The following is a 72,089-nucleotide window of genomic DNA, read 5'->3' as shown; positions in this document are numbered from 1 at the left end:
CCACGAAGGCTCACCCTATTCTCCGAACCACACCCACGAAGGATAATGGCCCTTTCCTTATGGTTAGCTTTTCCTCCGCTCCGGAGATGGCAAGCTCCACAACCACTTCACAAGCTCCACGAAGGAGAAGCCTGGGCCCCTTCACAATCTTCCACAAAGAGATCACCGGGACACCAACCAAGCCAACTAGGAGGTCACCCTCCAAGAGTAACAAGCTCACGGTCTCTCACTCGAACAAATCGTGGTGGAGAGCTCAACACTATGCGATGATGCAAAGCAAGAACACCGGAGGTGTTCAAGTCCTTCACACTCAAATCTCACCAAAGCAACGAATGCTAGGATGAGATTGGAGAGGAAGAACAAGGGGGAAAGTCAACCAAAGACTCCAAGATCTAGATCCCAAGAGATTCCCTCACTTAGAGAAGAAATGGTTTGGTGGAAGTGTAGATCTAGATCTCCTCTCTCAAATCCTCAAGTATGAGCAAGAATGGTTGGAGGAATCAAGGGAGAGAGCAACTTCTTCAAATGCAACAATGGAGGTGAGAGAAAAGGGAAGAAGTTATTGTCTCAAGGTAGGAGAAAGGTGTTTATAGTGGGGGAAGAAGAAATAACCATTGGGGAAAAAGAACCATTAAAAAACGCAGGAAAAACGGCCCAGCCGGTTGCCAGGCCGGCCAACCGGATTTGGCGCTGACCAGCCCAGCTGGGGGTCCGGCCGGACCGGCCCAGCAACCGGGCGGAGCAAACGCGCCGCACAGGGCAGCAGCTTGGTCGCGCGGGGGCGCGGGCCGCGGGTGGGCCGCGGGCGGTGAGGCCCAGTCCGGCCAGAGGCCGGTCCGGCCGGAGTGGCCGGGCGGCCCGGTAGGAAACCGGCGCCCGGGCCGGAGGAAGCCGCCGGCCCATGGGATCCCGCCCCGGATGGCACAAGCTCCCGGGCCGGATTCGGCCGGGTGGGCGCGGGGCCCGGCAGGCCGGGCGCCCAACCGGCAGCCTCCCCTCCTTTTTCCTTTTTCTTTTCTTTTCTCCTTTTTCCTTTTTCTTTAATAACTATTGCTCCCGAACTCCGATTGACATGAAACCAATTTCGTTTGGAAGATAACGACAAATGCTATCCTATAAAAAGTGCAAACTCAAGAATCTGTAGAAGGGAATTTTATCATGAATATAAAAGGTAGAACCTTATATCATGAGTAACCGGTAAAACTACCCAACCTCGAAAACGCCATAGAGGATGCATGCGAACTCCGTTTTCGATGAACTTGGGCTTGTTGTAAAGCTAGCAACAAGCTCAAGAACCTCACATAGAGAAACACCAAGAAGCAATAAGGATATGCAAAGTATGCAAAGGATTGAGCTCCCTAAGACGATGTGATCAAGTTACTCAACCGAAAGCCCCTCTTAATAGTGCGGCTATCTATCCTATAATCCGGTCTCCCAACATCCACCTTGAGACCGGTAAAAGGAAAACCTAGCAAGGCCATACCTTTGCCTTGCGCATCCCGCTTGATCTTGATGATAACTCTTCAAGCTTCACTCAAGCCAGAATGCCTCACTTGACCAATGTTGCTTCGTGAAGACTCAAAAATGCTCCCCCATACACTATGATGGGAAAGCTCCATTGATGTACATCTTCACTAGTCCATTATCATCAAATGGACGGCAAGCTTCAAGTATGTGATTCACTTGAGATGCTCATCTTGAACTTGCCCAACTCAACCTTGTATCTTCACATACTCACTTAAGATAGAGCATGGCGATGATCTTGATGCCAATACACAAGGTATACCTTTATCTTCATGGCATCCATACTTGAATCCAACACATGGAGTACAAGTAGCACCTATGAAATATTACTTCATATAAACTCAATGAAAACATTAGTCCATAGGGGTTGTTATTAATTACCAAAACCACACATAGGGGCAATGTACCCTTACAATCTCCCCCATTTTGGTAATTGATGATAACCACAATAAGAGGGTTTATATAATGAATATTAGAGACAAGTACGCAACTTATCCAAGAATAAGTTGTATACAAGAGGTTGTATTTGATATGGTCAAGTAACACAAAGGTACTATCCCATATCAAAACCAACTCTACTCACCCAACTACAACTAATGCAAGGGATGTGAGTAGAACCAATATATATAGAGCAAACTCCCCCACAATGTATGCCCGTGTGATGAACATGAATTCATTGCATACATTGTTAAGATTAACCTTTGGGACAATTCCCACTATATATATACAACCATGCAAGACATATAAATATGGAATGCATGAGAGGCAAAACACTTAAGCACAAACCAAACTTAAGTATAAAACCATTCCCTTAAACCCTGTAAACTTCTCCCCCATTGGCATCGATTGTCAAAATGGGTGAAAAATTTAGAAGGCCAATATAATGTGAGTTCCTCCCCAAAGTGTGCACTTCTCATAATTTGAGTGGAATCAAGTGCACATATCCAATGATGAATACTTGAAGGAAGTCAAACTATATTGAGGATCAAAGATTGCATAAAGATAACATGGTGAAGTGAGCTTCAACAAATAAAGCAAGCAATCAAAGATCCAATTGGACAAACAAAGATATCATGATAAGAGAGATATAGTGCTTCTAAAAATAAGAAAGCTCCCCAAGGTTCGTGCACAATTTATAATGTTTGCATTTGAATACAATATGCACAAACATGGAATCCTCACTCCCTATATATCATTTAGAACACAACTAAGATAAAGAGAGTATGCTTATCAAGAACAACTTTAGTCCAACAATTACGAGATATGAGTGCATGAAGAAAATAAATAAACCAAGCACTCATAAATTTTCTTTACCAACCCACTAAAAACAAAAGGGGTAAAAGATGGTCGGCAAAGAACAAGGATATCAAGATGATGGATTAACGCTCTTATGTATATGAGTTTCTAAAGTGGACAAAGTGATCCATAAAGAAACATGCACACACAAGAGGTTAACAAAATAGATAAGACAAGATATCCAAGATGAAGTCATAAAATATACCAAAGGATGTTTGCTTAAGAAGCATATATAGCCTATGGCTCCAATTTTCACTTGTGGTATATGAATGAACTTCAACAAAGTTAAACCTCAAAAACATTACAACTAACAATAAGGGAAGTATAGCTAGTTGGAGTGTTTTGAGAAAGGCAACAAGTATCACAAATACGGATTTATTTCACAAATTCATCAATATTGCACACAAGAGCTCTTTGAGGAATTGATATGCAATAAATTGCTAGAGGGCATATTTGTGATAGGTGAATCATAAAATATGATATATATATATAACCTATCATATGCATCTTCTCAAATTACTCAAATGTTCAATAAGAAGTTTTACTTTTAAAAAGGGTTTTTCAAGAATCGCAATATTTTCGAAATAAATAATTTCATGCCAAGATACAACCTACAAGAGGTTGGATGCTATATGAGAGTGCATGAATAAGATACTTGTTACCGAGATGGCAATGGCTTGATGTAGTAGATAAGAGTTCATCGATCATCCTAGCTTGACTCTAATCCTCATATGGTGACAACACCTTCCTTATAGATGAGACAAGCCTCCATTGCATCTCCAATGTACCTAAAACATCATTCAAGCACATCTTGGTCCCCAAACTTATTGGGTCCAACATGGTTAGACTAACCACAATATATAAGACACACTCCATATAAACATGTGCATATTTAGATGAAATTTGAATTTCATGCATATTTTAGCCATTTAGGATTTGATGGAGTATATCCTACATAATGGATCGAAAGAAAGCAAGCATGCTACAAGTATAAACAAATTACATATAAACATGCACCAAAACTTTTAAAGATCCAAGAAAGATATACTTTGGACAAAACACCAAAAGAATTAAATAAGGCATAGAGGTTTCACAAAACAAATTTGTTGTCCAAATTATATCTAAGAAGCAAATCACAAAAGATTTGTTCAACAAAGTTCAACAAATGAACAAAGAAGAAACCATTGAGCATAAAGGATGAAATAAACAAACATGCTCAAAGATTTATCTCATTCAACAAATAAAGCATAGAAGAAGGAATGAGATAGCAAAACTCCCAAAGGAGCAAGGTTCGAACAAATAAACCAAACCCACTACACTTTTCACAATGGCACAATGTACCGTAAGGAAAAGGAATGTATTCCAAAACAAACACTTGATATGAATCAAGGGGATTTATCAAAGGATTTTTTTTAAAAGGGACAAGGAAGACATATGGGAGCTATAAAGATTTCTTGGAAATAAAATAAGGAAGTAAGAAACAATCCAAGATGAAGATGATCCAAAAATTCAACCACATACAAGGTTATCAATTGTCAAAGACAATGAGTATATTGGAAATAATTTCCGGTGGAGTATTGACAATGATAGTAAGGATCAACTTCACAATAAAAGGAATAGGATAAGTATATAGAATTAAGCACTATGCACGGATGAAGATTCTTGATAACTTCAACTAGTCAAACAATCACGCATGGCAATGATTAGAATAACTTGAAGCAAACGGTGTCCCAAATAAGATATAGAGATATATATTTGAGGAAAAACCGCACCAAGAATTTCTTATTCAAACAAGAACCCACAAGATGAGTAATAAAAGATTTTTATTAGGAATGGAGCTTGTTTGAGCAAACATGCCACTTAGGAACAAGATAATTAAGAGCATCAACTCTAAGTGGCATAACCTCATATGTTCACATTTTCTAGGCTTGTGATATGTACAAAACATATTACTCCCCCATAATGTGATAAAACATTTCTTCTAAACAAGAGTCAACTAAAATTCAACTAGAGATGATTAATGGATATTTAGAATTTGAATTTCTCATGAGTATGACACACCACATAGTGACTAGATAATCTTGCAATATCAATACTAAGTGGTGGTACCCATGTACACACATTTTAAAGAAAGAGAGATGCACAAAGCATATCACTCCCCCAAAATGGGATGTTCCATTAATCACTTCAAAGAGAGCCAAATAAGATATCATCAAGATGCATTAGGCTCAAAACAATACACAAGTATATGGTGAGTCAAACAAACATACTTGAATACACAAGATAGGCAAGTAAGACACAACACATACATACACATATTTGGTACAAAACCAAACATGTAAAGGGGCAAGTAACTTACAATAAATATGATGAGTTGAAGTATAAGTTACCGCAAAGAGGAACATTGGATATAAGATATAGATGATAATCCATATGACTTGGCTTGGTCAAAATATAATATATGAAGATCCCTTAATTCTTCATGAAGTAGCCAAGTCTCCAATGACCTCCTCATACACCTATTGATCAAATTTGAGCTTGTTGGTCCCCAACCAAGTTGGGTCCTAAGATGTTAGTCACAATAGGCTTGGCAACCCAAATGGTTCTTTTCTTGAAACCACTTTGAGTTCCAACAAACTTGGCAAACACATTGCCATCCTTATCCTTCCCTAGAGAATAATCATCATCAACAATTATAGGGTTAGATAAGGTACCACCTAAGCAAGAAGAAGCAAAGTGCCCCTTCTCACGGCATAAGTAGCAAGTGTTCCCCTTTCTCTTCTTTATTGATTTCTTCTCTTGGGGAACAATATCTTGATTCTTCTTGGGAAGTGGCCTATCTTCAACTTGAGGTCTATCATGAGCTTGACCTTGACCTAGTGGCCGTTTCCCTTGTTGTTTCTCACTCAAGTGCTTCTTCTTCTTCAATGGGCATGATTTAACATGATGCCCTTCAACCTTGCACTTGAAGTAAACCAACTTGGCCGGATCCTTGACTTTGTCTTGGCCCTTCTTCTTGTTGCTATTGCTCTTGGACTTGTTCTTGTTATTGGAGTTGAATCCAAGTCCACTCTTGTCATTGGGGGATTGTTGCACACTTAGCATCTTGTCACGTGCGGATTTTCCTTCATGACGCTTTTCCAAGTCTTTCTTCAAAGAAAGGACTTGGGCCTCGAGCTCTTTGATTTCCTCTACATGGTTAGTAGAAATACAAGTACTAGAGGAAGTAGAAGCTTCATTGTTAGAGCAACAAGGCAAAGTGAGTAATCCAACACAAGGTGTATCACTAGTTTGACTAGATGGATTACAAGGACTAGCACATGGCAATATAACATTTGTAGTAGAGATTGTGCTAACATCCATATGAGGCTCACAAGATGTTACCTTAGTGATACCTGCCTCATGAGCTAACTTTAGCCCATCATAGGAAATTAGAAGATCATCATGAGAGCTTGAGAGCTTTTTATGACTTTCTTCCAATTCCCTATAATTGCTAGTTAGCAACTCAAGTTGAGCCCTTAGCTCAACATTCTCCTCTAAGGTAGATGCTTCACAAGAACTAGAGTTAGTAGCACAAGCATCAACAATAGTTTTCTCATTTTCATGCATATAGGATTCAATTTTTTGTGTAAGCATAAAATTAGTATGCTTCTCATCTTTTAGCTCATGCTTGAGGAGAGTGAATCTCATTTCCTCATTTTCAACATGGGACTCCAACTCCACTATGGTTTCCCTATATTTATTCAAGGTATCCATAGAGTGTTCGAGATTAGCACGAGCTTCATTATTACCATGAAGAGAAGCATATACTATTGCCATATTATGCACCAAGGTATTATATTCTTCATCATTATCATCATCATCATTCTCATCATTAGAGGATGTGTTAGGAGTCAAAGTAGGAGATACCTTTGATCCTTTTGCCATAAGGCACATGTGCAAACCGGAGAATGAAGATGAAGATATTCTTGAATCCTCATTTGAAATCGTGTCTTGATCCATAGAGTGTTCGGTTACCTCTACATTGTTAGTCAACAAATAACTAGAGGAAATATAAGCATTTTGATTATGGGAGCAAGACAAGGTAAGCATATCATCATGAGATCTATGTAAGCAATTTACACATGATATGCAAGGACTATCAACACAAGCATGTAGGTTATTTTCAATGCTAGATGTGTTTAAGTCCAAAGAGGAAGCATTACAATGGGATAGAGATGAAGAATCATCACTATTGAGCACAATATCAACATTGCAATTTTCCTCACCACTCACCATATTATTACCTCGTGTCTTGCTACACGTTGGTGAAGTGGAAGAAGATGATAACTCATCACGACCGGAGGTGGAAGCAACTTGGAGCTCTTCATGATGTGAAGGGGAAGAAAGCTCCTCGGAGTCACCACCGACCAATTGAGAAGTGGATCCACCAAACATTTCCTTAAGCTTGATCCACATCTCATGAGACGATTTTCGCTTTATATATATCAAGAACCTACGAAAATCGGGTCTCAAGGAGAATAAAAGCTCATTAGATACTTGAGCTTCAAGATGTAAGTTTTTCTCATCCTCTAAAGATAGATTTTGAGAATCCATCGGAGGAGAAAAACCGACATCTAGAAATTGCTCTATATGTGGACACAAGGTCCGAAGATTACAAAGCAAGCAATTTCGCCACAAAAGATAATTTGTGCCATTAAAGACAATTGTGTCATTGTGCACTATACTAGCCGACATCTTTACTCTCAAGGCGGTGAAGCCTTAAACAAGGAGAGACCTTGCTCTGATACCAATTGAAAGATCGAGATATCGCCTAGAGGGGGGGGGGGGGTGAATAGGCAATTACAAACTCTTGCGGATTTGTCTTGTAAGAATGCGGAATTAAACTATCGTTTAGTTTACAAGCACAAACCCTAAATATGCTAAGCTCAACTAAGTGTAACAATAGCAACTAGAGCTAAGCAAGATAGGCACAAGATATATGTAGCACAAGTGATAGCAAGATATATGTACTTCAAGCACGAAGGCTATCACAAGGAAAGAGAGCTCGGCTATAGAAATAACCGAGGCACGCGGAGACGAGGATGTATTCCCGTGTTCCCTTGCTTTGCAACAAGGTACGTCACGTTTGGAGGAGTGGAGGTCCCACGAAGGATTCCCCGCGCCACGAAGGCTCACCCTATTCTCCGAACCACACCCACGAAGGATAATGGCCCTTTCCTTATGGTTAGCTTTTCCTCCGCTCCGGAGATGGCAAGCTCCACAACCACTTCACAAGCTCCACGAAGGAGAAGCCCGGGCCCCTTCACAATCTTCCACAAAGAGATCACCGGGACACCAACCAAGCCAACTAGGAGGTCACCCTCCAAGAGTAACAAGCTCACGGTCTCTCACTCGAATAAATCGTGGTGGAGAGCTCAACACTATGCGATGATGCAAAGCAAGAACACCGGAGGTGTTCAAGTCCTTCACACTCAAATCTCACCAAAGCAACGAATGCTAGGATGAGATTGGAGAGGAAGAACAAGGGGGAAAGTCAACCAAAGACTCCAAGATCTAGATCCCAAGAGATTCCCTCACTTAGAGAAGAAATGGTTTGGTGGAAGTGTAGATCTAGATCTCCTCTCTCAAATCCTCAAGTATGAGCAAGAATGGTTGGAGGAATCAAGGGAGAGAGCAACTTCTTCAAATGCAACAATGGAGGTGAGAGAAAAGGGAAGAAGTTATTGTCTCAAGGTAGGAGAAAGGTATTTATAGTGGGGGAAGAAGAAATAACCGTTGGGGAAAAAGAACCATTAAAAAACGCAGGAAAAACGGCCCGAAAAATGGCCCAGCCGGTTGCCAGGCCGGCCAACCGGATTTGGCACTGACCAGCCCAGCTGGGGGTCCGGCCGGACCGGCCCAGCAACCGGGCGGAGCAAACGCGCCGCACAGGGCAGCAGCTTGGTCGCGCGGGGGCGCGGGCCGCGGGTGGGCATGCGGGCGGTGAGGCCCGGCCCGGCCGGGAGGCCGGTCCGGCCGGAGTGGCAGCCGGGCGGCCCGGTAGGAAACCGGCGCCTGGGCCGGAGGAAGCCGCCTGGCCCATGGGATCCCGCCCCCGGATGGCACAAGCTCCCGGGCCGGATTCGGCCGGGTGGGCCGGCGCGGGGCCCGGCAGGCCGGGCGCCCAACCGGCAGCCTCCCCTCCTTTTTCCTTTTTCTTTTCTTTTCTCCTTTTTCCTTTTTCTTTAATAACTATTGCTCCCGAACTCCGATTGACATGAAACCAATTTCGTTTGGAAGATAACGACAAATGCTATCCTATAAAAAGTGCAAACTCAAGAATCTGTAGAAGGGAATTTTATCATGAATATAAAAGGTAGAACCTTATATCATGAGTAACCGGTAAAATTACCCAACCTCGAAAACGCCATAGAAGATGCATGCGAACTCCATTTTCGATGAACTTGGGCTTGTTGTAAAGCTAGCAACAAGCTCAAGAACCTCACATAGAGAAACACCAAGAAGCAATAAGGATATGCAAAGTATGCAAAGGATTGAGCTCCCTAAGACGATGTGATCAAGTTACTCAACCGAAAGCCCCTCTTAATAGTGCGGCTATCTATCCTATAATCCGGTCTCCCAACATCCACCTTGAGACCGGTAAAAGGAAAACCTAGCAAGGCCATACCTTTGCCTTGCGCATCCCGCTTGATCTTGATGATAACTCTTCAAGCTTCACTCAAGCCGGAATGCCTCACTTGACCAATGTTGCTTCGTGAAGACTCACAAATGCTCCCCCATACACTATGATGGGAAAGCTCCATTGATGTACATCTTCACTAGTCCATTATCATCAAATGGATGGCAAGCTTCAAGTATGTGATTCACTTGAGATGCTCATCTTGAACTTGCCCAACTCAACCTTGTATCTTCACATACTCACTTAAGATAGAGCATGGCTGTGATCTTGATGCCAATACACAAGGTATACCTTTATCTTCATGGCATCCATACTTGAATCCAACACATGGAGTACAAGTAGCACCTATGAAATATATTCCTTCATATAAACTCAATGAAAACATTAGTCCATAGGGGTTGTCATTAATTACCAAAACCACACATAGGGGCAATGTACCCTTACAATTTCCCAACCCTTTCTCCAACATTGTTAGAGGAGATGGAGTCTTTCACGGGCTTGCAGGGAAATTTTTCCGAGGCGGAACTTCCGAAGATGCCATAGGGCGTGTGCACCAAGGGCATCTTCGACAAGTTCCGCCACGGGAGATTTCCCAACCCTTTCCCCAACATTGTTAGAGGAGATGGAGTCTTTCACGGGCTTGCAGGGAAATTTTTCCGAGGCGGAACTTCCGAAGATGCCATAGGGCGTGTGCACCAAGGGCATCTTCGACAAGTTCCGCCACGGGAGATTTCCCAACCCTTTCCTCCATCCATGGTGATGAAACTCTCCATCCATGTTGGCTTGTTGAGCTGCTTCCCATGGCGTATCGATGCTCCTTTTATAGGCACAGCGCCGCTTCTACTTTGTCTTCTTCTTCCTCTGATAGGGCGTCGTGTGCTACATACTTTATCTCATCGAGCAGGGCATCCTTATCCTGCCGACAGCTTTAGTACCGGTTGCACCCACCAACCGGTACTAAAGGTTACCCACGCGTCCTTATCCCACCGACAGGGCGTCATGCGCTACATACTTTATCTCATCGAGCAGGGCGTCCTTATCCTGCCGACAGCTTTAGTACCGGTTGCACCCACCAACCGGTACTAAAGGTTACCCACGCGTCCTTATCCCACCGACAGTTTTGTTACATGACAGAAAAACACCTTTAGTACCGGTTGCACCCACCAACCGGTACTAAAGGTTTGCCTCTGCCTTCCCGCCTATTTTCTTCCCGCGCTTTCCACCGGTTCCCGCCTCTGTCTTCCCGCCATTTTTTCACTATATATATGTAGGCTTGGCCACCATTTACATATCACATCTAGACTCATATCTGCAAACCTCATCATTCTCTCCCATGGCTTCCATCGTATGTCTAACCCCCCGGGAGGCGGAGGCGCTTTGCGCCTCGAACTACCCCTGCCCGCCGGGCTACCGCGTCCCGACCGGCTGGTTGCTAAGCGTCGGAGGCGTACCGGTCCCTCCAATCCCTCTAGGTGTGGCGCACGAGATGGTCATCACGAACCACTACTACTTCGAGCTCACGCCAGAACAGCGGAGGAATCCCCTGTGGCATCCCGACTACAGCCCGACTTGGGAAAGCTTCTTCATCAATCGGCGTGAGAGGGCGCTTGCCAGGCATGAGGAGGGCGGCCTACCTCCTTCGAACTTCAACGAGGCCGGCCGTCGGCTGTGGTGGCGCGGCCGGACTCTCCAGGGCGTCATGGCCTACCGTGCCCCCGCCTGCGTTACCCTCAATCCCAGCCCACGCGTGCTCTCCCGCCGAGGTTCGACTACCGCGACCCCGATGCCAGCGACGATGATGACGGTGACTACGACGACTACAGTGGCGACTACTATAGGGCTAGGCACGAGTATGACTGAATCTTAAGGTGGCGGTCGGGTATGTATACCCAAATCTGGCCATGTATGTTAATTTTCAGTTGAGCTATGTACTTTTAATTCGAGTTCAATCGTAATAAACTTTTATTCCCGCCCCTTTCTTTCCCGCCTTTTTTCTCCCACGTGCGGCATCGTGGCGGGAAACTTAAAAGAAAAGGAACATAAAAAGAAAAAAGAAAAGAAACATACAAGAAAATAAAAAAGAAAAGAAAAAGAAACAGAAAAAAAGAGAAAAGAAAAAAAGAAATAGAAAAGGAAAAGCAAAAGAAAAGAAAAAAAAATAGAAATAGAAAATAAGAAATAGAAAAGAAAAGAAACATAAATGAAAAGAAAAAAGAAAAGAAACAGAAAAGAAAGAAGAAACAGAATAGAAAAAAGAAATAGAAAAGAAACATCAAAAGAAAAGAAAACAGTAAAAGAAAACAAAAAACAGAAAAAAAACCCTTTGGTACCGGTTGGTACCACCAACCGGTACGAAAGACCTTTCGTACCGGTTGGTGGTACCAACCGGTACCAAAGGTGTTCGCCTCGTTCCCTTAGCCGCGCAGCACCAATTTGGTGCCAGAAACACACACATCTCCACCACACCAAAGCCGCGCGCGCCGCCGTGTCCGCCGTCGTCGCCAAGGACCCCGAAGCCTCGCCATCGCCGCCGTGTCCGCCGTCGTCGCCACGCGCTCACCGTCGCCACGAGGACCACGCCGTCGTCACCCGCTGCTCCCCCCTCCGCCGGCAACCAGGTGAGGGTTTCCCCACTCGATCCCCTTCTTCTCCCCTCCTCCGGCCGGCAGCGCCTCCCGCCACAGCGGCCACCGCCTACGCCGCAGCGCCTCCCTGCTCCAACCGCCGCCGACGCCGCAGCAATGGAGCAGCTAGCGCCCGTCTGCGTGCAGTGGTGCGTGCCGTGGCGCCCTCAACCGCGGCCGCCCACCAGTTGTTCGACGAAATGGCTGCCCCTCACCTTGCCGCTCCTCCCGCCGGACCACCTCCCCGTCGATGCGCCACTCGATGGCCTCGGCACCCCAGGCGACGGTGAACACAGCGACGTCCCTCGGGTTCTTACATATGCCGGGGCGAGCCACACCGGCGCGACATACTCGACGCAGAGGCCACCGCCGACGGCCTTGTTCTGCATGCTGGACTCCGATGCCGAGACTACGGCCGTGAGAGGGAACCCCGCCGCCGTGGACGCCAGCCTCGTTGTGTCATGGCTAGACGCGAGGCCGGCCCAGTCGCAGGTCGCCGAGCTCGCCGCTGGCCTGGTTGTCGACGCGTGCTCGGCGTCGGCGTCCGTTCAGGCGTCAAGGTGCCGTTCACATACGTGGTCAGGAACCCCGAGATGTCGAAAGTGCAGGTCGGGCGGGAGGAGGTGGAGAGAGGGGTGGCCGCGCTGATGGATGAGGGGACGGCGATGCGGGCAAGGGCGATGGACCGGGGAGATGACGCCGCAGAACAGCTTCCTAATTAGTTAAATAGCACCATTTTTTCTAAATTCTGAACAACTTGATTTGTTGTGTTTGATTTCAGTGCCTTTATAAATGTTGATTGCAATATTGTCACTTCTTGCCTTAGTGCATAAGAGATCGAATTGGAAAGAACAAACTAGGTATTGTGAGCTCAACTAGTATGTAGCTCAACTCTGAACTTGGGTGCCATTTGTGTGTCCGTAGTTACATGTGAACTCGCAAAGACTTCGGGATTAGCTGGCCAGTACTGTGTCCGTTGTTATCCATAATGTTTATATATTGCCAAAACGCATCCATTCTACATTATTTGAGCACTAAATTTCGAAGTTGATTTTGTCTCTGCAAATGAACTGCAAGATTGTTAGGAGGTATGGTCGTGCCGAGTTCTTTTATCATGAATATTAAACTAAATATATAAATGTAGGGAAACAGAGCAAAGTGTTCTATTTGTTGGCATGGATTGGAATTGATAGTTCTTGAACTACATAAACATATGAACATCACAAGGTGAAATCTGGATAGATAGAAAGTACCAGAACTAAGTTTTTTTAAGGGCATGCTTGTGTTTTTGTTTGGCATATTCATTTCAAAAGGAGGGCATATGTGTTTGTATTTCACAGGATTATGCTATTAATTGCTTTCTTAATTTTGCAGTGACATTGAGGTATGGAGGACGGCACCTTCGTCCGAGATGAGGAGGGGGAAGAAGCGGTGCAGAAATTGATCTATGAGAGTGCCCGTGGTCCGGAACCCGATGGAGATGACAACGAGTTCCAAGACTTTCTGAATGATTTCGGCGAGGGACTTGAGTCTGAACAAGTTAGAAGAGACAACGAAGTGTCCATCACAAACTCCGGGGAGGTGTATATCTATGTATCAATTAGTCTATGTTCATCCCTAGATGCATTCATTTATTTGTATTATACTTATTAACGAATAATTTTTTCTTTTAGCCTTCTGGATCATCGAGCAAGTCTGTTAGAACAAAACGAGGCCCGACGCGGGTGCTAAAGGGCGAGGGCAGGTTAGCCCTCACGACATTCAAGGCTAATGGTGAACCAAAGCATCCCAAAGAGTTTTGCCGCAAATTTACAAGTCAAGCCGGAGTTGTTGTTAGGGACCATGTACCGATCAGCATTCAAGAGTGGCATAAGCCGAAGAACGCGGAGAGTGGTGCTAGTTATGTCAACGACACGATGAAATTTTTTCTTTGGGACACGCTACTGACAAAGTTCAGCCTACCGGAAGACATGACGGAAGGCCAGAAGAATAAAGTCAAGGAATGGACATGGAAGAAGATGGCCATACAATTCCAGACCTGGAAGAAAAATTTATGGGACAAATATAAGAATGAAGATCCAGTATTCGATGATAATCTAGTGAAGATAAAAGATCACTGGCCCGCATTTAAGGAGTATAAGCAATCGTCTACTTTTGTGTCCCGATCGAAGAAAAATACCGAAAATGCTTCAAAGAAGAAACTTCCGCATCATTTTGGGTCAGGTGGCTACAAGAGTGCCATTCCGAAGTGGACAGCGTTTGAGAATAAACTGATGAATGCAGGAATCACTCCACAGACATGGGACTGGCCCGAACGGTCCAAGTTCTGGTTGTTCGCTCATGGGGCAGGGTTGGACCCAAAGATAGGGCTGATCGTTGCGAAGGGAAAATGGAAGGAAAAAATTGAGGCAATTGTACCGAAGCTTGTAGATGCAATTGAAAAGGTCAGAAAGGGAGAGTACATTCCCGATCGAGAGAATGACGAGCTGACACTCGCTCTGGGGAACCCTGAACACGTTGGACGGGTACGAGCTCGCCCAGGTCTCACCATGAAGGAAGCGTGGCCGGACAGCGCTGACACTTATAGAAGCCATTCGCGAAAGGAGGAGAAGGACGCCGACACATTAACGGAATTGTTAAATAGGGTGGAGGCTCTTGAGAAAAATCAGAGGGCACCTGATCAGCCGCTGTTTCTACAGGATCCACAAGCCGATGATGCCCCATCTCAGCGAAGAAGCAGTGTCGGTTCCTCGCATCTTGACGGATGTGGAGGAAGCTACCCCGTGGATTATGTCACGGAGAAGACAGATTGCGAGCTACATATGTTATTCAGGACCGCGTCCATTAAGGTGGCGGTCGGCTATGTGTACCCAAGTGAAGATGGAGCAATGCACCATCATATGCCCATTCCACCTGGCTGTGTTCGTGTCGGGGTGGATGAAGTTGTTCCGGGTTTTGAAACAGTGGAGCTTGATATTCCTAGAGGTGAAGATGAGAGGACACTGGCCGATGTCAAGCACGGTTTCGCCCTATGGCCGAAGAAGTACGTCGTCCTTTTGCAAAGGCAACCGACTCCTCCACATGAGCATCAAAGGCCCTCGAGTCCTCCTCCTAGCAGTCTGATACGTGTACAGCACGCGTCCGTTGGGAACCCCAAGAGGAAGGTGTGATGCGTACAGCGGCAAGTTTTCCCTCAGTATGAAACCAAGGTTTATCGAACCAGTAGGAGCCAAGAAGCACGTTGAAGGTTGATGGCGGCGAGATGTAGTGCGGCGCAACACCAGGGATTCCGGCGCCAACGTGGAACCTGCACAACACAAACCAAGTACTTTGCCCCAACGAAACAGCGAGGTTGTCAATCTCACTGGCTTGCTGTAACAAAGGATTAGATGTATAGTGTGGATGATGATTGTTTGCAGAAAACAGTAGAACGAGTATTGCAGTAGATTGTATTTCAGTATAGAGAATTGGATCGGGGTCCACAGTTCACTAGAGGTGTCTCTCCCATAAGATAAACAGCATGTTGGGTGAACAAATTACAGTTGGGCAATTGCCAAATAAAGAGGGCATGACCATGCACATACATATTATGATGAGTATTGTGAGATTTAATTGGGAATTACGACAAAGTACATAGACCGCTATCCAGCATGCATCTATGCCTAAAAAGTCCACCTTCAAAGTTATCATCCTAACCCTCCGGTATTAAGTTGCTAACAACAGACAATTGCATTAAGTATTGCGCGTAATGTAATCAGTGACTACATCCTCGAACATAGCACCAATGTTTTATCCCTAGTGGCAACAGCACATCCATAATCTTAGAGGTTTCTCTCACTCCCCCAGATTCACGGAGACATGAACCCACTATCGAGCATAAATACTCCCTCTTGGAGTTACTAGCATCAACTTGGCCAGAGCATCTACTAATAACGGAGAGCATGCAAGATCATAAACAACACATAGACATAAATTGATAATCAACATAACATAGTATTCTCTATTCATCGGATCCCAACAAACACAACATATAGAATTACAGATAGATGATCTTGATCATGTTCAGCAGCTCACAAGACCCGACAATTAAGCACAATGGGGAGAAGACAACCATCTAGCTACTGCTATGGACCCATAGTCCAGGGGTAGACTACTCACACATCACTCCGGAGGCGACCATGGAGGCGTAGAGTCCTCCGGGAGATGATTCCCCTCTCCGGCAGGGTGCCGGAGGCGATCTCCTGAATCCCCCGAGATGGGATTGGCGGCGGCGGCGTCTCTGGAAGGTTTTCCGTATCGTGGCTCTCGGTACTGGGGGTTTCGCGACGAAGGCTATTTGTAGGCGGAAGGGCAGGTCGAGGGGCGTCACGAGGGGCCCACACCATAGGTCGGCGCGGCCAGGGCTTGGGCCGCGCCGCCCTGTGGTTTGGCCACCTCGTGGCCCCACTTCGTCTCCTCTTCGGTCTTCTGGAAGCTTCGTGGCAAAATAGGACCCTGGGCGTTGATTTCGTCCAATTCCGAGAATATTTCCTTACTAGGATTTCTGAAACCAAAACAGCAGAAAACAAAGAATCGGCACTTCGGCATCTTGTTAATAGGTTAGTTCCAGAAAATGCACGAATATGACATAAAGTGTGCATAAAACATGTAGATATCATCAATAATGTGGCATGGAACATAAGAAATTATCGATACGTCGGAGACGTATCAGCATCCCCAAGCTTAGTTCCTGCTCGTCCCGAGCAGGTAAACGATAAACAAAGATAATTTCTGGAGTGACATGCCATCATAACCTTGATCATACTATTTGTAAGCATATGTAGTGAATGCAGCGATCAAAACAATGTATATGACATGAGTAAACAAGTGAATCATATAGCAAAGACTTTTCATGAATAATACTTCAAGACAAGCATCAATAAGTCTTGCATAAGAGTTAACTCATAAAGCAATAATTTATAGTAAAAGCATTGAAGCAACACAAAGGAAGATGAAGTTTCAGCGGTTGCTTTCAACTTATAACATGTATATCTCATGGATATTGTCAACATAGAGTAATATAACAAGTGCAATATGCAAGTATGTAGGAATCAATGCACAGTTCACACAAGTGTTTGCTTCTTGAGGTGGAGAGAGATAGGTGAACTGACTCAACAATAAAAGTAAAAGAAAGGTCCTTCAAAGAGGAAAGCATCGATTGCTATATTTGTGCTAGACCTTTGATTTTGAAAACAAGAAACAATTTTGTCAACGGTAGTAATAAAGCATATGTATCATGTAAATTATTTCTTACAAGTTGCAAGCCTCATGCATAGTATACTAATAGTGCCCGCACCTTGTCCTAATTAGCTTGGACTACCGGGATCATCGCAATGCACATGTTTTAACCAAGTGTCACAAAGGGGTACCTCTATGCCGCCTATACAAAGGTCTAAGGAGAAAGCTCGCATTGGATTTCTCGCTATTGATTATTCTCAACTTAGACATCCATACCGGGACAACATAGACAACAGATAATGGACTCCTCTTTTATGCATAAGCATGTAGCAACAATTAATTTTCTCATATGAGATTGAGGATATATGTCCAAAACTGAAACTTCCACCATGGATCATGGCTTTAGTTAGCGGCCCAATGTTCTTCTCTAACAATATGCACGCTCTAACCATAAGGTGGTAGATCTCCTTACTTCGTACAAGACGAACATGCATAGCAACTCACATGATATTCAACAAAGAGTAGTTGATGGCGTCCCCAGGAACATGGTTATCGCACAACGAGCAACTTAATAAGAGATAAAGTGCATAAGTACATATTCAATACCACAGTAGTTTTTAAGCTATTTGTCCCATGAGCTATATATTGTAAAGGTGAAGAATGGAAATTTAAAGGTAGCACTCAAGCAATTTACTTTGGAATGGCGGAGAAATACCATGTAGTAGGTAGGTATGGTGGACACAAATGGCATAGTGGTTGGCTCAAGTATTTGGATGCATGAGAAGTATTCCCTCTCGATTAAAAGTTTAGGCTAGCAAGGTTATTTGAAACAAACACAAGGATGAAGCGGTGCAGCAAAACTCACATAAAAGACATATTGAAAACATTATAAAACTCTACACCGTCTTCCTTGTTGTTCAAACTCAATACTAGAAATTATCTAGACTTTAGAGAGACCAAATATGCAAACCAAATTTTAGCATGCTCTATGTATTTCTTCATTAATGGGTGCAAAGTATATGATGCAAGAGCTTAAACATGAGCACAACAATTGCCAAGTATCACATTATCCAAGACATTTTAGCAATTACTACATGTATCATTTTCCAATTCCAACCATATAACAATTTAACGAAGAAGAAACTTCGCCATGAATACTATGAGTAAAGCCTAAGGACATATTTGTCCATATGCAACAGCGGAGCGTGTCTCTCTCCCACACAAAGAATGCTAGGATCCATTTTATTCAAACAAAACAAAAACAAACACAAACCGACGCTCCAAGAAAAGCACATAAGATGTGATGGAATAAAAATATAGTTTCAGGGGAGGAACCTGATAGCGTTATCGATGAAGAAGGGGATGCCTTGGGCATCCCCAAGCTTAGACGCTTGAGTCTTCTTGATATATGCAGGGGTGAACCACCGGGGCATCGCCAAGCTTAGAGCTTTCACTCTCCTTGATCATGTTGTATCATCTCCCTCTCTTGATCCTTGAAAACTTCCTCCACACCAAACTTAGAACAACTCATTAGAGGGTTAGTGCACAATCAAAATATACATGTTCAGAGGTGACATAATCATTCTTAACACTTCTGGACATTGCACAAAGCTACTGAAAGTCAATGGAATCAAAATATCCATCGAACATAACAAAACAGGCAATGCGAAATAAAAGGCAGAATCTGTCAAAACAGAACAGTTCGTATTGACGAATTTTATTGAGGCACCAGACTTGCTCAAATGAAAATTCTCAAATTGAATGAAAGTTGCGTACATATCTGAGGATCACTCACGTAAATTGGCATAATTTTCTGAGTTACCTACAGAGAATTTTGCCCAGATTCGTGACAGCAAAGAAATCTGTTTCTGTGCAGTAATCCAAATCTAGTATGAACTTTTCTATCAACGACTTTACTTGGCACAACGAAACACTAAACTAAGATAAGGAGAGGTTGCTACAGTAGTAAACAACTTCCAAGACGCAAATATAAAACAAAGTACTGTAGTAAAACATGGGTTGTCTCCCATAAGCGCTTTTCTTTAACGCCTTTTAGCTAGGCGCAGAAAGCGTATATCAAGTATTATCAAGAGATGAAGTGTCAACATCATAATTTGTTCTAATAATAGAATCAAAAGGTAACTTCATTCTCTTTCTAGGGAAGTGTTCCATACCTTTCTTGAGAGGAAATTGATATTTTATATTACCTTCCTTCATATCAATGATAGCACCAACGGTTCGAAGAAAAGGTCTTCCCAATATGATGGGACAAGATGCATTGCATTCAATATCCAAGACAACAAAATCAATGGGGACAAGGTTATTGTTAACGGTAATGCTAACATTATCAACTTTCCCCAAAGGTTTTTTTGTAGAATGATCAGCAAGATTAACATCCAAATAACAATTTTTCAGCGGTGGCAAGTCAAGCATATTATAGATTTTCTTAGGCATAACAGAAATACTTGCACCAAGATCACATAAAGCATTACAATCAAAATCTTTGACCTTCATCTTAATGATGGGCTCCTAACCATCCTCTAGCTTTCTAGGAATAGAAGCTTCGCGTTCTAGTTTCTCTTCTCTAGCTTTTATGAGAGCATTTGTAATATGTTGCGTGAAAGCCAAATTTATAGCACTAGCATTAGGACTTTTAGCAAGTTTTTGCAAGAACTTTATAACTTCAGAGATGTGGCAATCATCAAAATTCAAACCATTATAATCTAAAGCAATGGGATCATCATCCCCAATTTTGGAAAAAAATTCAGCAGTTTTATCACAGGCAATTTCAGCAGTTTTAGCAGTTTCAGGCAGTTTCTCGCGCATTGCATTAGAAGTGGAAACATTGATAACACCAATTATTTTATTATTATTAGTAGGAGGTGCAGCAACTTGTGTAGCATTAGCATTACTAGTGGTGGTAATAGTCCAAACTTTAGCTATATTATCTTCTTTTTCATTTTCTTCTCTTTCCCACCTAGCACGCAATTCGGCCATCAATCTTATATTCTCATTAATTCTAACTTGGATGGCATTTGCTGTAGTAGTAATTTTATTATGATGATTTTCATTAGGCATAACTTTAGATTTCAAAAGATCAACATCAGCAGCAAGACTATCGACTTTAGAAGCAAGTATATCAATTTTCCCAAGCTTTTCTTCAACAGATTTGTTAAAAGCAGTTTGTGTACTAATAAATTCTTTAAGCATGGCTTCAAGTCCAGGGGGTGTATTCCTATTATTGTTGTAAGAATTCCCATAAGAATTACCATAGCCGTTGCCATTATTATAAGGATATGGCCTATAGTTGTTACTAGAATTGTTCCGGTAAGCATTATTGTTGAAATTATTATTTTTAATGAAGTTTACATCAACATGTTCTTCTTGCGCAACCAATGAAGCTAACGGAACATTATTAGGATCAATATTTGTCCTATCATTCACAAGCATAGACATAATAGCATCAATCTTATCACTCAAGGAAGAGGTTTCTTCGACAGAATTTACCTTCTTACCTTGTGGAGCTCTTTCCGTGTGCCATTCAGAGTAATTGATCATCATATTATTAAGTAGCTTTGTTGCTTCACCAAGAGTGATGGACATAAAGGTACCTCCAGCAGCTGAATCCAATAGGTTCCGCGAAGAAAAATTCAGTCCTGCATAAAAGGTTTGGATGATCATCCAAGTAGTCAGTCCATGGGTTGGACAATTTTTAACCAGAGATTTCATTCTTTCCCATGCTTGTGCAACATGCTCAGTATCCAATTGTTTAAAATTCATTATGCTACTCCTCAAAGATATAATTTTAGCAGGGGGATAATATCTACCAATAAAAGCATCCTTGCATTTAGTCCATGAATCAATACTATTCTTAGGCAGAGATAGCAACCAATCTTTAGCTCTTCCTCTTAATGAGAAAGGGAACAATTTTAATTTTATAATGTCACCATCTACATCCTTATACTTTTGCATTTCACATAATTCAACAAAATTATTAAGATGGGCAGCAGCATCATCAGAACTAACACCAGAAAATTGCTCTCTGATACGTCCAATTTGCATCACTATTTTGTATCATAATTTGCTGTTATTCATTGATATATTTCATGTTTGGACACAATACTTATGTTATTTCATCTATTTTGCATGTTTCATCATTATTGGAGGATCAAGCACCGGAGCCAGGATTCTGCTGGAAAAAGCACCGTCAGAACGCAATATTTCGGAAGATCAACTGTGGAAGGAAATTATACCAAAAATCCTATTTTCCCAGATGACGAAGGAAGCCAGAAGGGGGACCCATCTGGACCCAAGGTGGGCCCAGACCATAGGGCGGCGCGGCCCATGGCCTGGCCGCGCCACCTGGTGGTGAGGGGGCCCCATAGCCCCTTTCGCCTCCTTTTCTTCGCGAAATCCTTCGTCCCGAAGACCTAAGCCACAGAGGGTACCTCGCGAAGAGTTACAGCCGCCTCTGCGGGGCGAAGAACACCAGAGAGAAAAGAGCTCTCCGGCGGCTGAGATCCGCCGGGGAAATTCCCTCCGGGAGGGGGGAATCGACGCCATCGTCACCGTCATCGAGCTGGATATCATCTCCATCACCATCATCATCATCTCCACCATCATCACCGCCGTCTCCACCGCTGGACATCATCACCGCCGTAGCAATTTGGGTTTGATCTTGATTGTTTGATAGGGGAAACTCTCCCGGTATCGATTTCTACTTGCTATTGATGCTATTGAGTGAAACCATTGAATTAAGGTTTATGTTCAGATTGTTATTCATCATCATATCACCTCTGATCATGTTCCCTATGATGTCTCGTGAGTAGTTCGTTTAGTTCTTGAGGACATGGGTGAAGTCTAAATGTTAGTAGTGAATTATGGTTGAGTAATATTCAATGTTATGATATTTAAGTTGTGGTGTTATTCTTCTAGTGGTGTCATGTGAACGTCGACTACATGACACTTCACCTTTATGGGCCTAGGGGAATGCATCTTGTACTCGTTTGCCAATTGCGGGGTTGCCGGAGTGACAGAAACCTAAACCCCCGTTGGTATATCGATGCAGGAGGGATAGCAGGATCTCAGAGTTTAAGGCTGTGGTTAGATTTATTCTTAATTACTTTCTTGTAGTTGCGGATGCTTGCATGGGGTATAATCACAAGTATGTATTAGTCCTAGGAAGGGCGGTACATTAGCATAGGTTCACCCACACAACACTTATCATAACAATGAAGATTATTTAGCCGTATGTAGCGAAAGCACTAGACTAAAATCTCGTGTGTCCTCAGGAACGTTTGGTCATTATAAGTAAACAACCCGGCTTGTCCTTTGTGCTAAAAAGGATTGGGCCACTCGTTGCAATTGTTACTCTCGCACTTTACTTACTCGTACTTTATTCAACTGTTACATCAAAACCCCCTGAATACTTGTCTGTGAGCATTTACAGTGAATCCTTCATCGAAACTGCTTGTCAACACCTTCTGCTCCTCGTTGGGATCGACATTCTTACTTATCGAAGATACTACGATACACCCCCTATACTTGTGGGTCATCAAGACTATTTTCTGGCGCCGTTGCCGGGGAGTGAAGCGCTATTGGTAAGTGGAATTGGTAAGGGAAATATCTACTGTTTGTGCTGATTTTATTTCTGCCTGCTGCAATAATTCATTATGGAGAGATCTTCTCTCGAATGTTTATTTGTAAAATCTGCTACTACTGCAAAGGTAGTGGATGAGGCGCCAGGTGAGGAGGAAATACCATACAAAATACCTATGAAAATTATTGAACGCGTAGTGAATAACCGTTATACAGGGGATGGAACTGTCCACCCTGGAGATCATTTATTGTTCTTGCATGAATTATGCGGTTTATTCAAGTGTGCAGGTATTGCTATGGATGAAGTGAGGAAGAAACTATTTTCTATATCGCTGTCTGGTAAAGCGGCGCATTGGTATAAATTACTGGATAATGGGGATTCTCTTGAATGGAATGATATTGTGCCCCGGTTTTATTCTAAGTTCTATCCTCCAAGTGAAATTCACAAGGATCGGAATCGCATATATAATTTTTGGCCTCATGATGGAGAGAGTATTGCCCAAGCTTGGGGGAGATTGAAGTCTTTAATGCTCAAATGCCCCATTCATGAGCTTCCTGGTAATGTTATTATTGATAATTTCTATGCAAGACTTTCTTTTGAAGACAAGACCTTGCTGGATACTTCTTGTTCTGGATCATTCACGCGCAATAAGGAAGAGTTTAAAAGGGACCTTCTTAATCGGATCCAGGAAAATACTGAAGGATGGGAGATCGACAAAGATAGAGAATCAGGTATAAATTATGATTACAAATGCATTGAAAATTTTATGGATACTGATAAATTTCGTAATATGAGTGCTACTTATGGTCTTGATTCTCAAGTTGTTGCAAATCTTTATAAAGCTTTTGCCTCTCATTATGAATTGCCTAAGAAGAATTTTGATAAGTATCATGAACCTTATAAAGATAAAATTGATTCATCTATTAATAAATGCGTTGTAGTTGAAACTGTTGATCATGTTATTCCTGAAGCTTATATTGAAAAAACTCCTTTCCCTGCTAAAATGAAGGAGTACTCTGTTATAAATAGTGCGGTTCATAAAAGTGAAAAGAAACCTATAGAACCTGAAGAACAAATAAAAGTTGAACTCGTTGCAATAGTTAAAGATCTTGTGACTGAAAATTTGGAGGAAGGTCATATTATTTTCTGTGAAGATGCTTCTAATATTGTTTCACATCCTAATAAACCCAAGCAAGCTAGTGTTCCTATGCTATCTGTTAGAATTGGTGGTCATTGCTATTATGGTTTATGTGATATTGGTGCAAGTATTAGTGCTATTCCTTATGAGCTTTACACGGAGATTATGCACGAAATTGGTTCTTGTGAACTTGAAGATATTGATGTGGTTATTCAGTTGGCTAATAGAGAAACTATTTCTCCAATTGGTATTGTTCGAGATGTGGAAGTTCTATGTGGTAAGATTAAATATCCTGCTGACTTTTTGGTACTTGGTTCTGCTGCTAGTGATTATTGTCCTATCATTTTTGGTAGACCTTTTCTAAATACTTGTGGAGCTATTATAGATTGCAAGAAAGAGAAAATTTTGGCTAAATTTGCTGGTGAATCTTATGAGTTTAACTTCTCTAAATTTACCAAAACTCCTTATAAAGCTGATTTGCCTAATAATGATTTTAAAATGGAACAATGTGCATCTATTGTTCTTGTTCCTAATAATCCTTTGCAGCAACATTTGGAGAATAGCGAGAGTGATGTTTTCAGGAAAGAAAGAGATGAGCTTGAGGAAATTTTTCTTCGCCAACCTATTCTTAAGCATGATTTACCGGTGGAAGATCTGGGTACAACACCGCCACCAAAGGAAGATCCTGTCTTTGATTTAAAACCTTTGCCTGATAATCTTAAATATGCTCATATTGATGATAAGAAAATATATCCTGTTATTATTAGTTCTAAGCTTACAGAGTTTGAAGAAGAAAGACTATTGGAAATATTGAAGAAACACCGAGGTGCTATTGGCTACACTCTTGATGACTTGAAGGGGATTTCTCCCTCTATTTGCCAACACGCCATTAATATGGAAGATGATGCGAAGCCTGTTGTTGAACCTCAGCGTCGTCTAATTCCTAAGATGAAGGATGTGAGATGTGAAGAAACTAACCTTGTTCTTAATTGGGAGAAATGCCACTTTATGGTTAATGAAGGAATTGTATTGGGACATAAAATTTCCGAAAGAGGTATTGAAGTTGATAGAGCTAAAGTTGAAGCAATTGAGAAGATGCCCTACCCTAGGGATGTTAAAGTACTTGCCTCCAACCTTTTCAGCTCAGCAAAGGAGGAAATTCTTTTATGACTTGAGGCATTATTTCTGGGATGACCCACACTTATATAAAGAAGGAGTGGATGGTATTCTGCGAAGATGTGTTCCCGAGTATGAACAACAAGAGATATTGAGTAAATGTCATGGTAGTGCTTATGGAGGACATCACGCCGGAGAAAGAACCGCGCAAAAGGTTCTACAATCAGGTTTTTATTGGCCAACTCTCTTCAAAGAAGCAAGGAAGTTTATTTTATCTTGTGATGAATACCAAAGGGTTGGTAATATCTCTAGACGCAATGAAATGCCGATGAATTATACTCTTGTTATGGAACCGTTCGATTGTTGGGGATTTGACTTCATGGGACCTTTTCCCTCTTCAGAAGGTAACACTCATATACTTGTTGCTGTTGATTATGTTACTAAATGGGTGGAAGCCGTACCTACAAAAAGTGCTGATGGTAAGACCTCTTTAAGAATGCTTTTAGATATTATTTTTCCTAGATTTGGAGTTCCTAGATATATTATAACTGATGGAGGTTCTCATTTTATTCATGGTGGTTTCAGAAAAACTCTTGCTAGATATGGTATTAATCATAGAATTGCTTCCGCTTATCATCCTCAAACTAGTGGGCAAGTAGAATTATCAAATAGAGAGATTAAATCTATCTTGCAAAAGACTGTTAATAAAACTAGAAATAATTGGGCTAGTAAATTGAAGGATGCACTATGGGCTTATAGAACTGCTTATAAAAATCCCATGGGAATGTCACCTTATAAAATGGTTTATGGGAAAGCTTGTCATTTACCTTTAGAACTAGAACACAAAGCTTATTGGGCTGTTAGAGAACTAAATAAAGATCCTAAACTTGCCGGTAATAAGAGGTTGTTGCAATTGAGTTCTCTAGATGAATGGAGAAGTGAAGCTTATGAAAATGCTAAACTCTTTAAAGAGAAAGTTAAAAAATGGCATGATAGAAGGATTATCAAAAGAGAGTTTAATATTGGAGATAAAGTCCTATTGTATCGGTCTCGTCTCAGATTCTTTGCAGGGAAATTACTCTCGAAATGGGAAGGGCCATATGTTGTTGAGGAGGTGTATCGTTCAGGAGCAATCAAAATTAGCTCTCTCCAAGGCAATGCCACACAAGTGGTGAATGGACAAAGACTCAAGCATTATATCTCGGGTGATTCTTATAATGTTGATGTTGATATTATTCGAGTGGAAACACCGGAGGCTTTCATCAAAGGACAAATTGACAGTTCGCCAGAACTCGACTTTGAATAGGTAACAGTACTGGTAATAAAAAGTTCGCAATTTACTTTCCGAACAATATTTTTGCTGTTTTTGGAAAATATGAAAAATTACGAGATCGAAACGGAGTGGAAAAGACGCACGAGGGCGTGCCACCATAGGCCGGCGCGGCCTGGCCTGGGCTCGCGCCACCCTATGAGCTGGCCGCCTCGTCGCCCCTTTCCGACTCTGGTTCGATCTGGTATTTTCCTTTTGTCATGAAATTTTTTGCTATATAATCCCCCGGACCCCTGGAGGTCCGTATATCGTTTTCTCGACGTGCTTTGTTTTGAGCTATTTCTGCCAGGGTTTGCTTCGGATTTAGGGCCATCATGTCTTCGTCGGGAACTCCGAAGGACAGCTCCCGCAAGGATGTTGGCAACTTGTATATGGAGGAGCTGAGGATGCACCCAAAGGAGTTGATACTCGTCGAGGGAGAATTGCGGATCAAGGATGTTCAGTGTCCTAAAGGAGAAGGAAGCATGGAAGACAAGATGGAGAAGCTAGAACAGGAGGTCTTCAAATACAAGAAGATGGCTGAGCGTGAGGTGGATATCTTCCACAAGATTGTGTCTGAAGTCATTGCTGAGCACGAGAAGGAAACTGCAAAGCTATGGGGCGACATCCTCTCACTTCACGACACCACCAACAAACTCCAAGCTCAACTCTATGACATTCAGAATCAGAACTGTGAGTATGAAAACAGGTTTAAATACATAAGCCGTGCTGGTAGTTTCAGGATCCCCGAGACCAAGATGTCGTTTCTTGATGGAGAGCCTCTTCCTTGGAAGTTTGATGACGGGAGTTCATCACCACCATCGCCGAAGGAGTAATTCATCATCGGTATTGGCATCCCCTTGGTTTGTTCCAAGCTTGGGGGAGTGCCGCGGTATCACATCATCACTACCTTTTACTTTTTATTTTCAAGTAGTGTCATATCATGAGTAGGGAAGTTATCATATAAGATGGGTTGCAGTTTGGAAGTATCTCTCCTTTAGTTGGTTGTCTATGTATCCCTTGGTGTGAGTTATCGTTATGGAATATTAATGAGAAGTCTTATCATTTACATATTGCACATCTTATTTTAGTTTGCAATCTCTATTATATGATTTATCTTGTCATTAGTATTGGTATCACTTTGGGAGCGTTGAATAAATCTATTTGGTTTTGGCAAACTTAGCATTGGTCAATAGCAACAACACTTTGAGGTTTAAGTAGAAAAGAGAAATACATGTAGTTGTTTCATTGCCTTTCTTTCTTGTTAGCTCATAGCTTGTTATTCTGAAGTTAAAATTGTTTGTGCTTACAAGGAAGATGCATGATTGTTTCTATCACATGTATATTTGTTTGTTTCCCTCGACTCTTATGCTTGCTAATTAACCTTGCTAGCCAAAGACCTGTACTGAGAGGGAATACTTCTCGTGCATCCAAACCTTAACCCAAACCTATGTCATTTGTGTCCACCATATCTACCTACTACATGGTATTTTCTGCCATTCCAAGTAAATACTTCATGTGCTACCTTTAAATAATTCAAAATATACTATCTCTTATTTGTGTCAATGTTTTATAGCTCATGAGGAAGTATGTGGTGTTTTATCTTTCAATCTTGTTGGGCAACTTTCACCAATGGACTAGTGGCTTCATCCTCTTATCCAACAATTTTGCAAAAAGAGCTGGCAATGGGATTCCCAGTCCCGAATTAATCAACTTAAATAGACACTCCTCCATGGTATGTGATTGATGGACGGCACCCGAAGGATTCGGTTAGCCATGGTTTGTGTAAGCAAAGGTTGGGGGAGTGTCATCATAATAAAACTAAAATAAAAAGGCACTCCTTCATGGTATGAGATTGTTGGCAGGCACCCGAGGATTCGGTTAGCCATGGTTTGTGAAAGAAAGGTTGGAAGGAGTGCCACACAAAATGAAAATAAAATGGGAGCCGCTCTTTGAAGGTTGTCTGGCAAGGGGGTTAGAGTACCCGCTACCAGTCGTTGACAACAACAAACACCTCTCAAAATGTTACTTTTATTCTCTTTATATGATTTCAAAACCGAAAAAGCTCTAGCACATGATTTAATCACTGCTTCCCTCTGCGAAGGGCCTGTCTTTTACTTTATGTTGAGTCAGTAAACCTATTTCCCACCATCTCAAGCAAGCATTTGAGTAGTTGTGATCAAACCATTATATTGTGATTTGCTTCATCATGTCTTTTATTCTTCCTTGTTTAGTATAAGTTTTATCTGAATGAATATAGCTTTGCAAGTTATCAATGATTATGAGGAGACTATTATGATTGAGTATGCAAGTTGTGCAATATAAACTTTAACATGAGAGCATTGCTCGTTAGATAAGTATAATCTGTTAACTGTTCTCTGACCAAGAACGAAGTTTGCCATCACCACCTATGATTTCTTATGCACCTTTATTTGTGGTTACCTTATACTTGTTTCAAGTTGAGTCATATGAGGAAGTTGTTTACTAGAATGTCTTGTGTGAATGAATATGATGCTTCTTGTCCGTATTTTATTTATCGACTCTTCACTCCATAAACATGTGGTCCTGTTTACTGAGTTCAGTTTCGCTTGGGGACAAGCGAAGTCTAAGCTTGGGGGGAGTTGATACGTCCAATTTGCATCACTATTTTGTATCATAATTTGCTGTTATTCATTGATATATTTCATGTTTGGACACAATACTTATGTTATTTCATCTATTTTGCATGTTTCATCATTATTGGAGGATCAAGCACCGGAGCCAGGATTCTGCTGGAAAAAGCACCGTCAGAACGCAATATTTCGGAAGATCAACTGTGGAAGGAAATTATACCAAAAATCCTATTTTCCCAGATGACGAAGGAAGCCAGAAGGGGGACCCAGCTGGACCCAAGGTGGGCCCAGACCATAGGGCGGCGCAGCCCATGGCCTGGCCGCGCCACCTGGTGGTGAGGGGGCCCCATAGCCCCTTTCGCCTCCTTTTCTTCGCGAAATCCTTCGTCCCGAAGACCTAAGCCACAGAGGGTACCTCGCGAAGAGTTACAGCCGCCTCTGCGGGGCGGAGAACACCAGAGAGAAAAGAGCTCTCCGGCGGCTGAGATCCGCCGGGGAAATTCCCTCCGGGTAGGGGGAATCGACGCCATCGTCACCGTCATCGAGCTAGACATCATCTCCATCACCATCATCATCATCTCCACCATCATCACCGCCGTCTCCACCGCTGGACATCGTCACTGCCGTAGCAATTTGGGTTTGATCTTGATTGTTTGATAGGGGAAACTCTCCCGGTATCGATTTCTACTTGTTGTTGATGCTATTGAGTGAAACCATTGAATCAAGGTTTATGTTCAGATTGTTATTCATCATCATATCACCTCTGATCATGTTCCCTATGATGTCTCGTGAGTAGTTCGTTCAGTTCTTGAGGACATGGGTGAAGTCTAAATGTTAGTAGTGAATTATGGTTGAGTAATATTCAATGTTATGATATTTAAGTTGTGGTGTTATTTTTCTAGTGGTGTCATGTGAACGTCGACTACATGACACTTCACCTTTATGGGCCTAGGGGAATGCATCTTGTATTCGTTTGCCAATTGCGGGGTTGCCGGAGTGATAGAAACCTAAACCCCCTTTGGTATATCGATGCAGGAGGGATAGCAGGATCTCAGAGTTTAAGGCTGTGGTTAGATTTATTCTTAATTACTTTCTTGTAGTTGCGGATGCTTGCATGGGGTATAATCACAAGTATGTATTAGTCCTAGGAAGGGCGGTACATTAGCATAGGTTCACCCACACAACACTTATCATGACAATGAAGATTATTTAGCCGTATGTAGCGAAAGCACTAGACTAAAATCCCGTGTGTCCTCAGGAACGTTTGGTCATTATAAGTAAACAACCCGGCTTGTCCTTTGTGCTAAAAAGGATTGGGCCACTCGCTGCAATTGTTACTCTCGCACTTTGCTTATTCGTACTTTATTCAACTGTTACATCAAAACCCCCTGAATACTTGTCTGTGAGCATTTACAGTGAATCCTTCATCGAAACTGCTTGTCAACACCTTCTGCTCCTCGTTGGGATCGACATTCTTACTTATTGAAGATACTACGATACACCCCCTATACTTGTGGGTCATCACTCTCGCATAACAAGGTTCAGTAAAGCAGGTTTAATTTCAAAGAATTCTGCTGTAGTAGCAGGTGGAGCAATAGGTGTGCATAAGAAATCATTATTATTTGTGGTTGTGAAGTCACACAACTTAGTATTCTCAGGAGTACCCATTTTAGCAGTAGTAAATAAAGCAAACTAGATAAAGTAAATGCAAGTAACTATTTTTTTCTGTTTTTGATATAGCAAACAAGATAGCAAATAAAGTAAGACTAGCAACTAATTTTTTTGTATTTTGATTTAGTGCAGCAAACAAAGTAGTAAATAAAACTAAGCAAGACAAAAACAAAGTAAAGAGATTGGGATGTGGAGACTCCCCTTGCAGCGTGTCTTGATCTCCCCGGCAACGGCGCCAGAAAAAGTGCTTGATACGCGTACAGCACGCGTCCGTTGGGAACCCCAAGAGGAAGGTGTGATGCGTACAGCGGCAAGTTTTCCCTCAGTATGAAACCAAGGTTTATCGAACCAGTAGGAGCCAAGAAGCACGTTGAAGGTTGATGGCGGCGAGATGTAGTGCGGCGCAACACCAGGGATTCCGGCGCCAACGTGGAACCTGCACAACACAAACCAAGTACTTTGCCCCAAGGAAACAGCGAGGTTGTTGACACGCGTACAACACGCGTCCGTTGGGAACCCCAAGAGGAAGGTGTGATGCGTACAGCGGCAAGTTTTCCATCAGTATGAAACCAAGGTTTATCGAACCAGTAGGAGCCAAGAAGCACGTTGAAGGTTGATGGCGGCGAGATGTAGTGCGGCGCAACACCAGGGATTCCGGCGCCAACGTGGAACCTGCACAACACAAACCAAGTACTTTGCCCCAACGAAATAGCGAGGTTGTCAATCTCACCGGCTTGCTGTAACAAAGGATTAGATGTATAGTGTGGATGATGATTGTTTGCAGAAAACAATAGAACAGTTGCAGTAGATTGTATTTCAGTATAGAGAATTGGACCGGGGTCCACAGTTCACTAGAGGTGTCTCTCCCATAAGATAAACAGCATGTTGGGTGAACAAATTACAGTTGGGCAATTGACAAATAAAGAGGGCATGACCATGCACATACATATTATGATGAGTATAGTGAGATTTAATTGGGCATTGCGACAAAGTACATAGACCGCTATCCAGCATGCATCTATGCCTAAAAAGTCCACCTTCAGGTTATCATCCGAACCCCCTCCAGTATTAAGTTGCTAACAACAGACAATTGCATTAAGTATTGCACGTAATGTAATCAGTAACTACATCCTCGAACATAGCACCAATGTTTTATCCATAGTGGCAACAACACATCCATAATCTTAGAGATTTCTGTCACTTCCCCAGATTCACGGAGACATGAACCCACTATCGAGCATAAATACTCCCTCTTGGAGTTACAAGCATCTACTTGGCCAGAGCATCTACTAGTAACGGAGAGCATGCAAGATCATAAACAACACATAGATATAAATTTGATAATCAACATAACATAGTATTCTCTATTCATCGGATCCCAACAAACACAACATATAGAATTACAGATAGATGATCTTGATCATGTTCGGCAGCTCACAAGACCCGACAATTAAGCACAATGAGGAGAAGACAACCATCTAGCTACTGCTATGGACCCATAGTCCAGGGGTAGACTACTCACTCATCACTCCGGAGGCGACCATGGCGGCATAGAGTCCTCCGGGAGATGATTCCCCTCTCCGTGTGGTGCCGTAGGCGATCTCCTGAATCCCCCGAGATGGGATTGGCGGCGGCGGCGTCTCTGGAAGGTTTTCCGTATCGTGGCTCTCGGTACTGGGGGTTTCGCGACGAAGGCTATTTGTAGGCGGAAGGGCAGGTCAAGGGGCGTCACGAGGGGCCCACACTATAGGTCGGTGATACGTCTCCGACGTATCGATAATTTCTTATGTTCCATGCCACATTATTGATGATACCGACATGTTTTGTTCACATTTTATGTCATATTTATGCGTTTTCCGGAAATAACCTATTGATGAGATGCCGAAAGGCCAGTTGCTGTTTTCTGCTGTTTTTGGTTTCAGAAATCCTAGTAAGGAAATATTTTCGGAATCGGACGAAATCAACACCGAAAGTCTTAGAATTCCCGGAAGCTTCCGGAACACCGAAGGAGAGTCGGAGGCGGGCAGCAGGGGGCCCACACCATAAGGCGGCGCGGGTGGCCCCCTAGCCGCGCCAGCCTATGGTGTGGGGGCCCCAGCCGCCTCCTTGCGCCGCCTCTCCGCCTATATATTCGTCCCTGACCTAAAAACATCGACGAGTTCGACGGAAACAGAGAAAACCATCCAGAGCCGCCGCCATCGCGAAAGTCCAATTCGGGGGACAGAAGTCGCTGTTCCGGCACCCTGCCGGGACGGGGAATTGCCCCCGGAGCCATCTCCACCGCCGTCTTCACCGCCATCTTCACCGCCATCGCTGCCTCCATGATGAGGAGGGAGTAATCCACCCCCGAGGCTGAGGGCTCCGCTGTAGCTATGTGGTTCATCTCTCTCCCATGTACCTCAATACAATAATCTCATGAGCTGCTTTACATGATTGAGATTCATATGAGTTTTGTATCACAATTTATCTATGTGCTACTCTAGTGATGTTATTAAAGTAGTTTTATTCCTCCTGCACGGTGTAATGGTGACAGTGTGTGCATCCGTGTTAGTACTTGGCGTAGGCTATGATCATGATCTCTTGTAGATTATGAAGTTAACTATTGCTATGATAGTATTGATGTGATCTATGCCTCCTTTCTTAGCATGAAGGTGTCAGTGTGCATGCTACGTTAGTACTTGGTTTAGTTGTGTTGATCTATCTTACACTCTAAGGTTATTTAAATATGAACATTGAATTGTGGAGCTTGTTAACTCCGGCATTGAGGGTTCGTGTAATCCTACGCAATGTGTTCATCATCCAACAAGAGAGTGTAGAGTATGCATTTATCTATTCTGTTATGTGATCAATCTTGAGAGTGTCCACTAGTGAAAGTGTAATCCCTAGGCCTTGTTCCTAAATACTGCTATCGCTGCTTGATTACTGTTTTACTGCGTTACTACTGCTGCGTTACTACTGCTTGTTTACTGTCCTGGGCAAAGCACTTTTCTGGTGCCGTTGCTACTACTTATTTATACCACCTGTATTTCACTATCTCTTCGCCGAACTAGTGCACCTATTAGGTGTGTTGGGGACACAAGAGACTTCTTGCTTTGTGGTTGCAGGGTTGCATGAGAGGGATATCTTTGACCTCTTCCTCCCTGAGTTCGATAAACCTTGGGTGATCCACTTAAGGAAAAACTTGCTGCTGTTCTACAAACCTCTGCTCTTGGAGGCCCAACACTGTCTACAGGAAAAGGAGGGGGGCGTAGACATCAAGCTATTTTCTGGGGCCGTTGCCGGGGAGGAAAGGTAAAAGGTACTCACACTCCGGATCTCGGCTACTAAGCTATTTTCCGGCGCCGTTGTAAGTACTCGAAGCTATTTCCTTTAGATTCTGCAATTACATCTTTTTGTTTCTTGTTTTTATTTTCACTAGTTAGGCATAATGGAAAACAACAAAAAAATTGGTGAGCTTTTTAATCTTTTTCCTGATTTAGAATTGTTTGATGCGAAAATTAAAAAACCTATGGAACCTTATTTGCATGCTAGTAGCGATGTTATTAGTATGAATGCAATTACTGCTAATACTATGGATAAGTCTAAGCTTGGGGAAGCTAGTTTATATAAAAATAATCTTTTTTGCTCCTCAGCTTTGGAAGAAATATTTTGCTCTGATAATGCTTTATCTCCCATATGCGATAACTCTAATGATGCTTCTGATATTTTAAATCCACCTGCTGAAAGTATTCCGTATAAAATACCTATGAAAATTATTGAACGTGTTATGGACAACCACTATAAAGGGGATGGAACTGTCCATCCTAGAGATCATTTACTGTTTTTGCACAAATTATGCGGGTTATTCAAGTGTGCAGGTATCTCTATGGATGAAGTGAGGAAGAAGCTATTCTCTGTTTCATTGCCCGGTAAAGCGGCGCATTGGTATAAATTGTTGGAGAATAGACATTCTCTTGGTTGGGAGGAAATTGCATCTCTCTTTTATTCTAAATTTTATCCTCCTCATGAAGTGCATATTGATAGGAATTATATTTATAACTTTTATCCTCGTGATGGAGAGAGTATTTCTCAAGCGTGGGGAGACTGAAGTCACTTATTCTCAAATGTCACATTCATGAGCTCCCCGTAATGTTATTGTTAACAATTTTTATGCGAGGCTTTCAGGACAACACAAGGACTATCTGGACGCGTGTTCGGAGGGATCTTTCACAAGCAAGGAGGTTGAAGCTAGGTGGGATCTTCTTGATCGGATTAAGGAGAACGCTGAAGGATGGGAGAACAATGAAGGTAAAGAGTCAGGTATAAATTATGATTATGAATGCATTGAAGCTTTTATGGATATCGATAAATTTCGAAATATGAGTGCTACTTATGGTCTTGACTCTCAAGTTGCTGCAAATCTTTATAAAGCCTTTGCTTCTCATTTTGAATTGCCTAAAAAGAATTTTGATAAGTATCATGAACCTTTTAAAGAGGTTTGCATGAAGAATGAAATTGTTGTTAATTATTGCAATAAGCATGCTCAAACTCCTAAGAATGCTATTTCCTATAAGCATGTTAATTTTTGTGGAATACATAGACCTTGTGGAATTAATCAAATCAAAGATGAATATTGTATCCATCATGTTAATGAAAAAACTAGAAAGTGGCTTAGGGCTCTAGATGATCTTGGTAAAAAAGTTTGTGCCCTCTATCCTTTTATTTGTGAAGTTTGCCATGAAGTGGGTCATTTTAATTTTCAATGCTCCTCCAATGATAATTTGAACCCAATGAGTGCTGCAAATTTGTATTGTGATGGTGAAATTACTCCTAATCAGCATGATGAACTTACTTTATTTTTGGGGTGTGAAGAACTGTCGAGAAAAATCTCTTTGTTACATATGAGTGATCTTGATATTGATGATGTCCTGCATGGGTGTTTTTCTTATTGCATTGATAATAGCCATACAAATACTTACATACAAAATATTTTAGAAGATGACACCTTGCCAAAATATGATAGGACCGCTGTGTGTTTTCAACTAATTAATGAAAAGGAGGGATCCTCCCAAGTTTCTTCTATTGTTTCTGAAAGTAAATCAGGTTATGCGGACAAGCTACCCTTCAAGCCTCTTCCTCCTAAAGAAGGGAACGAGGAGAAGGAAGAGAAGAAGAAGAAGAAGGGAACGAAGAAGAAGAAGAAGAAGAAGAAGAAGAAGAAGAAGGAGAATAAAAAGAAAGAGGTAACGGCGTATCCCCGCGTGAATGAGATAACGCTAGGTAACCGTAAGTATGTTGCTCCTAATGATTATTGTGATAATGAATCTGAATACGATGATCTTCCTATGCCCTTTACATACATTAGCAATCATGATTTGAATGAGCACACTACTTTTGATATTGCAAATCTCTGGGAAACTAATTCTGAAAATGATGATGACAATAATTGCCATAGTGTCAGTGCTATCCATGCTTCCTCCCATAATGATATAGAAAGCTCTAAGCTTGGGGAAGAGGTGTTTGAAAATCCTTTTGCTACTGGTCATTATGTTCTTGATACATCTCCTTCTAATAACAATGATGGTATGGACACAGATAAACCGACTGTGAAAGATAACTATTATATTTCTTATGATGACACTGTGCCTCCGATCTTTGATGATTATTATAAATAATGCTATGATATAGGTTATAACTATCCTTATGAAACTTGTCATAGTCATGATTGGATTACCAAAAACAATTCCCTTAATATGCAACTTGTTTACCATGTTCAAATTCTTGATAATAATCTTGCTCCAATTACTATTAATGAGAATAACTTTTCTTATGCCAAATTTAATGATACTTCTATGCATATGAACCATGATAAGAATGTTTTAAGTGATGGGTACATTGTGGATTTCATCAATGATGCTACTGAAAGTTATTATGAGAGAGGGAAATATGGTTATATGCATCTTAATAATATTAATTTTCCCCTCTTTATGTCGAGAATCTTGAAGTTACTCGTGTTTTATCCTCTTACGCTTGTCACTTTGTTCTTCATGAATTCATTTGTGTACAAGATTCCTCTTCATAGGAAGCATGTTAGATTTAAATTTGTTTTGAATTTGCCTCTTGAAGCTCTCTTTTGCTTCGAATACTATTTCCTGCGAGTGGATCATTAAAACTGCTGAGCCCATCTTAATGGCTATAAAGAAAGAACTTCTTGGGAGATAACCCATGTGTTATTTTGCTACAGTACTTTATTTTATATTTGTGTCTTGGAAGTTGTTTACTACTGTAGCAACCTCTCCTTATCTTAGTTTTGTGTTTTGTTGTGCCAAGTAAAGTCGTTGATAGCAAGGTTGATACTAGATTTGGATTACTGCGCAGAAACAGATTTCTTTGCTGTCACGAATCTGGGCAAAATTCTCTGTAGGTAACTCAGAAAATTATGCCAATTTACGTGACTGATCCTCAGATATGTACGCAACTTTCATTCAATTTGAGCATTTTCATTTGAGCAAGTCTGGTGCCTCGATAAAATTCGTCAATACGAACTGTTCTGTTTTGACAGATTCTGCCTTTTATTTCGCATTGCCAGTTTTGTTATGTTCGATGGATATTTCGATTCCGTTGACTTTCAGTAGCTTTGTGCAATGTCCAGAAGTGTTAAGAATGATTATGTCACCTCTGAACATGTATATTTTGATTGTGCACTAACCCTCTAATGAGTTGTTCTAAGTTTGGTGTGGAGGAAGTTTTCAAGGATCAAGAGAGGGAGATGATACAACATGATCAAGGAGAGTGAAAGCTCTAAGCTTGGGGATGCCCCGGTGGTTCACCCCTGCATATATCAAGAAGACTCAAGCGTCTAAGCTTGGGGATGCCCAAGGCATCCCCTTCTTCATCGACAACATTATCAGGTTCCTCCCCTGAAACTATATTTTTATTCGGTCACATCTTATGTGCTTTACTTGGAGCGTCTGTATTTTTCTTGTTTTTGTTTTTGTTTAAATGCTTGTGTGGGAGAGAGACACGCTCCGCTGGTTCATATGAACACATGTGTTCTTAGTTTTTAATTTTCATGGCGAAGGTTGAAACTGCTTCGTTAATTGTTATATGGTTGGAAACAGGAAATGATACATGTAGTAATTTGCTAAAATGTCTTGGATAATGTGATACTTGGCAATTGTTGTGCTCATGTTTAAGCTCTTGCATCATATACTTTGCACCTATTAATGAAGAAATACATAGAGCATGCTAAAATTTCGTTTGCATATTTGGTCTCTCTAAGGTCTAGATAATTTCTAGTTTTGAGTTTGAACAACAAGGAAGACGGTGTAGAGTCTTATAATGTTTTCAATATGTCTTTTATATGAGTTTTGCTGCACCGCTTCATCCTTGTGTTTGTTTCAAATAGCCTTGCTAGCCTAAACCTTGTATCGAGAGGGAATACTTCTCATGCATCCAAAATACTTGAGCCAACCACTATGCCATTTGTGTCCACCATACCTACCTACTACATGGTATTTCTCCGCCATTCCAAAGTAAATTGCTTGAGTGCTACCTTTAAATTTCCATTCTTCACCTTTACAATATATAGCTCATGGGACAGATAGCCTAAAAACTATTGTGGTATTGAATATGTACTTATGCACTTTATCTCTTATTAAGTTGCTCGTTGTGCGATAACCATGTTCCTGGGGACGCCATCAACTACTCTTTGTTGAATTTCATGTGAGTTGCTATGCATGTTCGTCTTGTCTGAAGTAAGAGCGATCTACCACCTTATGGTTGGAGCATGCATATTGTTAGAGAAGAACATTGGGCCGCTAACTAAAGCCATGATCCATGGTGGAAGTTTCAGTTTTGGACATATATCCTCAATCTCGTATGAGAAAAATAATTGTTGCTACATGCTTATGCATAAAAGAGGAGTCCATTATCTGTTGTCTATGTTGTCCCGGTATGGATGTCTAAGTTGAGAATAATCAATAGCGAGAAATCCAATGCGAGCTTTCTCCTTAGACCTTTGTACAGGCGGCATAGAGGTACCCCATTGTGACACTTGGTTAAAACATGTGCATTGCGACGATCCGGTAGTCCAAGCTAATTAGGACAAGGTGCAGGCACTATTAGTATACTATGCATGAGGCTTGCAACTTGTAAGATATAATTTACATGATACATATGCTTTATTACTACCGTTGACAAAATTGTTTCTTGTTTTCAAAACCAAAGCTCTAGCACAAATATAGCAATCGATGCTTTCCTCTTTGAAGGACCATTCTTTTACTTTTAATGTTGAGTCAGTTCACCTATTTCTCTCCACCTCAAGAAGCAAACACTTATGTGAACTGTGCATTGATTCCTACATACTTGCATATTGCACTTGTTATATTACTCTATGTTGACAATATCCATGAGATATACATGTTACAAGTTGAAAGCAACCGCTGAAACTTCATCTTCCTTTGTGTTGCTTCAATACCTTTACTTTGAATTATTGCTTTATGAGTTAACTCTTATGCAAGACTTATTGATGCTTGTCTTGAAAGTACTATTCATGAAAAGTCTTTGCTATATGGTTCATTTTTTTACTCATGTCATTACCATTGTTTTGATCGCTGCATTCATTACATATGCTTACAATATTATGATCAAGGTTATGATGGCATGTCACTCCAGAAATTATCTTTGTTTATCGTTTACCTGCTCGGGACGAGCAGGAACTAAGCTTGGGGATGCTGATACGTCTCCGACGTATCGATAATTTCTTATGTTCCATGCCACATTATTGATGATACCGACATGTTTTGTTCACATTTTATGTCATATTTATGCGTTTTCCTAACTAACCTATTGACGAGATGCCGAAAGGCGATTCTTTGTTTCTGCTGTTTTTGGTTTCAGAAATCCTAGTAAGGAAATATTTTCGGAATCGGACAAAATCAACACCGAAAGTCTTAGAATTCCCGGAAGCTTCCGGAACACCGAAGGAGAGTCGGAGGCGGGCAGCAGGGGGCCCACACCATAAGGCGGCGCGGGTGGCCCCCTGGCCGCGCCAGCCTATGGTGTGGGGGCCCCAGCCGCCTCCTTGCGCCGCCTCTCCGCCTATATATTCGTCCCTGACCTAAAAACATCGACGAGTTCGACGGAAACAGAGAAAACCATCCAGAGCCGCCGCCATCGCGAAAGTCCAATTCGGGGGACAGAAGTCGCTGTTCCGGCACCCTGCCGGGACGGGGAATTGCCCCCGGAGCCATCTCCACCGCCGTCTTCACCGCCATCTTCACCGCCATCGCTGCCTCCATGATGAGGAGGGAGTAATCCACCCCCGAGGCTGAGGGCTCCGCTGTAGCTATGTGGTTCATCTCTCTCCCATGTACCTCAATACAATAATCTCATGAGCTACTTTACATGATTGAGATTCATATGAGTTTTGTATCACAATTTATCTATGTGCTACTCTAGTGATGTTATTAAAGTAGTTTTATTCCTCCTGCACGGTGTAATGGTGACAGTGTGTGCATCCGTGTTAGTACTTGGCGTAGGCTATGATCATGATCTCTTGTAGATTATGAAGTTAACTATTGCTATGATAGTATTGATGTGATCTATGCCTCCTTTCTTAGCATGAAGGTGTCAGTGTGCATGCTACGTTAGTACTTGGTTTAGTTGTGTTGATCTATCTTACACTCTAAGGTTATTTAAATATGAACATTGAATTGTGGAGCTTGTTAACTCCGGCATTGAGGGTTCGTGTAATCCTACGCAATGTGTTCATCATCCAACAAGAGAGTGTAGAGTATGCATTTATCTATTCTGTTATGTGATCAATCTTGAGAGTGTCCACTAGTGAAAGTGTAATCCCTAGGCCTTGTTCCTAAATACTGCTATCGCTGCTTGATTACTGTTGTAGTGCGTTACTACTGCTGCGTTACTACTGCTTGTTTACTGTCCTGGGCAAAGCACTTTTCTGGTGCCGTTGCTACTACTTATTTATACCACCTGTATTTCACTATCTCTTCGCCGAACTAGTGCACCTATTAGGTGTGTTGGGGACACAAGAGACTTCTTGCTTTGTGGTTGCAGGGTTGCATGAGAGGGATATCTTTGACCTCTTCCTCCCTGAGTTCGATAAACCTTGGGTGATCCACTTAAGGGAAAACTTGCTGCTGTTCTACAAACCTCTGCTCTTGGAGGCCCAACACTGTCTACAGGAAAAGGAGGGGGGCGTAGACATCAGTCGGCGTGGCCAGGGCTTGGGCCGCGCCGCCCTATGGTTTGGCCACCTCGTGGCCCCACTTCGTTGACTCTTCGGTCTTCTGGAAGCTTCGTGGCAAAATAGGACCCTGGGCATTGATTTCGTCCAATTCCGAGAATATTTCCTTACTAGGATTTCTGAAACCAAAAACAGCAGAACAAAGAATCGCACTTCGGCATCTTGTTAATAGGTTAGTTCCAGAAAATGCACGAATATGACATAAAGTGTGCATAAAACATGTAGATATCATCAATAATGTGGCATAGAACATAAGAAATTATCGATACGTCGGAGACGTATCAGCATCCCCAAGCTTAGTTTCTGCTCGTCCCGAGCAGGTAAACGATAAACAAAGATAATTTCTGGAGTGACATGCCATCATAACCTTGATAATACTATTGTAAAGCATATGTAATGAATGCAGCGATCAAAACAATGTATATGACATGAGTAAACAAATGAATCATATAGCAAAGACTTTTCATGAATAGTACTTCAAGACAAGCATCAATAAGTCTTGCATAAGAGTTAACTCATAAAGCAATAATTCAAAGTAAAGGTATTGAAGCAACACAAAGGAAGATGAAGTTTCAGCGGTTGCTTTCAACTTGTAACATGTATATCTCATGGATATTGTCAACATAGAGTAATATAACAAGTGCAATATGCAAGTATGTAGGAATCAATGCACAGTTCACACAAGTGTTTGCTTCTTGAGGTGGAGAGAAATAGGTGAACTGACTCAACATAAAAATAAAAGAATGGTCCTTCAAAGAGGAAAGCATCGATTGCTATATTTGTGCTAGAGCTTTGATTTTGAAAACAAGAAACAATTTTGTCAACGGTAGTAATAAAGCATATGTGTTATGTAAATTATATCTTACAAGTTGCAAGCCTCATGCATAGTATACTAATAGTGCCCGCACCTTGTCCTAATTAGCTTGGATTACCGTGATTATTGCAATGCACATGTTTTAACCAAGTGTCACAAAGGGGTACCTCTATGCCGCCTGTACAAAGGTCTAAGGAGAAAGCTCGCATCGGATTTCTCGCTATTGATTATTCTCAACTTGGACATCCATACCGGGACAACATAGACAACAGATAATGGACTCCTCTTTTATGCATAAGCATGTAACAACAATTAATTTTCTCATTTGAGATTGAGGATATATGTCCAAAACTGAAACTTCCACCATGGATCATGGCTTTAGTTAGCGGCCCAATGTTCTTCTCTAACAATATGCATGCTCTAACCATAAGGTGGTAGACCGCCCTTACTTCAGAGAAGACGAACATGCATAGAAACTCACATGATATTCAACAAAGAGTAGTTGATGGCGTCCCCAGTGAACATGGTTATCGCACAACGAGCAACTTAATAAGAGATAAAGTACATAAGTACATATTCAATACCACAATAGTTTTTAAGCTATTTGTCCCATGAGCTATATATTGTAAAGGTAGAGGAATATAAATTTAAAGGTAGCACTCAAGCAATTTACTTTGGAATGGCGGAGAAATACCATGTAGTAGGTAGGTATGGTGGACACAAATGGCATAGTGGTTGGCTCAAGTATTTTGGATGCATGAGAAGTATTCCCTCTCGATACAAGGTTTAGGCTAGCAAGGCTATTTGAAACAAACACAAGGATGAAGCGGTGCAGGAAAACTCACATAAAAGACATATTGAAAACATTATAAGACTCTACACCGTCTTCCTTGTTGTTCAAACTCAATGCTAGAAATTATCTAGACCTTTAGAGAGACCAAATATGCAAACTAAATTTTAGCATGCTCTATGTATTTCTTCATTAATAAGTGCAAAGTATATGATGCAAGAGCTTATACATGAGCACAACAATTGCCAAGTATCACATTATCCAAGACATTTTAGCAATTACTACATGTATCATTTTCCAATTCCAACCATATAACAATTTAACGAAGAAGAAACTTCGCCATGAATACTATGAGTAGAGCCTAAGGACATACTTGTCCATATGCTACAGCGGAGCGTGTCTCTCTCCCATACAGCGAATGCTAGGATCCATTTTATTCAAACAAAACAAAAACAAAAACAAACCGACGCTCCAAGAAAAGCACATAAGCTGTGATGGAATAAAAATATAGTTTCAGGGGAGGAACCTGATAATGTTGTCGATGAAGAAGGGGATGCCTTGGGCATCCCCAAGCTTAGACGCTTGAGTCTTCTTGATATATGCAGGGGTGAACCACCAGGGCATCCCCAAGCTTAGAGCTTTCACTCTCCTTGATCATGTTGTATCATCTCCCTCTCTTGATCCTTGAAAACTTCCTCCACACCAAACTTAGAACAACTCATTAGAGGGTTAGTGCACAATCAAAATATACATGTTCAGAGGTGACATAATCATTCTTAACACTTCTGGACATTGCACAAAGCTACTGAAAGTCAATGGAATCGAAATATCCATCGAACATAACAAAACAGGCAATGCGAAATAAAAGGCAGAATCTGTCAAAACAGAATAGTTCGTATTGACGAATTTTATTGAGGCACCAGACTTGCTCAAATGAAAATGCTCAAATTTAATGAAAGTTGCGTACATATCTGAGGATCACTCACGTAAATTGGAATAATTTTCTGAGTTACCTACAGAGAATTTTGCCCAGATTCGTGACAGCAAAGAAATCTGTTTCTGCGCAGTAATCCAAATCTAGTATGAACTTTACTATCAACGACTTTACTCGGCACAACAAAACACTAAACTAAGATAAGGAGAGGTTGCTACAGTAGTAAACAACTTCCAAGATACAAAATAAAAACAAAGTATTATAGTAAAAACATGGGTTGTCTCCCATAAGCGCTTTTCTTTAACGCCTTTCAGCTAGGCGCAGAAAGTGTGTATGAAGTATTATCAAGAGACGAAGTGTCAACATCATAATTTGTTCTAATAATAGAATCAAAAGGTAACTTCATTCTCTTTCTAGGGAAGTGTTCCATACCTTTCTTGAGAGGAAATTGATATTTAATATTACCTTCCTTCATATCAATGATAGCACCAACAGTTCGAAGAAAAGGTCTTCCCAATATGATGGGACAAGATGCATTGCATTCAATATCCAAGACAACAAAATCAACGGGGACAAGGTTATTGTTAACGGTAATGCGAACATTATCAACTTTCCCCAAAGGTTTCTTTGTAGAATGATCAGCAAGATTAACATCCAAATAACAATTTTTCAGCGGTGGCAAGTCAAGCATATTATACATTTTCTTAGGCATAACAGAAATACTTGCACCAAGATCACATAAAGCATTACAATCAAAATCTTTGACCTTCATCTTAATGATGGGCTCCCAACCATCCTCTAGCTTTCTAGGAATAGAGGCTTCGCGCTCTAGTTTCTCTTCTCTAGCTTTTATGAGAGCATTTGTAATATGTTTCGTGAAAGCCAAATTTATAGCACTAGCATTAGGACTCTTAGCAAGTTTTTGCAAGAACTTTATAACTTCAGAGATGTGGCAATCATCAAAATTCAAACCATTATAATCTAAAGCAATGGGATCATCATCCCCAATGTTGGAAAAAATTTCAGCAGTTTTATCACAAAGCAGTTTCAGCTTTTTAGCTTTCAGGCAGTTTCTCGCGCTTTACATTAGAAGTGGAAACATTGCTAACACCAATTCTTTTATTATTAGTAGTAGGAGGTGCAGCAACTTGTGTATCATTAGCATTACTAGTGGTGGTAATAGTCCAAACTTTAGCTATATTCTCTTCTTTTTCATTTTCTTCTCTTTCCCACCTAGCACGCAATTCGGCCATCAATCTTATATTCTCATTAATTCTAACTTGGATGGCATTTGCTGTAGTAACAATTTTACTATGATGATTTTCATTAGGCATAACTTTCGATTTCAAAAGATCAACATCAGCAGCAAGACTATCGACTTTAGAAGCAAGTATATCAATTTTCCCAAGCTTTTCTTCAACAGATTTGTTAAAAGCAGTTTGTGTACTAATAAATTCTTTAAGCATGGCTTCAAGTCCAGGGGGTGTGTTCCTATTATTGTTGTAAGAATTCCCATAAGAATTACCATAGCCGTTGCCATTATTATAATGATATGGCCTATAGTTGTTACTAGAATTGTTCCGGTAAGCATTGTTGTTGAAATTGTTATTTTTAATGAAGTTTACATCAACATGTTCTTCTTGTCCAACCAATGAAGCTAACGGAACATTATTAGGATCAACACTAGGCCTACCATTCACAAGCATATACATAATAGCATCAATCTTATCACTCAAGGAAGAGGTTTCTTCGACAGAATTTACCTTCTTACCTTGTGGAGCTCTTTCCGTGTGCCATTCAGAGTAATTGATCATCATATTATCAAGAAGCTTTGTTGCTTCACCAAGAGTGATGGACATAAAGGTACCTCCAGCAGCTGAATCCAATAGGTTCCGCGAAGAAAAATTCAGTCCTGCATAAAAGGTTTGGATGATCATCCAAGTAGTCAGTCCATGGGTTGGGCAATTTTTAACCAAAGATTTCATTCTTTCCCATGCTTGTGCAACATGCTCAGTATCTAATTGCTTAAAATTCATTATGTTACTCCTCAAAGATATAATTTTAGCAGGGGGATAATATCTACCAATAAAAGCATCCTTGCATTTAGTTCATGAATCAATACTATTCTTAGGCAGAGATAGCAACCAATCTTTAGCTCTTCCTCTTAATGAGAAAGGGAACAATTTTAATTTTATAATGTCACCATCTACATCCTTATACTTTTGCATTTCACATAATTCAACAAAATTATTGAGATGGGCAGCAGCATCATCAGAACTAACACCAGAAAATTGCTCTCGCATAACAAGATTCAGTAAAGCAGGTTTAATTTCAAAGAATTCTGCTGTAGTAGCAGGTGGAGCAATAGGTGTGCATAAGAAATCATTATTATTTGTGGTTGTGAAGTCACACAACTTAGTATTTTCAGGAGTACCCATTTTAGCAACAGTAAATAAAACAAACTAGATAAAGTAAATGCAAGTAACTAATTTTTTGTGTTTTTGATATAGCAAACAAGATAGCAAGTAAAACTAGCAACTAATTTTTTTGTATTTTGATTTAGTGCAGCAAACAAAGTAGTAAATAAAACTAAGCAAGACAAAAACAAAGTAAAGAGATTGGGATGTGGAGACTCCCCTTGCAGCGTGTCTTGATCTCCCCGGCAACGGCGCCAGAAAAAGAGCTTGACACGCGTACATCACGCGTCCGTTGGGAACCCCAAGAGGAAGGTGTGATGCGTACAGCGGCAAGTTTTCCCTCAGTATGAAACCAAGGTTTATCGAACTAGTAGGAGCCAAGAAGCACGTTGAAGGTTGATGGCGGTGAGATGTAGTGCGGCGCAACACCAGGGATTCCGGCGCCAACGTGGAACCTGCACAACACAAACCAAGTACTTTGCCCCAATGAAACAGCGAGGTTGTCAATCTCACCGGCTTGCTGTAACAAAGGATTAGATGTATAGTGTGGATGATGATTGTTTGCAGAAAACAATAGAATAGTTGCAGTAGATTGTATTTCAGTATAGAGAATTAGACCGGGGTCCACAGTTCACTAGAGGTGTCTCTCCCATAAGATAAACATCATGTTGGGTGAACAAATTACAGTTGGGCAATTGACAAATAAAGAGGGCATGACCATGCACATACATATTATGATGAGTATAGTGAGATTTAATTGGGCATTACGACAAAGTACATAGACCGCTATCCAGCATGGATCTATGCCTAAAAAGTCCACCTTCAGGTTATCATCCGAACCCCCTCCAGTATTAAGTTGCTATCAACAGACAATTGCATTAAGTATTGCGCGTAATGTAATCAGTAACTACATCCTCGAACATAGCACCAATGTTTTATCCCTAGTGGCAACAGCACATCCATAATCTTAGAGATTTCTGTCACTTCCCCAGATTCACGGAGACATGAACCCACTATCGAGCATAAATACTCCCTCTTGGAGTTACAAGCATCTACTTGGCCAGAGCATCTACTAGTAACGGAGAGCATGCAAGATCATAAACAACACATAGATATAAATTTGATAATCAACATAACATAGTATTCTCTATTCATCGGATCCCAACAAACACAACATATAGAATTACAGATAGATGATCTTGATCATGTTCGGCAGCTCACAAGACCCGACAATTAAGCACAATGAGGAGAAGACAACCATCTAGCTACTGCTATGGACCCATAGTCCAGGGGTAGACTACTCACTCATCACTCCGGAGGCGACCATGGCGGCGTAGAGTCCTCCGGGAGATGATTCCCCTCTCCGGCAGGGTGCCGGAGGCGATCTCCTGAAACCCCCGAGATGGGATTGGCGGCGGCGGCGTCTCTCGGAAGGTTTTCCGTATCGTGGCTCTCACCGGGGGTTTCGCGACGAAGGCTATTTGTAGGCGGAAGGGCAGGTCAAGGGGCGTCACGAGGGGCCCACACTATAGGTCGGCGCGGCCAGGGCTTGGGCCGCGCCGCCCTATGGTTTGGCCACCTCGTGGCCCCACTTCGTTGACTCTTCGGTCTTCTGGAAGCTTCGTAGCAAAATAGGACCCTGGGCGTTGATTTCGTCCAATTCCGAGAATATTTCCTTACTAGGATTTCTGAAACCAAAAACAGCAGAAAACAGCAACTGGCACTTCGGCATCTTGTTAATAGGTTAGTTCCAGAAAATGCACGAATATGACATAAAGTGTGCATAAAACATGTAGATATCATCAATAATGTGGCATGGAACATAAGAAATTATCGATACGTCGGAGACGTATCAGTTGTCAATCTCACCGGCTTGCTGTAACAAAGGATTAGATGTATAGTGTGGATGATGATTGTTTGCAGAAAACAGTAGAACGAGTATTGCAGTAGATTGTATTTCAGTATAGAGAATTGGACCGGGGTCCACAGTTCACTAGAGGTGTCTCTCCCATAAGATAAACAACATGTTGGGTGAACAAATTACAGTTGGGCAATTGACAAATAACGAGGGCATGACCATGCACATACATATTATGATGAGTATTGTGAGATTTAATTGGGCATTACGACAAAGTACATAGACCGCTATCCAAAGATGCATCTATGCCTAAAAAGTCCACCTTCAAAGTTATCATCCGAACCCTCCAAAGATTAAGTTGCTAACAACAGACAATTGCATTAAGTATTGCGCGTAATGTAATCAGTAACTACATCCTCGAACATAGCACCAATGTTTTATCCCTAGTGGCAACAGCACATCCATAATCTTAGAGGTTTCTCTCACTCCCCCAGATTCACAGAGACATGAACCCACTATCGAGCATAAATACTCCCTCTTGGAGTTACTAGCATCAACTTGGCCAGAGCATCTACTAATAACGGAGAGCATGCAAGATCATAAACAACACATAGACATAAATTGATAATCAACATAACATAGTATTCTCTATTCATCGGATCCCAACAAACACAACATATAGAATTACAGATAGATGATCTTGATCATGTTCGGCAGCTCACAAGACCCGACAATTAAGCACAATGGGGAGAAGACAACCATCTAGCTACTGCTATGGACCCATAGTCCAGGGGTAGACTACTCACACATCACTCCGGAGGCGACCATGGCGGCGTAGAGTCCTCCGGGAGATGATTCCCCTCTCCGGTAGGGTGCCGGAGGCGATCTCCTGAATCCCCCGAGATGGGATTGGTGGCGGCGGCGTCTCTGGAAGGTTTTCCGTATCGTGGCTCTCGGTAATGGGGGTTTCGCGACGAAGGCTATTTGTAGGCGGAAGGGCAGGTCGAGGGGCGTCACGAGGGGCCCACACCATAGGTCGGCGCGGCCAGGGCTTGGGCCGCGCCGCCCTGTGGTTTGGCCACCTCGTGGCCCCACTTCGTCTCCTCTTCGGTCTTCTGGAAGCTTCGTGGCAAAATAGGACCCTGGGCATTGATTTCGTCCAATTCCGAGAATATTTCCTTACTAGGATTTCTGAAACCAAAAACAGCAGAAACAGAATCGGCACTTCGGCATCTTGTTAATAGGTTAGTTCCAGAAAATGCACGAATATGACATAAAGTGTGCATAAAACATGTAGATATCATCAATAATGTGGCATGGAACATAAGAAATTATCGATACGTCGGAGACGTATCACAGTCCACATGAGCAGCAAAGTCCACACCTACCTGAGAGGGACCCCAGTGTGAGTCCACCACCTCGAGATCCTCCGTGTAAGACAACGCCCGTTAAGCGGAACGGTACGCCGCCTAGGAAGAAAGCTAGAAAGGAGAAACCACTGCCGCCTATTGAGAAGTTACCTTGGGAAAAAACTCCCGAGGAAAACCAGGAAGCCGTTGACTCCCAGCTGAGGACCTTTTTTGCACCGAAAGTGCCAGAGATACCTTTTCAGAAGACACTAGATCCGGTGAAAGTTGTGCGTACCGTTGAGAATCTATATGACCCTGTACCATCGTCGCCATCTGACTATAGCCGTTCTATTGAAAGGTCGTATGACGATATGATGCAGGCGAAAAAACCCTCTACCAGCTCGGGTATCAAGGAGATAAAAGGGATACACCAAGTCTACCAACTCGGACAACAACCCGTTCAATCGGCCCCTCCTCTCAAGGTGTTTGACGAGAAGGCCGTTCAAAGTTCTCGGCAATACACTGATTACCCCTTAGCTGAAGTACAATATCAATTTGTTCAAGGGAAAGATTTGGTCGAGAATCTCAGGAAGCTACCAACAAGAATGCGTAACTTGCATACGTGGTACGGTGTTGCCACAAAGGGAGGGATCGAGACTATCATGGTGCGAGTTAAGGAAGAACACTACTTCCAAGAATACTCTGTGAACGTTGAGTTCGCCGAACTCTTCCAGTTATACAATCTTCGGGCCCTCGACAAATCTATCATCAGTTGCTATTGTCTGTAAGTGATTTATTTATATAATTTGAGAAGTCTTTAGCTCAGATCCTTCATTATCTGCAAATTATAATCTTTTGTGCGCTATGTTATGCAGATCGAAGATGCTCGAATGCAAAAGGGATGAAATCACGGACATTGGGTTCATTGACCCGGACACAATGCATGTCAGGACCATAGAAGAACCCCTCTATAACAGGGATACACCGGAGACTTTGCTAAGGTTTTTGAAGCGACAACGTGACAAAAAGATAATACTTTGGCCTTACAACTTCCAGTGAGTGTTACTCTCTTATAACACATTCTATTTTGCTCACCATATGTTAAAATATTAACTGATGACTTATATATATGACACTACATATTTAAACGTGCGTAGGTTTCACTTTATTCTTCTCATCATTAAAATGTACGAAGGAGAAGTTGAAGTCTTTGACTCACTAACCAAAGAGCCTATACTATACAAGTCTTGTTTTCTTATGCTCAAAAGGTAATTCAAATTCTTATCGGTTTTTTTGTGAATTTCCTGATATCAACTGATTGATAACTCTTTTGTGCATTTTCTTTTATCGGGCAGCGTATGGGAAACTTTCATCAAGGAAGATCAGTCCTTTCAATGGGCACCGAAGCTGATATGGCGTGCGAACAAAGTAAGTAATAGCTACCTAGGTCCACACACCTTTATCATACTTGATTATTGTTTGACTTAATTATATTCTTGTACAGAAATGCGCGAAACAACCAGAGGGGACTGATCTATGTGGATACTACGTTTGCGAGTACATCCACAGAATTGTCAGCGAGAGAGCGAATAATGAAAGAAATAGAGAGGTACGAAAACAATATTCACAAATTTATTTTGTTACCATAAGTTCTGCTGAGTTTCAGTAATAATTATTTGATTTGTGATTTGATATATACATATATATACACACACACACATAGCTCATGTATTCATTTGTATCTTATTCTTTTACAGTTGAGAAGAAAGCGGGAGAAGCTCTCAATCGAGGAGCGCTTCAAAGCAATTGGCGAGGAATTGGCGGGAATTTTCCTTCGGGAAGTCATACCACCATCCGGAGAGTTCCACTATGCATAAAGATCTTCTCCCGCTCCTCGATTGCTTTGTGTATATATAGTTCGACTCAGAGTGTACCACTATGGTACATGTAATAGATAGTATGCCTCGGAGAGTACCACTACGCATGAAGATCGATCTTCATTCATGTACTACTTTATTCTGGTGCATCGACTTGATATGCATCGAAGAGTACTACTTATGCAATTACATGCGTGTTATATTATATGCACCAACTTGATATGCATCACCTTGATCTTCATGTACTACGTAAACCCAAACGCGTTTCTGGTGCATCGACGTGATACGAAACGCACCGATACCCCTAAACCCCTGCAAAAACCCTAAACCATGAATTCTCTGCCGCGGCAGAGATTCATGCATATTTCCTGCCGCGGTAGCCAACCTTTGGTACCGGTTTGTAATACAAACCGGTACCAAAGCTCCCTCGCCGTGTGATGACCCACAAGTATAGGGGATCGCAGCAGTCTTCGCGGGTAGTATAACCCAATTTATTGATTCGACACAAGGGGAGACAAAGAACACTTGGAAGCCTTAACAGCGGAGTTGTCAATTCAGCTGCACCTGGAAACAGACTTGCTCGCAAGAGTTTATCAGTAGTAACAGTTTTATAGCAGTAGCAGTAGTGAAATAACAAAGCAGCAGTAATGAGAGACAGCAGTAGTGATTATAGTAAACAGCAGGATTAAAATACTGTAGGCACGGGGACGGATGACGGGCGTTGCATGGATGAGAGAAACTCATGTAACAAGCATAGCAGGGCATTTGCAGATAATAATAAAACGGTATCCAAGTACAAAGCAATCAATAGGCATGTGTTCCAATTATAGTCGTACGTGCTCGCAATGAGAAACTTGCACAACATCTTTTGTCCTACCAGCCGGTGGCAGCCGGGCCTCAAGGGAATCTACTGGATATTAAGGTACTCCTTTTAATAGAGTACCGGAGCAAAGCATTAACACTCCGTGAACACATGTGATCCTCACGTCACTACCATCCCCTCCGGTTGTCCCGATTGGCCACTGGGGCCATTGGTTCCTGACAGCGACATGTGTATACAACTTGCGGTGTAAGATCAATAAACAATGAATATCATGATGAAATAATAACATGTTCAGATCTGAGATCATGGCACTCGGGCCCTAGTGACAAGCATTAAGCATAACAAGTTGCAACAATATCATCAAAGTACCAATTACGGACACTAGGCACTATGCCCTAACAATCTTATGCTATTACATGACCAATCTCATCCAATCCCTACCATCCCCTTCGGCCTACAGCGGGGGAATTACTCACACATGGATGGGGGAAACATGGCTGGTTGATGGAGAGGCGTTGGCGGTGATGATGGCGATGATCTCCTCCAATTCCCCGTCCCGGCGGAGTGCCAGAACGGAGACTTCTAGCTCCCGCGACGGAGTTTCGCGATGTGGCGGCGTTCTGGAGGCTTTCTGGCGACTTCGACTTCTCCCCGTGCGTTTTTAGGTCGAAGGCATTATATAGTCCGAAGGAGGGCGTCGGAGGCCGGCCGAGGGGGCCACACCATAGGGCCACGCGGCCCCCCCTAGGCCGCGCCGCCTTATGGTGTGGGGCCCTCGGGCCTCCACCTTACTTGTCCTTCTGGCTCCGTCAGTATTCTGGGAAAATAGGGCCTTCTGCATAAATTCCGAGGATTTTCCCGAAAGTTGGATTTCTGCACAAAAACGAGACACCAGAACAGTTCTGCTGAAAACAGCGTTAGTCCGTGTTAGATGCATCCAAAATACACAAATTAGAGGCAAAACAATAGCAAAAGTGTTCGGGAAAGTAGATACGTTTTGGACGTATCACCGTGCGCTCTCCTGGGCGCCCACGTAGAGGCGCCATTAATACGGTTCGTAAGGAACCGGTACGAAAGGGAGGGCTTTTGTACCGGATCTTTTATACCGGTTGCAAAACCGGTGCAAATGGCCCTTACGAACTGGTATAGATGAGCATTTTTCTACTAGTGCCACACTCGCCACACACTGCTGATACAAGCGGACGTCGACACACTCGCCAAGACTAGCTTGCCATCCAACCAAACCGGAGCGAAGACGCCGTTCCTGCTATGGGAGGAGCAGACACGGGACACTCCAACATAGGTGAAGAAGATGAAACTCTCGGAGAACTGCGCCAAAACGACCTTGTCGCCCTCGCGACACAAAGTCGATGTCCTCAACACCGTCAAGATCGAGGAGTAGTAGTGTTTTAAATATGTGAAGAATGTTTTCTCCTGCTCCTTATTGACATCATGAACTTGACCGCGTGATTTTTTGAGCGGTTTGACTGCATGTTGAGTGAGGGATCGTTAGGGTTGGAACCGTATCCTCTTCTGGCCGGGCTACGTGTTTATATAGCGTAGAAAAACTCAAGCCCAAGCCATGTCTTCAAGGATGACCAAATACAAATTTTGAAGTGACATATGAGGAGGAGTTGTGTGGCCAATTCTTGAACTTGGTTGCAAAGATTACAACGACCACAATTTTACCATCCTCCTTTTTCGAGAATACACCATGGAGAGGTGCATCAATTTTACCATCCTTCTTTAGCATCGTCTTTGATCAAGTCTATTCGCCATCCACACATGGTTTTGAATGATCAACCAAGTGAATAGTTTGCAATTGGGAGGCACCCAAAACTTCCAAACCATAGAAGGCATCGGAGAAAAAGTGTGGTCCAAAGATTGCATCTTATATGTCGAAGAAGCCAAATATCACCCCGCTTTGCCAAGCTTCCAAGTGACAGAGCCCAGGATATCATAGTTGAGGTGTACCTATGTTGTCAAGCATATCCCAAAGTTTTGTGAATCAGATAATATGCTCCACCTAGAGGCCTTGTTTGGTATTAAGTTGAGAGATCCAAAAATCATTCTCCATTGCCATCTTTAGGGTCTTCTTTGCAATGTTGATGTTTGTGGAGCAATATCCCTTGGCCGCATACCATGAAGCCAAACCGATTCCCCAAAAAAGGGCTTTCTCACCATTGCCCAAGGAGACCTTCCTGGCTGTCGCAAAGCGCTCACGATCCTTCGAAGTGCACGGGGTCCAAAGCACCGCCCAAGGTTTTGGGTCATCATCCGTCCATTCATTCCATGGCCATGGCAATCTCAAAGCAGAAGCCAACTTTTGTTAGGTTTAGAATTCCAAGGCAATCGTAGAGCCGAAGCAAACTATCGCTAGGTTTAGAATTCCAAGGCAACCGCAAAGCCGAAGCACGTTCGACTTAAAAACTTCGAGGCAACTAACTCCTCAGACAATAACGTTAGGTATGGGTTGGCATGAAGCACCTGATTTATACAAGATTTTCCCAATGAAGGCAAACCTAGCACTCCCTCATTGCCAACAATATAGTGCACATTAGTTTGACAGAAGTCAAACTTCAATAACTTTGACCAAGTTTATTGAGAAAAAAAGTTATCGATATCTAGAGTACCAAATGTATACCTTGTTGAAATATACTTAATGATGGATCCGGTGATATTGATTTGACACTCTAGATGTTGATTTTCTTTGTACAAAGTTGATCAAAGTTCAGACTGTTTTTGATTTTTTTTTTTAAATCTTATACACACTACTACTATATTTTAGGTATAGAGGGAGTATATGAGAAACCACACAGTGCAGAAGCTAGCCAAAGCCATGCAACCATAGCGTTCTAGGCTTTTCTAGGTGTCACATGATGGATGCAAGAGGTGTGTGTGTGACACTGTGACATGCCGTTTCATCAACCAACCGCTGGTGGATGTGTCCAGTCCGGGTCGAGCTTTCGGACCGACCGGGCGGATCTGCGCCTGACCAACCCCAAGCCGTCATGCATGGCAGCTCAACGGCCAAATAATTGGACGGCTCCAAGGGGAGGAATCCCTGCCGGCCGCTGCCGAGCCCCGGGCCTGCAGTTTCAACCAAAAACGAACGAAAATCAAACCAAACTCGGCGCATACATGCGTGAGAACCGAAGACGAGGCCGGGCGGCGCACGTTTGGCAGGAGCCCTGGACGGTGCAGCTGCAGAGAGGAATCCCGATCGAGAGTCGCCGTCTTGTCCCTTCACTCGGCCATGCCCTGCCTCTGCTTGCCCCGTACGTTGTACTACAAGCTGAGCTTCTTCTTCCACCGCTAGCTACCATGGCTCCATGACTTGGAGCTCCCGGTACACACGGCGCAGACACTGCGAATGGACGAGCTAGCGGCTTTACACACATCACACATGCCTCGTTATCTGAAACCCTGGACCTCCGACGAGATCTCGTTCGCTATCCGTGCATGAATGATGCTGAACACTGACCCGTGCGAGCCGGCCGGCGACGAGCTGTCCGGCCGGTATGCATCCGTCTCGTGCAAGAGGCAGTGAAATTCCGGTGGGGTTCGGTACATTCTGGTTGCGTGATATCACCTATACCTAGCAGCAGCGTGAAGAATTGAAGGCGGAGCCACCCGGCCACGCCACCGGCAGAGGTAGAGTCACATCACATCAGCAATCGAGCTGCTGCGACTGGAGTCGGGATGGATCGTCGTCCGTGTCTCAGAGGTGAAGATCAGAAACCGGAAAGGCATCTCTGTCTGCCCGTCCGCCCGTCTCTTTCCCAGCTGCCCTTTCACCTTCGTGGGTGTGTGGATCAGTCATCACTCATCAGTTGGTGTGGGTACTGCTAGTTCTGAGACTGAGAGGCTCATGTGCCGCAACAGTGCCACATGTTGCTGTTTCCGCTCACTGGCTCACTATGCGTGCGGCGGCAGCGACACACCGGTGCCCACTGTTGCGTGGCCGTTGTCCCTGAATGTGTGTGTGTGAATAATGGAGGGTGAAAATGCAGGAATATACAGAAACGCATATGCAGAATAGTGCAAGTGAAAACACAGTCATCGTTCGATCTCGGCTCATCGGCTGTGAAAGTTTCACAAGTTAAATAAAAGGCACACTTCACCTATCTGAACCCCGTTCTCTGAACATTGTCCACCTGCATCCAAGGAAACCCAGACACGGGCGCACTTGCGCGCACAGTGCCCGCACTAGGCGCCTCGCCCAGGAACTCGCTCACAAGTCCTGAGGGTAGGACGCATGTGCCGCGCTAGCTACATCGTGTGATCGATCCATCGCGTTGTTGCGACGATCTACCAGACAGATTTTCCAAAGGGGAGCAGGCCTGGGGTCCCATGAGCTGAACCCCCATCATCGGGCTCTAGTTTCATCGGCTTTTCTGCCGGTATGTGAACTCGCGATTAAGGCTACTCATCACTGTCATCTGCCCTACTCATTGACAAACACATCCGCTGCAGGGCGAAAACTATTGCAGGATTGACCGCTAGTCCGCGCTTTGGTCGTTCTAGATTTTTTTTTGTTCCCGATACAGGTGAGGTGCAGATTAAAACAATAGTCATGTTCGTGTTGCATTTCTGAAAAGAATTCACATCTACAGCTACAGTGTACCCTAAAGCTAAAACAGCTACAGTATGCCAAGTTATTAGTGGTGAGGAGAAAATGTCGTGCGCCTTTGGAGCTCGGATTTGCCATGGCGGCCTTCATCCACCGCCGTTCCAGAGGACACTGGACAGCGGTCCAAAGACACGGCGCCGCGGCTGCCGCTGCCGGACTCACCTTTCTTAAACCGAAATGGAGAGAATGTCAGGCAACACAACGAATTGTTCAGTTCAACTCGTACAAACCAACACACCCTGTGGAGCTTTGAGGCTACACCAATGGATTTGTCTTGACCTGCGATCACATGGTGGACCAATGGTGAAAGGGGGTTCAAGTATGATATAGGTGTCAAAATCGTGATTCTGCACAATTCTACAACTTTAAAACCTAAACTAGATTAAGTCAAACAACTCTATGATTCTACTAATATGTAGAATCATAGATTTTACAATTTTGAAAATTACGATTCTATATTTTACGATCCTACCGTGGAGTGTACCATCAAATTCAGAATCACGATTCTAGCCACTTTGCTACATACTCTTGTTTAAGCGGACAGAGATTTGGTGCACATGGACACCAGTGGTCTTGTTTATTAAATAAATCAAAAATTATATTTTTGAGTTTTATTTTTTTTTGAAAAAAATCTACATATAGCCAATAATGTATCCCACAAACTTGTAAAATATTAATTTCAAATACTTTATATTTTAAGCTAAACAAAAAAGACCATCTCCAAAAACATGTCAGATTTTGTTATTTTTGTCTAGCAGAAAGAAAAAAAAATTGGGTTGAGATTTTTCATGATTGTGAGATGTATTACTGACAATCTACAGAATTATTTTTCAGATTTTTTCAATAAACAATATATTATTATTTTTTTTAAATAGCGAGAGCACTAGAGCTCGTGAGCCAAAAGCAATTTTCGTGTTTAAGCATGGTACTTGCAAAGGGAAAATAGTGGAAACAATAACAATGACCGAAATGCCATATATTTTCATCGTCACAAAGCCAGTTCGTTTCAACCGAGTGTCAATCAATCAGAGCATCCTCACTGAGTCACTGATGGCTCCAATAGCATCTTACCCAAGCCGGCGTGTATTTTTAGGTTTAGATTGGCATGCTCTAAAAATTTCCGTGCCCAATAAAATCTCTGGTAAGCCCGCACTAGCCATACGGACGGGGCGCGAATTAGGCGCCGGCGCCTCGTGACAAGTCAGATTTTCCCTGCGGGCCTCGCCTGGCAGACACTAGTCCCAAAATCGTACAACGATCCCCAAATTTCCTTCCCCTCCCGCACATTCAGCTCCCATCGCCACTCTAGCTCCAGCCCGCCGCTCTAGCTCCGCCCAAGCCGTCGCTGTTTCCGGCATGCCTCCGAAGAAGGCTCCTGTGAAGGGGCAGCCAAGCCACGCAAAGTCCCATTGGAGGAGAAGCCACTGACAATGACAGAGGAGGAGTGAGCGGCCGAGCGCGCCCGCTGCGCCATCTTGACAATGGACCTTAAAAGACGTCACGATGTCGGCTAGTTGAACCAGGCCGCGGAGTCGACTCATGTATGCCTCAGCCTTGGTTGGACGCAACCTGAAGCCGGGAAGGGGTACTACAACGTCACCTGGCACAGGAGTGCCTCCCCCTCGTCGCTGGCATTCTTCACGGAGCCATCGTTGTTGTCACAAATGTGCCTCTCATAGATGGAGGAACACACCCGATACTCCCCCGAGTTCAGCGAGAGCAACATGACCGTTGGTCCCAGCGAGGCTCGCCAGTGTCCGTGCCATGTCGCCACGGCTTCGGGTTGGACCTCAACATCGACTTTGTCGACTCGACGAGCATGCGTCACGGGTCCAGTAGCGGCGGTGGGTGCGTCACGTGTAGCGGCGACCACACGACCGCCTGCCATGTGTTCGGCAGTTCGTTCGGAGCGAATATAGGCAAGGATGAGGTATATTTTCTTGCTTAATTTCTTGTCCGGCATGCAAACGTTTGAGTATTTGCTTGAGAGAAAAGGTGATCGGCGCCAAGATCTTTAGTGATATGATTCATGGCGGCCGGAACTTTGAGCCCGTCTTAGATGATGATGACAACTATGAGGAAGAATACACCGACGAGGACAACGAGGACGTCGAAGAGGAAAAAAGATGCAAAGTTGATCGACGTCGAAGAGGAAAAAAACTGATTGAAGACCTTGGAGGAAGAGTGTCTCATCGACGCGTGGAAGGCGGTGAGATTTTTCCCCATCATCGGTGTCAACCAAAACCTTGGAAAGTACTACAAGCGCATCTACAATCAGTTCAATGAGAGGAAGAACTTCGGTGACTATGCCACCATCCACATGATCCGCAACAAATATGCCATGTCTAACCGGTGAAACATCATTAAAAAGGCGTGCAACAAATTCCATGGATTCTACACGATGTGTACAACCCGGCATGAGAGGAGCAATACAATGGTGGACTACTTAAGTGGCTCTCTCTCAATCACTATGTCTCTATGCTCACCATATTGTTCATGCATTTCATTGTTCTTCTCTAGATGATCAACACACTCGTCTTGTACAAGGATGAGAACAAGGGCAAAGACTTCATCCTCATGCATTGCTTTAGATAGCTTGAAGGTTGCAATAAATGGGACAACGTCAGGCTCACTCTCAAAGACAAAGACGACGATGTAGAAAGTGGCCCGATGAATGTCGTGTCTGCCTCGACAAGGCATCCAATTGGCAACAAGAAGGCGAAGACTGAGAGGAATGGGGTGGTGGCATTGGTCGCCATTGATGTCTCCATTGAGAAGATGGTATCCGCCTTCACCACAGAGAACAAGGATAGGGGTGAGAGGGAGCCGCTATGTGGTAGGTCATGTTGGACAAACAAGATGTCAAGATTGTCCTCGAGGGGGAGAAGATGGAGGCCGCCAAGATGGAAGCCCAGACCAGCGTGATGAAAGCCATGAATAAAGCATCAAACATTGCATTGGCTAAGATAACGCAAGAGACAAAGACCTTGATGGAGAACTATCAAACATGGATCCATTAGCAAGAGCGTAGCTCGAGATGTATTACGAGCACATCGAAAAGGAGGTGATGACAGCCGAAGCGGTGGCGGCATTAACGTCCATGGCAACATCGGCAACACCACTAATCGTGAAGCAGCCGCTAGTGATCGTCACACAACCAGTCATCGATAAGCCAGATGTCATAGAGGTGATCCCACCCTTCCTTTGATCCTTGGCCATGAAGCACAAGTTATTTTGGTAGCTGGACTACGAGATGACGGTGATTTGGTGGCTGGATGTTGGCCAACACTTGAATTGCTATACCAAAACTTCATTCGAATTTCTGTATGTATTTGTGAATTTGAAATGGAGAGATTGCCAGGCAACACAATGAAGCGTGAGATGAATTGTTCAGTTCAAAGATCATCAACCCACTTATCGAGCTTCTAGGCTACACCAATGGATCATCTTGACCTACGATCACATGGTGGACCAATGGTGAAATGGGTTCATGTTATCACACACTTGTTTTAGCATAGTACCTGCAAAGTGGAAACAATGACGCTGACTGGCATCCCATGTATAGCAGAAAGCCAGTTGGTTTTACTGAATCTCAACCAGTCACAATTACTGTGTTTCACTAAACCACCAATTTGAAATTGCTACATATGGGTACTCCCAAGAACCAAGATATAAAGATACTAGTACAAGACCTGTCAAAAACTAAATGATATCCCAATGCTACAAGGAACCAGGGCAAGACATTCTAAGACATGAATAGTTGAATACTGACAATAGCAGTATCGTGACTCTTCAAACTTCGAAAACGAGCAAATATAACAAAAGAAATTTACACATGATCTTTGACTTCGGAACAGGCTAAATATAACATATCGAAACAATAAGAGAAGAAAACAAAAGAACTCGGCCGGATTCAGTACAAAGGGGAATACTGGATATATATACTGCATATTCAGGCTACCAGAGGGCCATGTGGACATATTTCAAGTTTATCAGATCATGTGTCCATGCTGCAGAAGTTATCAACTTGTCTAAAAACTGTAGGTGAAAGGCACAGCAAATAAACAATCTGCGAACAGTTTTAAGATGAACTCACTGTCTTCACTATTTGCTGCACAAACTGCGAATTTGGTTCAACAAATAATTAGACGGTTAAGGAAATTAAGGCATCATGTTAGTGCAGCGAGACCCACATTAGTTTATTGCAACAGTGAAGTATGGACATCCATGTGGAGCATAATGTTATAACATTTTAAACTGTGCTAGAAATACAAAACAATGATCAGGCCAAGACAAGTACTATGCAGCTAATACTTTATCCTTTAAGCAATGCGATACTGCTAGCTTATGTGTATGACCAAGAAGTGCTGTTTAACACCCTACTTAACACTTTTTTAAAGAAAAGGACAATTTCAACTTGTCACATAAAATGTCATAAATGAACCAAAAGAAATGTGTGCTACTACTCACCAAGTGCATTTTTTTTTTTTTTTGCATAAGTTCTACAGTCATATAAAACCTGTCAAGATAATCAGGGACTTAAGACAGACTGCCAATCACATTGTCTATAATCCAGATTATGATAATAGCTCTTATTACAGGGTCAAATCAAACAGTTAACATTTGGATAATGACAGAAAGAAAATGGAAACAAGAAGCGGAAAGGAAAAAAAAAACATTAGGTCCATGACAATTAGACATATGTCACCGCCTGTTTTTTTTCATGTATCAGTAGACATAAACATTAAACAGCGTACATCAAATACCAGATGTTCAAAATCAATTCGGTGGAGACATTTCTGCTACTATCTATATCAACAATACAGCTACTGTTCCCCGCAACAAAATTAAAGCTACTGTTCTGCCACAATTGAGCAGTTTCCATATACCATCATGTGAATCTGTGATAATGACAGTCCAAATTTGTCAGGGCAAACTGAGCAGACTGTAAGACATGCAAAGATTTACAAAAACAATCTTCACATAAATGAGTAAATGACACCTGAATCTAAGGCAAGAAAAATATGAAACACCTCACTCCAATTTGTACCAGAAAACAACACTTCAATAGCTTTCGTAAGATATATCTCTGTCATTGGTAGTGCACCAGTAGTAAACTTTCCAGACAACAGTGTGTAACATTCATAGCATATCTTATGTTGAACCTATAGCTTGTATGATATTAAGGATTCACAAAGCATTACCATCGCATATGCATCAGAGAATGCCAGCGGATAGAGCACCACTACATATGTATAAGAAAGTTCTTTATAAACCTACCTTGTATTGTATGTCTAGCGACAACTGTAAAATGTAGTGTTCTTAGTATCCATGGTATTTATTGAGTACGTTTGATTTAGTGGCGACTTCAGTACAACTGGTGGCTGCTTATCTGGTACCAGCATCATGAGTGCACTACTATCAAGCATCATGACTACCCGTCGCAAACCAAACCGCTTTCGACAGTCCGGATGCATACAGCAGAGGCATACAAGCAGCACCCGTCGCATCTCCTCTGCAACAAACCGCCCCCACTGGTCAGCTACATCAACCAGCCCCCGGCGAACCCAGAGACTCCACACTCAGTCAACAAATGTGATTCCCTTCTCTGTTGGCCTCCGACCAGTGGCCACCTCCACACCCAGTCTTGACAAATATGAGCGAATTAAATCTACAGTGTACCCCTAAAACTGAAACAGCTACATTATGTGAAGTTATGAGTTGTGAGGAGGAAATTCCCTACACCTTTGAAGCTAGGATTTGCCATGGCAGCCTTTGATCCACCGCAGAAACACCGCCATTCCAGGCCTCTAGACAGCGGTCCAAAGACACCGCGCCGTGGCTGGCGCTGCAGGACTCAACTTTCTTAAGCCGAAATGGAGAGAATGTCAGGAACACAAGGAATTGTTCAGTTCAACTTGTATAAACCAACCCACCTATGAAGCTTTGAGGCAACACAAATGGATTGCCTTGACCTCTGATCACATGGTGGACAGACGGTGAAAGGGGTTCATCTACGATACTCGGTACTCTTGTTCAAGCATGGTGCTTGCAAAGTGAAACAATGACAATGACTGAAGCCTGATGTATTTTCATCAGCACAAAGCCAGTTGGTTTCAACTGAGTGTCAATCAGTCACAGTTACTGTGCTTCACGAAATGATCAATTCAAAATTGCGGCATATTTGTACTCCAAGATACTCCCTCCGGTCTTTTTTAATTGACTCAAATTTAGTACTCCCTCCGGTTCATATTAATTGACTCTAATATGGATGTATCTAGAACTAAAATGTGTCTAGATACATCCATATTGAAGTCAATTAATATGAATCGGAGGGAGTACAAAGATGTACTAATCCGAGTCAATTAAAAGAGACCGGAGGGAGTACTACATAAGTAAAAAAACTAAATTCGATCTGTGCCTAGTACAATTGTTACAGCGAAACCAGGTAAGATGTTCGGAAGCATGAAAATTGAGTTTTGAATGCAGTAGTATCACATGACTTTAAACCCAAAATTTAGCAAATACTCCCTCCATCCCAAAATACAAGGCATATAAAATTAATCAAAAGTCAATATCTTCTAAGTTTGACCAGGTTTATACAAAAAAATACGAACATCTAGAATACTAAACCAATATCAATAGATTCACCATAAAGTATATTTTCTCAATATGTCTATTAAATATTGTACATGCTGATGTTTTTCCGTAAATATTTGGTCAAACTTAGTAGGGTTTGACATTTGACTAATCTTATACGCCTTATATTTTGGACGAAGGGAGTATAAACAAACAATAAGAGAAGAGAACAATAGAAGTCAGGTTCAGTACAAAGGGGAATACTGGGCATATATACTGCATATTCAGGCTACCTGAGTGCCATGTGGACAAATCTTTAGTTCATCTGTGTCCAATGCTGCAGAAGTTATCAACTTATCTAAAAACTGTAGGTGAAAGGCAACAGCAAATAAACAATCTGCTAACAGTTTTAAGATATATACTCACTGTGTTCACTATTTGCTGCAGAAACTGCGAATGTAGTTCAACAAATAATTAGACGGATCAGGAACTTAAGGCATCATGTTAGTGCAGCAACAGAAAGGCCATGGAGAAAATAGAAAAGGGACAGTGAAGTATGGAGTATGGACATCCATGTGCAGCCTAAGTTGCATAACATTTTAAACTATGCTGACAATTAAAAACAATAATCAGGCCAAGACAAGTACCATGCAGCTAATACTTTATCCCTTAAGCAATGAGAATACTGCTAGCTTGTGACCCAGAAGTACTGTTTAACACCCTATTTGACACTTTTTAAAGAAAGGACAATTTCAACTTAGTCACACAAAATGTCATAAATGAACCAAAAGAAATGTACGCTACTACTCACCAAGTGCAATTTTTTGTATAAATTCTAAGATACAGTCATATAAAAACTGTCCAGATAATCAGGGACTTGGGACGGACCGCCGGTCACATTTTCTATAATCCAGATTATTGTAATAGCTCTGACTTAGGGTCAAATCAAACAGTTTACGTTTGGATCATGACACAAAGAAAAGGGAAATAAGAAGCGGGAAGGAAAAAACATTAGGTTCATGACAATCAGACATATGTCACTGCCTGTGTTTTTTTCATGTATCAGTAGACATAAACAGCTTACAGCGACTACCAGATGTTTAAAACCAATTCTGTGGAAACATTTCTTCTATATCTATATCAGCAATACAGCTACTGTTCCTGCAAAAAAAAACTCAATCACAATTGCTCACAATAGGAGCTATCCATATACCATCATATGAATCTGTGATAATGACAGCACAAATTTGTCAGAGCAAACTGAGCAGACTGTAAGACATGCAAAAATTTACAAAACTATCTTCATATAAATGAGTAAATGATACCTGAACTGAAGACAAGAAAATTATGAAACACCTCACTGCAATTTGTACCAGAAAACAACAGTTTCAATAGTTTTCCTAAGATATCTCTATCATTGGTAGTACACCAGTAGTAAACTTTCCAGACTTCAGTGTGTAACATTCAGAACATATCTGATGTTCAACCTATAACTTGTATGATACTATAAGAATTCAGAAATCATTGCCATCGCACATATACATCAGAAAATGACAACGGATAGAGCACCACCACATATGGATAGGAAAGTTCTTCTTTACAAACCTACCTTGTATTGTATGTCTAGCGACAACTGTAAAATGCAGTATTCTTAGTATCCATGGTGTTCACTGAGGACGTTTGATTTAGTGGCGACTTGAGTACAACTGGTGGCTTCTTATCTGGCACCAGTGTCATGGGTGCAGTACCATCGAGCATCCTGACTACCCTTCGCATACCAGGCCGCTTCCGACAGTCCGGATGCACACAGCAAAGGCCTACAAGCAGCACCCGTCGCATCTCCTCCGCAACAAACCGCCCCTGAAGCCGCTGGTCCGCTGCATCAACCAGCCTCCGACGACCCCAGAGACTCCACACCCAGTCAACAACTGCGGTTCCCTTCTCTGTTGGCCTGCGGCCGGTGGCCACCTCCAAAGCAAGCACCCCGAAGCTGTAAACATCAGACCTCTCTGATGCCACACCTGAATGCACATATTCTGGTGCGAGGTATCCCAGTGTGCCTGCTGGCTGTGTCGCCAAAGGCACCCCACCATGGCTCACCATGCGAGCAAGACCAAAGTCACCTAACCGAGCATTGAACTCTGCATCGAGCAGCACATTCGATGACTTGACATCACGGTGAAGAATGCGGTGCTCACATTCATCATGCAGAAATGTAAGTGCTGATGCAACACCAAGCACCGCCCCGAACCGCGCCTCCCAGGGAAGTGTTGCTCCACCCTTGGTGTGCAGTGCGCTGTCAAGATTACCATTGGGCATGAACTCGTAGACAAGCACCAGGTCATGCTCGCTGGAGCACCACCCAAGAAGCGGCACGAGATTGGGGTGATGTGGGCAATCAAGCGTGACACGAAGCTCGCTCTCGAACGCCTTGGAGCAGTGCCGCATAGCTTGGAACCGTTTGACAGCAACCCTTGAACCAGAAGGGAGAACCCCCTCAAACACAATGGCGCCAGAGCCACCAATGCCGATCACATTCTCACTGCCGAAGTTGTTGGTTGCTGCGCGTACAACTTCCATGGGCAGCATCCCACGGAAGTTCTTGTCCTCGAACATCACGGCAGGTTCTTCGATTTTGCTGCGGCCCTTCCGATGGCCAAGCCATAGAACAGTGCTGATGGCCGCAAGGAGAACCAGCAAGGCCACGCTACCCAGAACTCCGCCCAGCAGCTTGTAGAGTAGGTGGTGGTGGTGGCGGTGATTTGTTGGGAGCGGCAGTGTTGTGCTCTTAAACGAGGCCTGGTCCGTGGGCGGTGGCGAAGGGACTGGGGAAGCCGACGACGCGTGTGAGGAGTTGGGGAATCCGAAGGTGCGGAAGGTCCAGCTCTCGACGACGTGAAGCGCGGCGCCCTCGCCGTTGGAGGCGGAGAAGCCCGCGTACATGTAGGCGCGGAGGAGGCCGGAGAGGTCGACGTCGACGGAGAGCGCGGGCTTGTCGGGGCGGCGGGAGGAGGAGTAGGAGAGCCAGGCGCGCAGGCGGCGTCGCGGCGCGCGGTACTCGATCCAGGCGGTGATGGGCACGCCGGCCTTGAGGTCGACGCCCGGGCTGGCGGAGGCGATGGAGAAGATGGAGCCCGCGTCGAGCGCGACGTGGTTGGCGTCGGGGTCGCGCAGCGCGACGTCGCGGTGCGTGTCGAGCTCGACGGCGACGGTGGAGACGTCGGCGAGGTCGGGGTCGTCGGAGGCGGAGGAGGAGGGGTAGAGGCCGAGGAAGCCGTTGGAGGCCCCGAGGAAGGCGCGCGAGGAGGTGAGGATGAAGGCGAGGCCGTCGCCGTAGGACGGGGAGGGCGCGATGCGGAAGGTGAAGCGGGTGGAGAAGGAGGCCTGCTGCGGCGGGAGGAGGAGGAAGCGGACGGGGTCGGAGAAGAGGGCGCGGCCGGCGCCGATGCCGTCGCTGGAGTTGGTGGTGAGCGCGATGGCGGCCGCGCCCGGGAGGATGGAGGCGGAGCCCAGGAGCGTGAGGTTGCTCGCCCACGAGATGCGGCGGTAGGAAGCGGTGGCGGCGGTGGATGCGTGGCGGCGGACCTTGGCGGCCGCGGAGGGAGGGAGGGGGGCGGCGAGGAGGAGGAGGGAGATGAAGAAGGCGGCGAAGTACGGCGGCGGCATGGCTAGGTTCTCCGCCGACTCCGTGGCCGCATTCGGCTGTGGGATTTGGGTTGGGGACGAACTGGGTTTGGATTTTGGAACAAGGGGAGGGAAGGGGAAATGGGGTTTTACACGTTGAGTCAATGACATGTGGGACCTAATCATCAGGAGACAGAAACTCTTCGTTAACGGGCCCTGACTTTCCGTGGCCGTGGGCCTTAACGTCAATTATATTCTCGTAAAAAAGAAATAAAACATTATCAGGATAACTGAGTAAAGGGCAAGAACATAATTTTCTCTATCGTCAGGTAAAGACCAACCTTTCCAAAGCTACTCCCGTCTGCTCGACACGTGGCAAGCCTCTCGTGAAACCGAGCGCAAACTCCCACCTACGAGCGCGTAGCGCATACAGAAAACCTCTTTTTAAAGGCAACCACACCTACATGAATGACATCAGCGGTGATGTCACCCATGTGGTGAATAATTCTTTCACAAAATTATTTATGAAATAAATCTGAAACATAACTGAAACACAACTGAAACATGAATATTTTTTAAAACAAACTAGAGTGGTGTCAGCAGTTTCACTTTTTGTCACAAGGTTTTACAATATTGTTCATGTATCACTTTTGTTTCATAAAAGTTTCACTTGTATTTTAATTATTAGTTTTATGTTAGACAAATATCAAAAGACTCACCAATCTCAAAGAGGGATTAGACGGTAAATGTGACATCGGTAGATACCGTTGCAAGTAAAATCGATGTATTACATACTCCCTACCGCCAGCGCGTAAACCTCCCTCGTATGGTGCGCCTCCCGCGAGCGCGTAGCGCATACTTCCTCCCGCGAGGCCGCGAGCGCCTACTTCTCCTTGGCCAGTTCACGAATTTCACGATGCATGCATGCAACGAAATAGCCAGCTAGTTTATTCAACTGACTAGTACACATGCTCGTGTGTTGCAACGGGATAGAAATAAAATTGTGCACATGGACACACAACCTACGTGATGGTCTCGCTGTGTGATCCTGGAACATCGTGTGTTGTCGTGTCCAGGATCTTAATCGAGACTGTGGTTGTGGCAATTAGCAGTCGTCAACAATAATCTGTCGACGAAGATGGCAATAAAGTCCATGGAGTCCTTGTCGTGGCCGGTGCCATCCGATCCAGCACACCGGAATGGGAAATCTGGGTGCCCGTCACGGCGCCAGGCAGTGCTGTGCCGTAACTGCACTCCATGTTCATCCAAAAAATCACATGCGCCAATTTTTTCTCGAAAAAAGGCTCACGTCGCCGTTCCCAAGTTGCAGTTCCTGCCACGGGCAACCGGCTCCCAACTTGCGGCCAGCATGTATAATGCCACTCGCCGCTGCGGCGGCCGGTGAACCAGTCGTAGGTAATCTGGTTCTCTATTGGTTTTATCTAACAACTGTTAATCAGGACATCAGGTATATATACGTCGAAGAAGCAAAGAGCATTTGGAATTGGCATGTGTCGCCCGGTCAAATTCGGATGTGCTTGTCTGTTGGTGGGGGCGGGGGAACAGTCGTGGATTATATATCAACTAGGAATTTTATTGGTTATGTCTTAGGTGGTTCACGGTGTTGCACACTTGGAATTGAGGTGGACGTGGTTACCATTCTAGGCTTCGATACTGCGTGCCCACACCTGCATCTCCTCGATTTGGAAATGATCATGAGACGCCAATTCTCTAGTGCAACGGCTCCATGCATGCTACGGATCCCGTTGACGTGGTGTTCATATGGAGGTACTGCACTTGGTTGGCAGTACGGCCGTGTGTGATGACCAAGGAGCAAAGGCTTGTTTGTGATTTGCTCTAACAAAGAATGCTTGCGGTTTGTGATGGATTAGGTGAAACTTGCTCGTCTATACATCAAATCTCAGCTTAATGCTTCACACAAGCTTTTTCAGCTTCAAAGCTCAAAGTCGTCAAACAAAGAATGCTTGCGGTTTGTTTGGGCTGCAGCTTTGAGAAGCAGTGGCTGTGAAAAAGCAACATTGTGAGAAGCTGTTAGCGAGATTTGATGTTTGGCAGAAGTGTTTTTTATGGCTGCTGCTGTTGGTTTAGGAGTGAAATGTCTGAAATGCCCTGAGTGCTGAAGATGTTGAATATATGCAGATTTGTAACGAATTTGCTATTTATAACACTTTCATTACATAATTATCATGTTTAATAACCCCAAAATACTTCAATTTATCTTTTTTTTTTGCTAGCATAATTTTGAACATTGTTTGTATCGGAATATTTCGCAGTGTTTGTTTAGAATTAAATATAGCTTTTGGCTTATAACATAAAGTTTTTAAATGGGTAGGCTCTGAGCTCTAAAATATGCTATATTGAAAAGCAAGATTTGCAAAATAGCGCACACAAGGATTTTTGGAGAAGTATTGCCTAGATTGCTTGAAGTAAACGATGACATCCAAAATAAAATTGGCAGCTACCATATACAGTACATGAGAGGAAAATAAAATTGCATGAACACCGTGCTCTGTACCAAACTACCAATTGCTCTGTACATCAATACTTCAATATTGTGGATTCGATGGAACCGTAGAGGAAGAATTTCTTGCAGCAGCCGAGCGGGCAGTGAAGAGCCTCGCGCCTCGAGCACCTCATGTCGCTGGCGGCCGCGCCTGCCTGCTCGGATTCCTCCTCCTAGGCCGCGCCTCCCTGCTCAGCATCCTCCTCCTAGGCCGCGCCTCCCTGCCGGCGGAGATCCTGTCACCGGGGCCGATGGAGGCGAGATCGACCCGCGGGCGCCTGCTTGAATCGGTGACGGTGAGAGTTGAATCGGAGGAGCAGACCACGGACGGGGCCGATGGGGAACGGCGGCTCGCAGAGCTCCTGCCACCGGCGGCCGACGGGGTCAAGCTCGACCCGTGGGGATGGCGGCCGGAAACGGGGGCGGGAGGGCGTCGTCCGGCAGGGAGGCGGCCGCCGCGGGCGAGGTGCTGCGGCTGATCATGGAGGCGCCCTCCTCGCTCGCACGGATTTGGGGATGGAGGCGCGGGCTGCGGCGGCGGGTCGCTCCTGGTCCCTCCTCGCTCGCCTGGGTTCGGGGATGGAGGCGCGGGCTGCGTCGGCGGTCAAGTCCGGCCGCCTGGATTTGGGAAGGGCGCCGCCGCCGATTTTTTCTGGGCGGAGAGGAGGAAAATGGGGAGAGGGGCGTCGGTTTGGGAGGCTATGGAGCACATATATACGATGGCACTTTGGGGTAAATAATGTGAAGGGTAGGGGATAGTTCGGTCATTTGCCACTCGGGAAGCGGGGCGCAGCTCGGGGACCTGCTTCGCGGCTCGCAGTGCATTTGGTGGCAGCGCTTCTCACAAGTGCTTTTCAATTTTTTGCTGTTTGTTTGGGCTGCTGCTTTTTGGACCCCAAAAGCACCAAAAGCAGAAGCAAAAGCCCAAACAAACAGGGCCTTAAAGGTCTCATTCAAGGCAAGTGTAGAGGCACCGCTTTGAGAACGGTCTTTACGGTTTTGTGGCCCCATGGCTGAGATGAAAGGGCATCGTTGGATGTGCCTTCCTCTCCGACATCAGGGACCGCCATGCGGCGCCCCAGCATTCTTGAGACTCTTGGTGTTGGTCTCATGACCAAGTTTTCACTTGGCCACTTCTTGAGCACCCTCCAACAATGGATCATCGTGCATGACCTTTTATGAACTTGCGGCACCTACAGATATGCAAACCGTTAGAGGAGCTAGATGCAAACCAATTTACATATCCATATTGAAAATGGCCTTGGCCTTATATAATCGGAGGCACCGAGGCTGCTCACGGGACGAGAAAGCACTTGGTCAACCGCCACAAACCTAGTGTGTCAAATGCAAGTGGACGAGTATATAGATGTTTTTTTTGCGGGTGTTTCCGTGCATGCAAGATTTTTGAAGTTCGGTTGAGGGAGAGAGGAAGTGGCTTGTGCCTTATGGTGTGCTACCGGCAGACGGGCTCTAAGGTAGAAGAGCGGGATGCAATTTATACCGGCGCCAACGCATCCAAAACAACAAATTGTGGTTCGTTTGCATGTCATCGTTGTGTGAAATTTACACGCAAACCTGGCACAATACCTTGCAGGTTACATGGAACGCTGGAATGGTCCAACCAATGAACCAACGCTGGCATGTCAAGCTCGCACCCTCGGAGTATCCCCGATCTCCGATTCTGGACTCGGTGCATGGTGTTATTAGGGTACCTTTGGCGGGGTGATTTAAATGGTTCTCGCGAGTCCGAACTGATTCGTACGTGCATGCGGATCGGTCGCGTATGCTTCAGCGTTGCGACCAAATATACCGACTCATTCAACGCAATCTATCTGTTTATTAAATTTGGGGAACGGAATCGTCTATACCGATAGCGTGTGAACCGTGCGAGTGCTTGTCCCTCGGCTGTTGGGGCCGATTTGTAAATGACACCTTATACTAGTTAACAATTTATTAGGTTTAGACCGATGTACAAAAGGTCCACATCTAATTTAACCAAAAACAAATAAAGACCTTCGCGATTATGTCGGCCCCTACATATGCTCCTGCCCACCGCCCCACCGTTGCCGGCTGGGTCGTCCCTTTCGATGGCCGCCCATGAAGCCCAGATGGCATGTTCCTAGCCGTGTTGCTTCGCGACGAAGAGGCGTCGGTCGACCCTGCGCACCTCCACCTGGAACCAATCGGTCTAACGACGGGCCAAAGCGGCCTCGAGCTCGGCCGCCTAGTACTCCCTCCTCCGCGACTTGCTCCGCCTCCGCCGCCACGACTAGCTCTGCGTCGCGCAACACTGCCGCAACCAGTGGCGGACGCAGGATAAAATTGGAGGGGGGGCACACCTCAATTTTTTTTGTGTCGTCCCAATTGTGAATTTTTTTTAGAGTGAATTTTGTACACCCACATGGGTGTGGGCGTTTCCATCACCATTCGAATATATGCAAAGTTTGCAAAAATAGATAGTCCTAGATGAAAAAAATACTCTAGCGAAGGTCGAAAGCGTTGTCGGTGACCACCTCGAAAATACACTTTCACATTCGCCATCGCCACCGGTAGGAGAAATATCAATTTAAAAAGCATGTAAATAAAAAAAACCATTAGTATCGAGATACCGTCCGAGGAATATGTCTCAACTACATAGAGAACAAAAATGTGTCCAAGAAACATATCCTGAATTTACAGGGACCACCGTACTAAAAGAGCGATTAAAAAATCAAATCAGAAAAAAATATAAACATAGTTTTAAAAATGTAACAAAATAAAAGAAACGGAAAATAAGAGCATAAAGTTGTGAGAAACATACCAAAAAATTAAAGGAACCTATTATAAT

The 72,089-nt window shown here is 43.3% G+C and overlaps 1 protein-coding gene across 1 annotated transcript; it reads right to left on the bottom strand.

The window, feature by feature from the left end:
* Window positions 1-61,222: 61,222 nt before the first annotated feature.
* LOC127319149 (L-type lectin-domain containing receptor kinase S.7-like) lies at window positions 61,223-66,868 on the bottom strand. Its single transcript, XM_051349367.2, has one exon. The coding sequence runs from the start codon at window positions 66,778-66,780 to the stop codon at window positions 64,738-64,740; it is 2,043 nt and encodes a 680-aa protein (XP_051205327.2). The 5' UTR covers window positions 66,781-66,868; the 3' UTR covers window positions 61,223-64,737.
* Window positions 66,869-72,089: the final 5,221 nt, after the last annotated feature.

The sequence above is a fragment of the Lolium perenne genome, chromosome 1 (genome assembly GCF_019359855.2).
Source record: "Lolium perenne isolate Kyuss_39 chromosome 1, Kyuss_2.0, whole genome shotgun sequence".
Taxonomy (NCBI): Eukaryota; Viridiplantae; Streptophyta; class Magnoliopsida; order Poales; family Poaceae; genus Lolium; species Lolium perenne.
The sequence above is the reverse complement of the archived record's forward strand: the minus strand, read 5'-3'. Positions and strand labels throughout refer to the sequence as shown.

Coding starts and splice junctions, on each gene's coding strand:
- LOC127319149 (XM_051349367.2), bottom strand. CDS start 66,780: ATGCCGCCGCCGTACTTCGCCGCCTTCTTCATCTCCCTCCTCCTCCTC.